This window comes from Somniosus microcephalus, chromosome 6, assembly GCF_052327205.1.
Source record: "Somniosus microcephalus isolate GS21.2 chromosome 6, FLI_Smic_1.0, whole genome shotgun sequence".
Classification (NCBI taxonomy): domain Eukaryota; kingdom Metazoa; phylum Chordata; class Chondrichthyes; order Squaliformes; family Somniosidae; genus Somniosus; species Somniosus microcephalus.
In genome coordinates this window covers 12,555,209-12,627,297 of record NC_140992.1, presented here as the reverse complement: position 1 = coordinate 12,627,297, position 72,089 = coordinate 12,555,209, and the positions used below count along the sequence as shown (strand labels likewise).

Here is a 72,089-nt window from a genome sequence, read left to right as displayed (position 1 = left end):
GTTTTTTAAAAATTTATTTCAAGTTTTAGTGATGTTTTGGGGCTGAATTGTATTCATAGATTTGACAGGTTTTCCTGTCAAACTTATGAATGAAGCATTCCCTGCTACCATTGGCTCTCCATGGCCCACGTGATCCCAGGGGACGCTTCGAACTAATTGCCCCGCTGGGATACGCAAGCACTGCGCGCCAGCAGTTGCAGGAGGCCCAGGATCAGAATCCCACGCGGGCCCACAGCACAACGGCCGGCACGCAAGGTAAGTGCAGGTCAGGGGCTTGCACCCGCGGGAAGCCTCTGACCCAAATTTCTAGGCCATTAATGACTCAGACTTGGGTAAACATAGCAAAATTTAAAACTTTGCAGGAGACATGAAGATCAGAAATGTAGTTTCTGACAGCTAGAATAAATGGGTTTGATTTAATAACCATGACAGAAACGTGGTTGCAGACTGACCAAGGTTGGTAACTAAATATTTCTGGATATTTGACTTTTAGGAGAGACAGGCAGAATGGAAAAGGAGGAGGGGTAGTCCTGATAATAAAGGAGGGAATAAAGACAGTTGAGAGAAAGGATGAAGGTTCCGCAAAACAAAATGTATAATCAGGTTTGGTAGAGTTAAGAAAGTACAAGGGCCAGAAAAGTTTAGTGGGAGTACTCTATAGGCCCTCTAACAGTGGTTGTGGAGTCGGGCAGGGTAAATATCAGGAAATTAGAGATGCAGGTAACAAGGGTAACACAGTAATCATGGGGGACTTTACTCTACATATAGACTGGGCTATAGAAATTTGCAATAATAGTGTGGAGGACGAATTCATGGAATGCATTCAAGATAGTTTTCTAGATCAGTATTTCAAGGCATCTACAAGGGAATTGGCTATTTTAGATCTAGTACTATGCAATGAGACAGGGTTAATTATTAACCTTGTAGTAAAGGACACTCTGGGGAGCAGAGATCATAATATGATAGAATTTTATGTTGCGTTTGAGAGTGATTTCGTTAAGTCCGAAATGAGGGTCCTAAACCTGAACAAAGCAAACTACATAGGTATGAGAGGCGAGTTGGCTAATGTAGGTTGTGAAACTAGATTAAAAGATATTACAGTAGAAAAGCAATGGCAAACATTTAAAGAAATAATTCATAATTTGCAACAAATATACATTTCCTTAAGGATAAAGACACCACAGGAAAAATGGTCCAACCGTGGCTAACAAGAGAAATTAAAGATAGTATTGTGGCGGAGCCACCAAAGGACTCAGAGCAGTTGTACATAATTCCTTTAACAGCAATGTAGTTGCAGCCTGTGTCTGTACCTTTAATTACACTGTTTAACAGTACTATGTCTAGTTACCTTTACAGCGCGGTTTTAACGTGATGACGTCATGCCGTTCGTCACGTGATCCCCCAATGGCGGGAAGAACGTGATGACGTCATGACGTCAGCCCTCGGACCAGCCCAGCAGTCCTCGTGGAGCCTTCAGAGAGAACAGACCTATAATCAATGTATTCCAGCAGTTTCCAGTTAAAACCTGCCTTGTTCCATTAAAGTTCGTTGTTTTAATTGCCTGAGTTGAACTCAGTCTTTTTGTTAGGAACCTCCGTTCCTACATTGGTGACCCCGAATTCTACGAACAGTTTTTGTGGAAGATTTTAACATGGATACGAACGCCGTGACCCTGAAACTGCCACAATTCTGGGAGCAACAACCAGCCGCGTGGTTTATCCAGGCTGAAGCTCAATTTGCCATCCGGAACATTGTCGCGGATTCGACCTGGTATTACTACGTGGGCTCCGCCCTCGACAGCGCCACAGCCTCGTGGATCGTCAGTCTCCTCGGTAGCCCACCGGATGACGGCAAGTACGATGCTTTAAAGGCGCGGTTACTCCAGGTCTTTGGCCTCTCGAAGTCGGAGTGCGCTCACAGACTTTTCGCCATGCCCGGCCTCAGGGACTCCAGACCGTCTGAGCTCATGAGCCAAATGCTCTCGCTCTTGGGTGCCGAACCGGAATGCTTCCTTTTTAGGGAGTTGTTCCTCTGCCAGCTTCCAAAACCAGTGCAAACTGCCTTGGCCAGCTCTGCGATCACAGACTGCACTGAACTCGCGGCAGAAGCGGAAAAGATATTCACGGTAACCCAACAATGCTGCGCGACCACAAGGCACCCAGCCCCCACAGACGCAACTTCAGCTCCTCAGGCGGCAGGCTGGTGCTGCTACCACGCCCGTTTTGGTGCGAAAGCCAGACGCTGCTGTCCTCCCTGCAGATTTTCGCCCCAAAATAAAAGCAACGACAAAGCTCCCGCATCGTTTTTCGCGAAGGAGAACTGGGTCTAAAGGATCTTCAGAGAAGCTTCTTTACATCACAGACTCCCTATCGGGCCGCCGTTTTTTTTGTGACACCGGTTCGCAGTGTAATATCTTGCCTGCGTCGAGGCTTGATCTCCAAACTGGGGGCCACTGCCTTCCCCTCAAGGCAGCTAATGGCGCGGCCATTCGTACCTTCGGGAAGCGGCGGGTCCAACTGAGCTTCGGCGGTCAGTGCTTCTGCTGGAAGTTCGTCGCGGCCAAGGTCTCGCAGGCCATCCTAGGGGTGGATTTTCTGTGTGCGAACGGGTTCCTCATTGATGTCCGGCACTGCCGCTTGATCAACGCAGCCACGTTCCATTCGATACCCTGCCACCGCAGCACCGCCGTGTCGTGGTCGGTTGCCTGCGCGTACCCATCATTGGATGGATTCACTCATCCCCTCGGGGAGTTCCCGGAGCTGACCAGGCCCACCTTCTCTTCCTCGGTCACGAAGCATGGTGTGGAGCACCATATCTCCACGACGGGCTCCCCGGTTTACGCACGGGCTCGAAGGCTGGAACCCGGCAAGCTCGCAGCTGCGAAGGGAGAGTTTGACACAATGGAGCGGCTGGGAATTATTCGACGATCAAATAGTCCCTGGTCTTCACCTCTCCACATCGTTCCGAAACCTGGTGGCGGCTGGTGACATGCGGCGACGACCGACGTCTGAACAACGCTACTACTCCCGATCGGTACCAGATCCCACATATTCAAGATTTTTCGGCCTATTTGGTGAGAAAGTCCATCTTTTCTAAGGTCGACCTCGTCCGCAGGTATCACCAGGTTCCCGTTCATCCGCAGGACATTCCAAAAACCGCTGTTATCACACCGTTCGGGCTTTTCGAGTTCCTGCAAATGCCGTTCAGTTTAAAGAATGCAGCACAGGCTTTCCAGCGACTTATGGACTCTGTGTTCCGTGATCTGCCTTTCATTTTCGTCTATCTCGATGACATCCTCATCACCAGTGCTAGTGAGGAAGAGTACATCGGGCATCTGCGTACTCTTTTCACACGCCTTAGCCAGCATGGGTTTATCATCAACCCGGCCAAGTGCCAGTTTGGCCTGCAAATCATCGATTTTCTGAGACACCGCATCACCTCGGATGGCGCCGCCCCCTAGCAACGAAGGTGGAAGCCGTCACGTCTTTCCCGCGCCCGCGGACCGTCAGGGCCCTTCAAGAGTTCCTGGGAATGGTAAATTTCTGCCACCGCTTCGTCCCCAAGGCGGCTCTGCTTATGCAACCTTTGTACGAGGCCCTCAAGGGCAAATCTGGCAAAGACCCAATCGGCTGGACGGCCGAAATGGACCACGCTTTCGGGAACACCACGAGCGCCTTGGCTGGTGCAACCATGTTGGTGCACCCTCTTCCAGGCGCCACCATCGCTCTTACAACAGATGCATCTGACTACGCCATCGGTGCAGTACAAGAGCAATGGGTCAATGGCACGGGGCAACCACTGGCATTTTTCAGCCGTCAGCTGAGAAAAAACAAAAGAAAATACTGCACCTTTGATCGGGAGCTGCTGGCACTTTTCCTGGCTGTCCGCCAATTCAGGTTTTTGTTAGAAGGACGTCCCTTCACAGCTTTTGTCGACCACAAGCCGCTTACCTTTGCCATGTCAAAGACCACAGAACCGTGGTCGGCTCGTCAGCAACGTCACCTGACGTTCATTTCGGAGTTCACTACGGACATTCAACATGTGTCTGGTAAGAACAACCTGGTGGCAGATTGTCTCTCCCGCGCGATGGTCCAGGCGGTTCATCTCGGAATTGATTACGCTCGCATGGCTGAGGATCAAATTTCGGACCCAGAGGTTGAAGCATACAGAACCGTCCCGTCGAGTTTCCAACCGGCCGACATCAGCTTCCGGGCCGCGGGCACCACGTTCCTTTGCGACATCTCCATGGGCGTTCCCCGACCCATTCTGCCAGCCGTGTGGCGCCGGATGGTTTTCGACGCAATACACGGATTGTCGCACCCTGGTATGCGGACTTCACAGCGTCCAATGTCGACGAAGTTCGTCTGGAAGGGTATGCACCTGGATGTCCGGGACTGAGCCAAAACCTGCGTGGTCTGCCAGAAGGCCAAGGTCCAGCGACATGTCAAAGCACCTGTAGCTCCATTCGTTGTTCCGGAGCGTCGTTTCGACCACGTACATGTGGACCTCGTGGGGCCACTGCCACCTTCCCGTGGTTTTACTCATCTCCTCACCATTTTGGACCACACCACCAGGTGGCCAGAGGCAATTCCTTTGGTATCCACCATTTCGGCGGATGTCGCTAGATCCTTCATCTCATGCTGGGTCGCTCGGTTCAGGGTACCGGCAGACATCTCCTCCGATCGTGGGCCACAATTTACCTCAGAGCTTTGGAACGCTGTAGCTCAGGGGCTCGGTGCCAAACTTCATCGCACCACCACCTATCATCCACAGGCGAACGGCCTGTGTGAGTGATTCCACAGGTTGCTTAAAGCCGCTTTACGGGCCAGTCTTCAAGGTGCAGGATGGGTGGACAGTCTCCCTTGGGTCCTGTTAGGTCTCCACACGGCGCCCAAGGACGACCTACAATGTTCTTCCGCGGAGCTGGTTTACGGCCAGCCACTCCAAGTTCCTGGTGATTTCCTCCCTTCTCCCACGGAGCCATGGTCCGCTTCTCAGCAGCTCGTCAGCCACCAGGAAGCAGCCAAGTGTTTCGTCCCGGTGCCTACATCGAACCACAGTCTGCAGAACTCCCATGTACCGGTAGAGCTGAAGAGCGCCGAGCACATCTTCATCCATCATGATGCTCACCGGGACCTGCTCAAGCCTCCTTACACTGGTCCCTTCCGAGTCATCGAACCAGGAGACAAGTCCTTTGCTGTCGACGTCGGAGGGAAACCGGGTCACATTTCGGTGGACCGCTTCTAGCTGGCTCATTTGGACTTAGATAGCCCAGTCGTCATCGCTCAGCCACCAAAACGTGACCGCCCGCCCGCAGCCGCCGTGCCGGTTCAACCACAGCCACCCGCCAGTTCGACTACACCCACCGCACCAGCTCAGCCACAGTCGCCCGCTAGCTCAACCACCGGTCATCAACTTCCTCTGGCAGGCTATCGAAGTCGATCGGACAGACTGGTCAGACCGCCGCCTCATCTCACTTTTTCTGTTAAAGACAATTTTGGGGGGGCGCATGTGATGGAGCCACCAAAGGACTCAGAGCAGTTGTACATAATTCCTTTAACAGCAATGTAGTTGCAGCCTGTGTCTGTACCTTTAATTACACTGTTTAACAGTACTATGTCTAGTTACCTTTACAGCGCGGTTTTAACGTGATGACGTCATGCCGTTAGTCACGTGATTCCCCAATGGCGGGAAGAACGTGATGACGTCATGACGTCAGCCCTTGGACCAGCCCAGCAGTCCTCGTGGATCCTTCAGAGAGAACAGACCTATAATCGATGTATTCCAGCAGTTTCCAGTTAAAACCTGTTTTGTTCCATTAAAGTTCGTTGTTTTAATTGCCTGAGTCGAACTCAGTCTTTTCGTTAGGAACCTCCGTTCCTACAGTATTACATTAAAGAAGGAGGCTTATAATGTTGTCAAAAATAATAGTAAGCCTGAGGATTGGGAGAATTTTAGAATTCAGCAAAGGAGGACCAATCAATTGATAAAGAAATGGCAAAATAGAATGGGGCAGAAATTCCGTTCCCTACAGGTCTGTATGCACTGTGTACTCACATGTCGGGCCAATGGAAATGCCGGTTTCAGGCATGCACTGCGCATGTGCTGGAAACTGGCATTTCCGATTTGTCAAGAAAGCTCTTGACAGGTCCTTCGGCTGCCCGGGAGCAGGGTCTCTGCTGGTGAAGAGTTCCGCTTTCTGGAGACCCTCCGCCCGCAGAAAACACTTACAATTCTTGCGCCTGGCCTGCTTTTACCAGGATAAGAGTTGAAAAAAGTAAAAAAAAATGTCCACTGATTTATCATTTAAAAATACTTTAAAGAAAGGTAAGTTTATTTTTAGCCCGGTTAAAAATGTTAATTTTTTTTTTCAAAAATTTAAATTTATTTTTAAAATAGTTAATTTTAAAAATGTGACTTTTTAAAGTAATTTATTTGTAGTTTTACTATGTTTTTGGGGGTGATCTCCATTGTTATATCTGACAGGTCTTCCTGTCGAATGTATGAAGGGAGATTCCCTTCTCTGATTGGCTCCCCGTGGCCCACGTGATCCCAGGGGCGCTGCGAACCACCTGCTCCTCTGGGCTACGTGGGCCCTGCACACCAGCACTTTGGAGAGGCCCAAGAATGGAACTGTGCGCCTCCCAGGAGCCCTCTGGTCTTGGCGCAGATCTTTCCAGATCGCAGCCCTCCGCCCACGGGAGGCCTGCGAACGGAACTTCTGGGGCAATATGAGAGTAAACTAGTGAGAGACATAACAACAGACTGTAAAATCTTGTACAGGTATGTAGGAACATACGGACATACGAATTAGGAGCAAGAGTAGGCCACCCGGCCCCTCGAGCCTGCTCCGCCATTCAATAAGGTCACGGCTGATCAGATTACTCCACATTCCCGCCTACCCCCAATAACCTTTCACCCCCTTGCATATCAAGAATCTATCTAACTCTGACTTAAAAATGTTCAAAGACTCTGCTTCCACCGCCCTCTGAGGAAGAGAGTTCCAAAGACTCACGACCCTCTGTGAGAAAACATTTCTCCTCATCTCTGTCTTAAATGGGCGGCCCCTTATTTTCAAACAGTGACCCCTAGTTCTAGATTGTCCCACAAGAGGAAACATCCTCTCCACATCCTCCCTGTCAAGACCCCTCAGGATCTTATATGTTTCAATCAAGTCACCTCTTACTCTTCTAAACTCCAGCGGATAGCGGTGACCGCTTTGCGGAACACATCCGTTTAGTCCGTAAGGGGGACCCCGATCTCCCGGTGGCCTGTCACTTTAATTCACTGCCCCAATCCCACTCAGACCTCACCGTACTCGGCCTCTTGCATTGTTCCATGAATGCTCAGCGTAATCTCGAGGAACAGCACCTCATCCTTCGATTAGGCACCCTACAGCCCTCTGGACTCAACATAGAGTTCAACAATTTAAGGTCATACCCTCGGCCCCTATCACATATATATATTTTTCTCTTTTTTTTAATCCACACTTTAGTCTGGACTTTTTTCTTCCCTCCCACATGGCAGCTGTCCTTCATTCTGCCAGGGCCATTCACACTTCATCTAGAGCCATCCTTTTTTCCTTGAATATCTCTCAATGTCTCGCAATGTCTCTTAATCTCTCCTGCTTGCTATCCTATCACTGAACTTCCCTTTTGTTCTTTCATCCCCTCCCCCTTTTCCCAGCCCACACTAGCTTTAAAATCTATCCCTTTTCCTGCTTTTTTTCCAGTTCTGACGAAGGGTCCTCGACCTGAAACTTTAACTCTGTTTCTCTCTCCACGGATGCTGCCCTGGCCTGCTGAGTTTTTCCAGCATTTTCTGTTGTTATTCCAGTGGATACAAGCCTAGACTATCCACCCTTTCCTCATAAGACAACCCGCCCATTCCTGGTATTAGTCTAGTAAACCTTCTCTGCGCTGCTTCCATCGCATTTACATCCCACGTCCCTGGTGACTGTAGTTGTCTTGAGTTCCTCCCTCCAGTCTATTTCCTGATTTACAGCTATTTCGGGGATGTTACTTGTATCCTCTATAGTGAAGACCGATGCAAACTATCCTGTTCAATTCAACTGCCATCTCCTTATTTTCCATTATTATTTCCCCAGACTCACTTTTATAGGACCAACGCTCACTTTGCTAACTCTTTACTTTTAAATATCTATAGAAACTCTTACTATCTGTTTTTATATTGCTAGTTAGCTTTTTCTCGTACTCTAATTTTTCTCTCCTTATTAATCTTTTACTCATTCTTTGTTGTTTTTTATATTCTGTCCAATCTTCTGACCTGCTACCCATCTTTGCACAATTATATGCTTTTTCTTTAAGCTCGATACCATCTTTAACATTTTTGGTTAACCACGGATGATGGGTCCCCCCCTTGGAATTTTTCTTTCTCGTTGGAATGTATATGTTCTGTGTATTCTGAAATGTCCTCTTAAATGTCTGCCACTACAACTCTATTGACCTATCCCTTAACCTAATTTGCCAGTTCACTTTCGTCTGCTTTCATGCCCTCATAATTGCCCTTATTTAAGTTTAAAGTACTAAAATTCAATCATATTATGATCGCTGCTACCTAGAGGTGCCTTCACTGTGAGGTCATTAATTAATCTGATCTCGTTGCACAATACCAGGTCTAGTATAGCCTGCTCTCTGGTTGGCTGCAGAATGTGCTGTTCTAAGAAACTATCCCAAAAACATTCTATGAACTCTTCATCTAGGCTACCTTTGCCCATTTGATTTTTCCAGTCTATATGTAGATTAGAAACCCCCATGATTATTGCCGTATCTTTCGGACAAGCTCCCATTATTTCTTCCTTTTTCCTCCATCCTACCGTGTGGTTACACCACTCCCACAACTGGACACCACTCCCACAAGTGACTACTTGCCTTTATCATTTCTCATCTCTACCCAAACTGCTTCTCCGTATAAAGAAATAGATTAGCGAAAGTGAACGTGGGTCCGTTATAGGCTGAAACAGGAGAACTTCTCACAAACCATAGCAGATTATTCTCTGCAAAGTAATCTAAATCAGAGCACAGGAGGCTATTGTGCCCATGACTCTTGTTTAGGTGCTCTTTTTCCCCCACCAGGTTCTGTACTATCATTATCATGTTCGTTCCCCGTCTCTTTCAATGATCTGCCTTTTTATCCAATTCCGTTTCACGTTATGGCATTGTCTCTAGCTCAATGGCCACCTGTGCCAACACCTCAATATGAAGTAATACTTCAATATAAACCATCCTGATTACCGGAAATATTGCACAGTCTGATTAGATTAAACATTTTAGGAATTGATTTATTGTTAATTTAGTTTCCACCAGTACCTTATTTTCAGACAGAACCACAAGTCTATCAGCGTGGTATCCAAACAGCAGGCATAAAGGCTTCGTGCAATGCAGGTAAATGAGTAAATAATTGCTCCATTTTTAATGAAAATGAAAAGCAATGATAAAATGTTAGCAAAACATTAACATGTGTTACTAATTTTACCAAACTTGCATTGTTTCTGTTTGACAAATGCCTTGCAATATGAGTATGAGCAATACGCACAGAAATTCTAATTTGCGTCAAGAACGAAAAATCGTCAAACAAAAGCGGAAACAACTTTATTCATTCTCAAAGCTTCTTGGAAGGAATTTTTCCCATTATATGTTTCCTGGTATTCTTTTCCCGTTTCAGCAGGATAATATAACATTTGGGAGCAAAAATACAGACCATCAAGGTGAAGCTAGATGCCAAAATAGCAAACACTTCTACAGCTACCGTGTATTTCCCAGGAGAACTTACATAAGCTGGAATGAAGGTTATCCAAACGGCACAAAAGATCAGCATGCTGAAAGTTATGTGTTTGGCTTCATTGAAATTATCAGGAAGTTGTCGAGCTAGAAAGGTGACCACAAAGCACACACAAGACAGAAATCCAATGTAACCCAATACACAGTAAAAGGCAATTGCAGACCCTACATTGCATTCAAAAACGATTATCTCATTTGTTGTGTTTTGAGTTTTGCTTCAATTAAGTTTGTCCCAGTTCCCGGCTGTTACCTGAAGGGGGTGCTGGGGTGCTCGGTTTTACTTTGTCTTTCACTTTCAGTTTCGGGTTCTGCCATGCAGACAATGTGCTGTAATGTCCACCCATTTACTCAGTAAATAGTAAAAGGTAGATTCCGTCTCCTCTATTCATTACTGTTCGGTCACAATGCAATACTGGTGATGAGGCGGCTGTTGAATTCTCTAGAAGGACGGAGGTAGACATGTGAACCTACAGCCGTGATATTGGAAATTGCGACGAGCGGGCCAATCAGCTAGCAACATCAACGGCATTTTGATAGTTGGCTAGCTGCGATGTAGATGGCGGACAGAGTATTGTGCGGGCCAGGCAACTACCGTGAGTGTAGCTACCGTAACTCTGGCCGGAGGAGAAAAAGAATTTTTTTTTAAAAGAAAAAAAGTCCGTGGATCTTAAAGGGACAGTGCACATTAAAACTATGACGACCTTGGGATGTATTGAAGAGTTCTCTGGGGATAAGGACAGTTCATGGAAGGAATACGCAGAAAGACTGGGGTGTTTCTTTGAGGCCAATAATATTGACAAAGAGAAGAAACGCTCAGTGTTGCTAAGTGTATGCGGAGCTGCTACTTACTCCATCCTGCATTCATTGGTGGCTCCTCGTAAACCTAGTGAGGTGGATTATGCTGATTTGATTGAGAAGCTGCAGAAACATTTTAACCCAAACCCCTCAGAGATTGTGCAGCATTTCCATTTTCACAATTGTAAACAACAGCCTGGACAATCTATTTCAAGTTACATTGCTGAGTTGAGGAAACGTTCATTACATTGTAATTTTGGTGACCAGTTAGACAATATGCTCCGTGATCGGATTGTGTGTGGAGTGCTGGACTCGGCATTGCAGAGGCTGCTGTTAGCGGAGAAGGCCCTGACGTTCCGACTGGCCGAGGAGAAGGCTTTAGCAGCAGAGGCTGCATCGATGAACACACGTATGCTCCGTACAGAGGCAGCACCATCTCAGACCGCCAAGGAGGTGCACAAGACCACACACGCAGCTGCTGCTGTGAGAGACATGGAGGCAACTAAAGAGACAGGAAGAAAATGTTTCCACTGTGGGGCTCTCCATGATTCCACTACATGCAAATTTGTGTCAGCGGTATGTCATTTCTGTAAGAAAAGAGGACACATAGCTCATGCCTGCATGAAAATAGCTCAGGCTGGTGCAGCAGAGCCAACACAAGCATCGCAGACACACACCCTGACACTGGAGGACAACGATGAGTACACAGTGTATACCACGGAAGCTGAGCAGCTACCCCACAGACGGTGGGGATACACGGCAAATGTGATCATGAATGGGGCACCACTCTGCATGGAGGTGGATTCAGGCTCAGCGTGTTCATTGATAAGTGAAGAGACTTACAATAGGCTGTGGCCAAGTGAACCCCCGGCGATGGCTCAGTTCAGTGGCATGCTACGGCAGTGGTCCCAAGCTCAACTCCAGGTGCTGGGTATGATTCACGTGGAAATTAAGTATCAGGCAGTCAAGGACACACTTCCACTTTATGTGGTGGCGGGGCAGGGCACAAGCCTGCTGGGCAGAGATTGGTTTGAGCCCCTCGGTATTAAAGTGACAGGAGTACACACGGTACAGCGACAGCCTATGTTGGAGAACTATGAAGAGGTTTTTGGTGAGTTCGGGGCCTGTCGGGGACCGCCAGTCTCAATCGAAGTGGACCCATGGGTAGCGCCTAAGTTCTTCAAGGCGCGACCAGTTCCTTTTGCGTTGCGCAAGAAGGTGGATGAGGCCCTGGATAAATTGGTGAACCAAGGGGTTCTCTTGCCAGTGAAGAACTCCCGTTGGGCCACCCCTATCATGCCCATTGCAAAGAAGGATGGGGGCCTGCGAATCTGTGGAGATTACAGATGTACGGTTAATACTGCTGTGTTACCAGATGTGTATCCCTTACCAACAGTTACAGAGCTGTTTTCAACACTGGCTGGAGGCACTCTGTTCACCAAGCTGGATCTCAAGCAAGCATACCAGCAACTGGTCTTGGATGAAGAGTCAGCCGAGCTGTTGACAATCAAAACCCACAGAGGACTTTTCTGAGCCACAAGGCTGCAGTTTGGGGTGTCTACGGCTGTGGCAATCTTTCAGAGGTTCATGGACACCCTGTTGGCTGGTGTTCCAGGAGTTCAGCCTTACTTGGATGACATACTGATTACAGGCAAGACACAGGAAGCCCATGATGAGCGGCTGCAGGAAGTACTACGCCGGCTGGCTGAGGTAGGACTACGCCTTCAGAAGGAGAAATGTGTGTTCGCTGCCAATGGGGTGGAGTTCTTGGGATTCCGAGTGGACAAAGACGGTGTGCATCCGACTACGGAGAAGGTGGAGGCTATCAGGAGCGCTCCCACCCCCAAGAACAAGACCGAACTGCAGGCATTCCTCGGACTGTTAAACTTCTACAGTTGTTTTCTCAAGGGCAAAGCCACAATCTTAGAGCCACTGCACAGGCTGTTAGACCAAGCAACAGTGTGGAACTGGACCTCAGCTCATGAAACAGCCTACAGACAGGCAAAGGAACTGCTACAAGCAGATAAGGTTCTGGCACACTATGATGAAAACAAGCCATTGGTGTTGGTGTGTGATGCCTCACCATACGGGCTGGGAGCTCTGTTGGGTCACATAGAGCCAGATGGCCAGGAAGCACCTATCAGTTTTGTCTCAAGAACACTCTCAACAACAGAACGTAATTACGCCCAGATTGACAAGGAGGCCCTAGCCATCATATCTGGGGTAAAGAATTTCAGCCAGTACCTGTTAGGGAGACAGTTCATCATCTACACAGACCACAAGCCACTCTTGGGGCTCCTGCATCACTCCAAGCCCATGCCCCAGATCATATCACCGCGTATGCTTCGGTGGAGTCTGATGTTGGGGGCCTACAGTTATGAACTTTGCTGCAGGCCTGGGAAGATGCTGGCTAATGCTGATGCTCTGAGTCACTTGCCTTTGAACCGGCCGATGGTTGAGATGCCACCACCCCTGGAGGTGCTGCTACTGGAGGAGGTTCTGAAGGCCCCACTCCATGCCCAGCGGATTGGCAGCCTCACACAGAAAGATCCAGTCTTATCATGGGTGCTACGCTGGCTGCTGCATGGCTGGCCCTCCGAGGTCCAGGAGGGGCATTTCAAGCCCTTTGTTCACAGGCACCATGAAATGTCTGCACAGAAGAACTGCGTGCTCTGGGGAAGCCATGTGGTGGTTCCTGCTGCCGCAAGAGAGGAGGTGCTGAAAATGCTGCATGACTCACACCCTGGGATTGTGCACATGAAGGCATTGGCGAGAAGCTATGTCTGGTGGCCGGGGTTGGACCGAGACGTGGAGGAGGTGGTAAAGAGCTCCTCTTGGAGCAGGCCCCAGATTGGAATTCCACACGGGCCCACAACTCAACGGCTGGCGCGGTAGGTAAGTGCAAGTCGGGGGCTTGCACCCGCGGGAAGCCCCCGACCCGAATTTCTGGGCCAATGTAGGACTACGGAGAAACTTCAGGGAGTTGAATTAGCTGGCGAGCTCTTGCAGAGAGCTGGCACGGAGTCGCCAGACGGAATGGCGTCCTTGTGTGCTGTAACCATTCTATGATTCTATATTTGAAAAGGGAAAAAAATGCAGGGCTATGGGGAAAGTTCAGGGGAGTGGGACTAACTGGATAGCACTTTCAAATAAATGGCACAGAACTGATAGGCAGAATGGCTTCCTTCTGTGCTGTATAATTCTATGATTTACCTTGCTTCTGGCTGGGTTGTGGGAACACCTTTAACATAGCCTTTATTGTGGCGTCCCTCCCCCCAAATCCCACCGAAATTTTAAAAGTTTGATCATTTAGTGCAGGTTTCCTCTAATCAGACCATGTCACCTGCCTCATCTGTGTGATATTGATCTTCAGCTTTAGCGCAAACCAAGTGATAGCCAATCGGCAGCCTGTTTTGCAGTCAATGGTAAAGAAAAACGTGCCTGTAAAATTGCCTGCCGCTTTGCTATGACACATTGTACCCTACTCTGCCAGACCAGTTTCACCCCCATGTACATTTGCGCTCCTAGGTCTCTCTGTCACTAAACGTACTTCAGCATCTCCTCATTGCCTGTAGATCACAGTTTGCGCCCTTATGTTGGAGGTTGGTGGTGTAGGTCCGACACCAGTTATACATCCCGCCCAAATTTCATGTCCATCGAAGGTTTGGCTCTGCTAACCTGTGTCTAAGCCCTGTCGATTTGTGACATTTGGAATGTTTTCATGGGGAGAGAATGCACAGCTTCTACAAAGTCGAATGTAAGATGCCTGGTTAACAATGAAAACCAAACTAGTGCTGCACTGTGGGAAGTTCCTTCTTTCCGATTTGATGTTAAACCGAGGCCCTGTCTACCTCTCCAGTAAACTTAAAAGATCCCATGGCTATGAAACTAATATTGAATCAATAAAATTAATGTAAGTAAAATAACAGTAATGCAGTAAACAATGGCATGAAAGAGTGACAAATCCCCAGTACCAGATAGTTTCCATCCCAAAATGTCTTAGAGGAAGCAGGTGCCCTAAATATAATCTTCCAAAATTCTCTCCATTCAGGAACCATTCCTTTAGATTGGAAAATTGTACATGTCACTCCGCTATTTAAGAATGTCGAGAGAGGGAAACCAGTGAATTAGAGACCAGTGAGTCCAACATCTGTTGTCTAGAGTCTGTAATTAAGGATAGGGTGACTGAACACCTCGAAAATATTCAGCTGATCAGAGAGAGCCAGCATAGATTTGTGAAAGGTAGGTCATGCCTGACAAACCTGATCGAATATTTTGAGGAGGTGTCTAAAGTAGTGGGCAGGGAAATATCTATGGATGTTATTTATATGGACTTCCAGAAGGCATTTGATGAAGTCCATCATAAGAGATTGTTAACTAAGGTAGAAGACCATGGAAGTAAATGCAAATTATTAACCTGGTTAGGAAATTGTCTGAGCGGTAGGAGACAGAGAGTGGGGATAATGGGCAGGTACTCTAATTGGCAGAATGTGACTAGTGGTGTCCTGCAGGGACCTGTTTTGGAGCCTCAAATATTCACAGTATTTATTAACGACTTAGGTGATGGCATAGAAAGTCATATATCCACATTTGCTGATGACACAAAGATAGGTGGCATTGTAGGCAGTGTAGATGAAAGCATAAAATTACAAATGGATATTGACAGAGTAAGTGAATGGGCGAAACTGTGGCAAATGGATTTAAATGTAGATAAATATGAGGTCATCCACTTTGGACCTAAAAAAGATAGAACAGGGTACTTTCTAAATGGTGAAAAGCTACAAAGAGTGGAGGTCCAAAGAGACTTGGGGGTCCAGTTACGCAGCTCATTAAAATCTAATGAACGGGTACAGAAAATAATCAAAAAGGCTAATTGAATGCTGGCCTTTATATCAGGACTAGAATACAACGGGGAAGAAGTTATGATGCAACTATGCAAACCCTGGTTAGACCACACCTGGAGCACTGAGAGCAGTCCTGGGCACCACACCTTAGGAAGGACACATTGGCCTTGGAACGAGTGTAGCGCAGGTTTACCAGAAGGATTCTCAGACTCCAAGGGTTAAATTACAAGGAGAGATTACACAAATTAGAGTTGTATTCCCTTAAATTTAGAAGATGATTTGATCAAAGTTTTCAAGATATTAAGGGGAACAGATAGGGTAGATAGAGGTAAATTATTCCTGATGCTTGGGGAGTCTTGGACTAGGGGGCATAGTCTACGAATGAGAGACAGATCTTTCAGGGGTGAAATTAGAAAACACTTCTACACACAAAGGGTGGTAGAAGTTTGGCAACTTTCTTTCACAAACTGCAATTGATGCTAGATCAATTGTTGATTTTAAATCTCAGGTTGATAGACTTTTGTTAACCAAAGGTATTAAGGGATATGAGGCAAAGCGGATATATGATGTTAGGTCGCAGATCAGCCATGATCTGCTCATTGAATGGCGGAACAGGCTCGAGGGGCTGAATGGCCAACTCCAGTTCCTATATTCCTATGGCTATATTAGATGAAGATCAAGGGAGTTCTCCCCACTGTCCAAGTTTCAACCAACATCATTAAAACAAATTATCTGGGTCATTATCATGTTGCAGGAATGGTCAAATTCCTATCTAGAGATTGAGTTCGACGCAGGCAATCAATCAAAAAGGTTTTTAATGTCAAACTAACGTGTTTAAACAGATTGATGCAAGAGAACTATGAATACAGGTCTTAACAGGTCGGAAGCTCCACGAGGACTGCCTGGGCGGTCCCGTGGATGGCGTCATGACGTCATCACATTTTTCCCACGTTTGGGTGATCACGTGATTAGCGGCATGACGTCATCACGTTTGCCCGCGCTCTTAAAGGGACCGCGCACTGCACATGCAAACAGTATATACAATGGTACAGATTTAGTCTGTAGCTAACACATCATTAAAGGGAATTATGTACAGTTGTTCAGAGTCCCTCAGTGGCTCTGCCACATGCGCCCCCCCCAGAATTGTCTTTAATGGAAAAAATCAAACGGTGAGGGGGTCTGACAAGCCTGTCAGAACGACTCCTGTATTCCCGAAGCGGAAGCTGTTGGACGGCGGGCGGTCTGGCGGGTGGTTGCACTTCTTCTGGCATGACGACGGTGGGCGGCCGACCTCATCTCAGTGGCTGTGCAGTCTCGACGGGACGGTCAAGGCCCAGGTGTGCTGGCTTCAAACGGTCGACCAAAATGTGGTCCGGTTTACCACCGACATCCACCTTGAAGGTTTTGTCTCCTGCCTCTAACACGCGGAAAGGACCAGTGTATGGGGCCTTGAGCGGATCCCGGTGAGCATCATGGCGGATGAACACATAGTCGGCTTGTTTCAGCTCCACTGGAATGTGAGAGCTCTGAAACCCGTGATGCGATGTGGGAACCGGCGCGAAACATCTGGCTGCTTCCTGGTGACTGATAAGCTGGCGTGAGGCAGACCATGGCTCCGTTGGTGTTGGCAGGAAATCCCCTGGCACTCGCAGCGGCTGACCATAAACGAGCTCTGCCATGGAAGAGCGAAGATCTTCTTTGGGGGCCGTGTGAAGGCCCAACATGACCCACGGCAGCTTGGCTGCCCATCCAGCATCTTGGAGGCTGGCCCTCAGTGCGGCCTTAAGTGATCTGTGAAAACGTTCACACAGACCGTTCGCTTGTGGGTGGTAGGCTGTGGTGCAGTGTAACTTGACACCGAGTCATTGAGCCACCGCATTCCAGAGCTCGGAGGAAAACTGCGGTCACCGGTCCGAAGAGATGTCAGCAGGCACTCCAAAACGGGCGACCCATGAAGAGATGAATGCCCTGGCCACGTCCGCCGAAGTAGTAGATGACAGGGGAACCGCCTCTGGCCATCTGGTGGTGCGATCTACTATGGTCAGGATGTGCGTAAAACCATGAAAAGGTGCAAGTGGTCCTACCAGGTCCACATTAACGTGGTCAAACCGTTGCTCAGGAACTGCAAAGGTGGCCAATGGAGCCTTGATGTGGCGCTGTACCTTGGCCTTTTGGCAGACCACGCAGGTGTTGGCCCAGTCGCGGACATCTTTATGCATGCCCCACCAAACGAACTTAGATGACATTAGTTTCTGAGAAGCCTTCATTCCTGGGTGCGACAACCCATGTATGGCGTCAAACACCTTGCGGCACCAGGCGACCGGCACAATAGGGCAAGGGTCCCGAACGGAGACGTCACACAGCAACGTGGTACCAGCCGAATGGAACCTGACGTCGGCCAACTGGAAGCTAGTGGTGTTGGTGCGGTAAGCCTGCACTTCTCGGTCTGAGACTTGGTCTGCTGCCATGGGGGCGTAGTCGATGCCCAGCTGGACCACATGCATGGTCGCGCGGGAGAGGCAATCTGCCACCAGGTTGTCTTTACCGGCCATGTGCTGAACATCTGTGGTAAATTGGAGATGTACGTCAGCTGACGTTGTTGTCAAGATAACCACGGTTCGGCGGTCTTGGCCATGGCAAAAGTCAGTGGCTTATGGTCGACAAAAGTGGTGAAAGGATGTTCTTCCAACAAGAACCGGAAATGGCGGTTGGCCAGAAAAAGGGCTAGTAACTCCCTGTCGAAAGTACTGTACGCCCGCTCGTTACGCCGCAGTTGATGGCTGAAGAATGCCAACAGCTGCCACGTCCCATTCACCCACTGCTCCTGAACGGCGCCGTTTGCGTAATCTGACATGTCAGTGGTGAGGGCGATGGTGGCTCCTGGTAGCGGGTGCGCTAGCATGGTCGCGTTGGCTAAGGCGTTCTTGGTGTCTGTGAATGCCCGGTCCATGTCAATCGTCCAGCCTACCGGATCCTCGACAGACTAATCCCTTGAGGGCCTCGTACAGGGGCTGCATGAGCAGTGCTGCCTTAGGCACGAAACGGTGGTAAAAGTTTACCATGCCGAGGAACTCCTGCAGGGCCTTTATGTTCTGCGGGCGTGGAAAGGATGTCACCGCCTCTGCCTTCGCTTGCAAAGGAACCGCTCCCTCTGAGGTAATGCGATGTCCCAGGAAATCAATTTGGTGCAGACCATACTGACACTTGGCTGAGTTGATGATCAGGCCGTGTTGGCTGAGGCGTCGAAAGAGGGTGCGGAGGTGAGAGATGTGTTCCTCCTTATTAGGACTGGCAAAGAGGATATCGTCCAATAGACGAAAAGGAACTTGAGGTCCCGCAGCACAGAGTCCATGAGGCGCTGGAAAGCCTGGGCGGCGTTCTTCAACCCAAACGGCATCCTTAAAAATTCGAAGAGACTAAAAGGGGCGATGACTGATGTCTTCTGGATGTCCTGCGGGTGCACCGGGACCTGGTGGTAGCCTCGGACAAGGTCAACCTTGGAAAAAACGGTGTTTTCTGCCAAATGGGCAGAGCAATCCTGGATGTGGGGGATCGGGTATCGATCAGGAGAGGTGGCGTCGTTTAGGCGCCGATAGTCGCCGCAGGGCCGCCATCCGCTGCCAGGTTTTGGTACGGTGTGAAGAGGCGAAGACCAGGGACTATTCGACCTGCGAATAATCCCTAAGCGATCCATTGTTGCGAACTCCGCCTTCGCGACCGCTAGCTTGCCAGGTTCGAGGCGCCGGACCCGCGCGTGTACCGGGGGGCCAGTGGTGGTGATGTATTGTTCCACACCATGTTTCATGGCCGTGGAGGAGAACGTGGGCCTGGTCAGGTCTGGAAATTCGCCTAGCAGGCGAGCGAACTCATTCGGAGTCGGGAAAGCGCAGGAGATGGTGTGCGACATGGGGTTACTACGGTGGCAAGGGATAGAGTGAAACGTGGCCGCGTTGATCAGCCGCCGGCTCCTTACATCGACCAGGAGGCCATTGGCACACAGGAAATCTGTACCGAGAATGGCTTGCGAAACCTTGGCCGTAACGAATTCCCAGAAAAACCACTGGCCGCCGAAGCACACCTGGACCCGCCGTCGGCCGACGGTCCGAATAGCTCCACCATTAGCCGCTTCGAGGGGGACGCCATGCCTCCCAGCCTGTACATCAAGAGCTGATGTGGGTAGAATGCTGCACTGCGCTCCGGTGTCGCACAGGAACTGACGACCGGAGAGGGTATCTGTGATGAAGAGCAGCTTGCCTGCATTGCCGATCGCCATCGCGGCCGCGGGGCACCTGTTAGACCCGTTCTTCAGTGGACGGAGTTGTTTTTTTTTTGGAGAAGCTGCAGGGATGGCGGCAACATCTCGCCTTCGCGCCAATCCGCGCGTGGTAGAAGCACAGCCCCGCGGGCTGAGGAGCTGGGGCGGCATCTGTGGGGGATGGGTGCCTTGTGGCAGCGCAGTGCTGTTGTGTAACTGTGAATACTTTGACTGCCTCGGCAGCGAGCGCTGCGCAGTCTTCAACCTCGGATCTCGCCAAGGCCGCATGCACTTGCTCCGGTAATTGGCTGAGGAATAACTCTCTGAAGAGAAAGCATTCCGGTTTGGAGCCGAGGAGTGTGAGCATTTGGCTCATCAGCTCGGAAGGTTTGGAGTCCCCGATCCTGGGCATAGCGAGCAGCCGATGGGCGCGCTCTGATTTCGTGAGCCCAAAAACCTGTAGCAACTGTTGAGTCTGTATGTCCCAGTTAGGTTTAGGATCAATCACTGGACACAGACAACAAGAATAACTTTTAACAGGTCTTTACTATTTGAAGGTCAGGGCTGAACTGCCCAGCAAATCCTTGCACAACACTTATATACCGGTGTGGTCACCACCGGTATTACAGTATACAGCAGCCAAGAGAAAGTAGTACATCCCTTAAGGTAGTTCTCTTAAGGTGGAACAGGTTACATACACCACAATCCTCCCTTTTTAGCTTAACAGTTATATCCCCATTTAACATAACATAATAACATATATATATACAACTTCATGCAAAACAGTTCAAAGATTCAGTCTCTGAGGAGGCCTCCTGATTCGAGTTGGATAACGCCTTTCAGGGGTCTCTGATTCTCGTTGCTGGTGTGACTCATCTAGTTGGTCTCTTATGGATTGGACATCATCATCAGGTACATTCACTTCTGAGGTAGATGCTTCAGGTTCACTAACTTCTTTCACGGTTGTCTCTGCCGTAACCATGGGTTCAACCCTTGTTCTCGATTCTACCAGTTGGTCAGCATGACGCCGTATTACATTTTCACCAATATCTACCATGTACATCAGGGGTCCTTGTCTGGCCCGAATTGTTCCAGATTGCCATTTCTCGTTTTTATAGTCCCGGGCTAACACTGGTTGTCCTATTTCGAAACTCCGAGTGGTCTTGTTATTTATATGCTGGAACTGTTTGTTTTCAACTTCCCTCCGCACATTTGGTTTTAACAAGTCCAACCTGGACCGCAACCTCCTGTTGTAGAACATCATGGCAGGACTTTGGTTTGTCACTGCATGAGTGGCGTTTCGATATGCCAGTAGGAATTTGTCCACCTTGTGTTGTAGTGGAATCTGATCTTCGCTCATGGCCTTTATTGCTTTTTTAAACATTTGTACAAATCTCTCGGCCAACCCATTTGTAGCCGGATGATATGGGGCAGAGGTATAATGCTTCACCCCATTCTTCTTCATGAATCCCTGGAATTCTTCTGACATGAACTGCGGTCCGTTGCCTGAACATATTTGTTCTGGCAATCCATTTCTCGCAAATATCGTTCTTAACACCGCGATCGTCTTTTCCGAGGTAGTGGTAGTCATCTTAATCACTTCTGGCCATTTAGAATGTGCGTCCACCGCAATTAAAAACATGGAGGCCATGAAAGGACCAGCAAAGTCAATATGTACACATTGCCATGGGGTTGAAGGCCATTCCCATGGATGCAGCGGTGCAATCGGAGGTGCATTTTGCACTTTTTGGCACCCTGAGCAGCTTTTCGTCAGCTCCTCTATCTGTTGGTCAATACCCGGCCACCACACATAAGCCCTAGCAAGGCTTTTCATCTTGACTCCCCCCAGATGACCTTCATGCAGTTCCTTTAGAACTCACTCTCTTAACTTAGGAGGAATAATCACCGTTGTTCCATACATCAATGTTCCTTGACAGACGGACAGCTGTTCTCGTCTTGCTGAGAATGCCGGTAACAGTGGATCACCATGTGCTGGCCATCCCTTCACTCTCACTTCGTAGACCCTGGACAGTGTCGGGTCGTTCCTGGTTTCTCTTTCAATACTTGCATTGGTGACGGGTAAACATTCGATGATGGTCGAGTGAAATAACTCAACAGGGTCAACCGTCGGTGCCTCCTCCTCTGTAGGTAGTGGCAGGCGCGACAGCCCATCAGCATTACCATGCTGCTTTGTACCTTTGAATTCGATCTGATATTGATGTGCCCCTAGGAAAAGGGACCATCTCTGGAGTCTCTGTGCTGTCATCACCGAAACACCCTTCTTAGGGTTAAAAATGGATACCAACGGCTGGTGGTCTGTCAGAAGCGTAAACTTTTGGCCCTGCAGGTAATGATTAAACTTCTTTACTCCCCACACAAGGCTGAGAGCCTCCCTATCTATCTGAGCATAATTGCGCTCAGCGGAGGTCAATGATCTGGATGCGAACGCAACTGGCCTCTCCTGGCCATTTGTCAACTTGTGTGAGAGTACTGCCCCAATACCATATGGAGAAGCATCACAAGCCAAACGAATAAGCAGCGTTGGGTTGAAGTGAGCCAACACTTCCTCTGAGGTGATCAATGCCTTGCTTTCACGAAAGGTCCTCTTACAGTCCTCGCTCCACTTCCATGGTACTCCCTTCTGCAAAAGAGCATTCAGCGGGTGCAGCACCATGGATAAATTTGGCAGGAACTTATGGTAATAGTTAATCAACCCTAGAAACGACCTCAATTGGGATACATTATCCGGAGCGGGAGCCTTCACAACAGCTTCGATCTTGTCAGGAGACTTATGAAGCCCCTCCTGGTCAATGACATGACCACAGTACGAGATCCGCTTCTGAAAGAATTCACATTTCTGGCGATTAACTCGAAGACCATATTCTTTCAATCTGGTGAGCACCAGTTCCAAGTTTGCAAGGTGTTCCTCGTCATCATCTCCTGTAATCAGAATATCGTCCAGGTAACATTGTGTACCTGGAATTCCCTGTAATACCTGCTCCATGGCCCTCTGCCAAATTGCTGGAGCCGATGCCACTCCAAAAACCAGTCTATTATACCGGTACAAGCCTCTATGCGTGTTGATCGTGAGATACTGGCGTGACTCTTCCTCAATTTCCATCTGTAAGTACGCCTGCGCCAGGTCTATCTTGGTGAAGTGTTTCCCGCCAGACAATGAAGCGAAGATATCCTCAATCCGTGGAAGCGGATACTGCACCGTGTGAAGCACCGGATTAACAGTGATCTTGAAATCACCACAGATGCGAACCTTCCCCGGTTCCCCCGGCTTGTTGCTCGATGAACGCTTCATGACTGGGACAATGGGCGTGGCCCACTCACTCCAGTCTACCTTAGACAGTACTCCTGAACGTTCTAGCCCTTCCAGCTCAGCTACCACAGCAGGTCGTATTGCATAAGGTACCGGTCTGGCTTTGAAAAATTTCGGGTTTGCATGTTCTTCAATCTTGATGTTTGCTGTAATTCCTCTCAGTGTTCCCAGTCCCTGTTGGAACACCTCTTTAGCATCGTCCAATATTCTGGACAATCGTTTAGGTTTGACATCTTTTGTACCGGAATCTACTGTTCGTGCTTTTAAGGAATGCCAGTCCATATTTATTTTCCTAATCCACTCCCATCCCAGTAGTGGTGGACCTCCCTCAGGTAGCACATATAAGTCCATTCCTCGGCTTTCTTTGCCCTTGTGGACCACCTTTACCTCTATCTTCCCGATGGGGTATACTCTTTACCCCGTGTATGTTTTCAATACAATCTCCGTATCCCGTAGGGGAATATGTGGGAATAACCTTTTGTAATCTTTCTTATTCATGACCGTCAATGCCGATCCAGTGTCCAATTCCATCTTCACTTGGACTCCTGCTATCTGAAGTGTGACCCAAATTGTTTGGAGGTCTGCTTCCTTACCAACATTGTATACTCTTGGACTACCCAGTTCATTACTGCTGGCGTCTGAATCTGACTTCTGTTCGTTCGAACTGTTCTCTGTCACCTTGTGTACCTTTTTGTACTTTTCCTGCAGTGACTTTTTGTTGCTGGTCTTCTTTCCTGACCGGCATACTTTAGCTATGTGACCAAGCCTGCCACATTTTCTGCATTCCTGATTTTTGAACCAGCACTGGTTCTGATCGTGTGTTGTCTTTCCACAACGATAACATTTCACTGTACTCAAGACCATTTGATTGGTACAGAGTTCCGGTGACCGTAGCTGCATTTCCGCAGTGCCTCTCGCTGCGGCTTCTTGCGATGCTGCAATAGTGACAGCTTTATCAAGCGTAAGATCATTCTCTTCAAGCAGTCGCTTTTGTGTTCCTTCTTTTAACAATCCACACACAAATTTATCTCTCAGCGCATCTGCTAGCCCTGTCCCAAACTGACAGTACTTCCATAGCTTACGTAGTTCAATTAAAAATTCAGCGTTGCTTTCGTCTTTCAACTGCGTTCTTCTGTAAAATTTAAATCATTCCGCTATCATCAGCGGCGTGGGGTTTAAATGATTTTTCAGGACAGTAACAATATTTGCGAAGGTCTGATCCGCCGGTTTAATTGGTGATAGAAGGTGCTTGAATAGCCCGTATGTCTTCGCCCCCATTGAGCTTAATAAGGTTAATGCTTTCTCATCATCTGGTACCTTATTTGCTTTACAATAAACTTCCATGCGTTCTACATACGTGGTCCAATCTTCGACATCACTATCAAAGGTATTAATGCTCCCATGTTTAGGCATCCTTGCAAGTTTTTTAAATTATTTTTTTTTTTTTTAAATGGCGGCTTCCCGCGCTTGTCTTCTTCCCCCGCCTACTAAAATGGCGGCTTCCCGCGCTTGGCGGTCTTTCCCGCGCTCGTCTTCTTCCCCCGCTGACTACAATGGCGGATTCCTGCATTTGCCTTCTTCCCCCGCTGGCTGCAATGGCGATTGCCTTGCTGCTGCCGTTCTCGCCTCCCCAGCGGTTCTCACTCCCCGACGCTGCTTTGCCTTGCAGCCCCGCTTGCAGCCCGGTCCTTTACACCGGCTGCGTTTGAATTCTCTGCGGCTCTCATGCCTTAAGCTTCTCAACTCCCCGATGCTGTTTTGCCTCGCAGCCCCGCTCGCAGCCCGGTCCTGTACACCGGCTGCGTTTGAGTTCTCCGCGGCTCTCGAGCCTTAAGCTGCCCCAGTCGCTGCGCTTCTCGGCCTCGATTGCAGCCCGGCCCTTTCTACCGGCCGTGGTCGAGCTCTCCGCCCTTATTCCTCCGTTTTCCCTCCCCTACTCCACAGTCAACGCGGCCGACTTTCTGCTCGTGTCGCTGATCGGCTTACCCACCACCGTGGTAGAAGGGATGAACACTGCCTGTCGCTGATGGAGGGCTTCGTGGTCAGAATTCTTTTTCTTTTTAACCTGCGTTCTCGATGCCTCCCGTGCGATGGTGCTCAGCAGGATGATGAGGGCGGATGCCTCTTCTCGACGCCTGTTTTGAGGACGAAGCTGCCTTGGATGTAAATTTGCCGCAGGGTAAGATCAGACTCGTCGCCACTGTTGAGTCTGTATGTTCCAGTTAGGTTTAGGATCAATCACTGGACACAGACAACAAGAATAACTTTTAACAGGTCTTTACTATTCGAAGGTCAGGGCTGAACTGCCCAGCAAATCCTTGCACAACACTTATATACTGGTGTGGTCACCACCGGTATTACAGTATTACAGTATACAGCAGCCAAGAGAAAGTAGTACGTCTCTTAAGGTAGTTCTCTTAAGGTGGAACAGGTTACATACACCACAGCAACCGTGCCTTGAGGGTCTCATACTTGTGATCCGTTGGGGGGTTCTCGAGAAGACTGACGATCCACGAGGTGGTAGAGCCGTCGAGGGCGGAGACCACGTATAAGTAACGGGTTTGATCCTCAACGATGCCTCTCAGGGCGAACTGGGCTTCAACTTGGATGAACCACGACATCGCTTGTTGCTCCCAGAACTGCGGCAGCTTCACCGAAACAGCATTTGCCTCCATGCTGTGTTCCTTTTGCGAAATCCGTTCACAAAAGTCGGGGTCACCAATGTAGGAATGGTCAAATTCCTATCTCGAGATTGAGTTCGACGCAGGCAATCAATCAAAAAGGTTTTTAATGTCAAACTAACGAGTTTAAACAGATTGATGCAAGAGAACTATGAATACAGGTCTTAACAGGTCGGAGGCACCACGAGGACTGCCTGGGCGGTCCCGTGGATGGCGTCATGACGTCATCACGTTTTTCCCGCATTTGGGTGATCACGTGATTAGCGGCATGACGTCATCAAGTTTGCCCGCGCTCTTAAAGGGGCTGCGCACTGTGCATGCAAACAGTATATACAATGGTACAGATTTAGTCTGTAGCTAACACATTGTTAAAGGGAATTATGTACAGTTGTTCAGAGTCCCTCAGTGGCTCTGCCACAATGTTGCTGTTTTTTGGAGCTTGCTGTTTGCATACTGGGCTGCCACATTTCCTACATTACAAATGATTGTACGTCATTGGCGGTAAAGCGCTTTGTTACTTCTTGAGTTTGTGTAAGGTGTTATATAGATGCAGGTTTTTCTTTCTTTAGGGACGGGTGATCCGCTACTCAACATTACTGTTGTATCTATGCTTTAATACGTTCAATCAAGCATGTAGATACGTCGAATTAAATCAGAGTCAGGCAGACAGGCTTATAACTGCAATCTTCTCTTTATTGGTAAAATGGCCGACTGCTGCTTTCCTGGGTAATTCCCATAATGCAATGCACATTACATTACCGTATTAACTGGTGTTAAACTCGCACATTACATTACCGTGTTGACTGGTGTCAAACTTGCAATCAATACACGACAATTACTGTCCAGGTGGTGAAGTTAAAAATTATCCAATTTGTCTGCGTATAATAAGACATTGGGGCAGAAATTCGGATCGGGGGCTTGCCGCGCGTGCAAGCCCCCGATCTGCACTTACCCGACGCGCCTGTCGTTCACCTCCAGGGACGCCTGGAATTCCTTTTTGAAAGAGAAGAATCCCGGGCAGCGTCTGACGTCGCGCCGCCCAGGAGTGCAGCCAGCGCGAAGCCTGGAGCGCGCTGTGCAACTGAGACATGCCCCTTGAGGTCTCAGTTTAATAGGACACGCCCCCAATGTTTCTCACAAGCTGCTAAGCATTTTTACATGCAGAGCAGCATTTTAAATAGGTTTTTGGTATTTTTATGAAGCTTTTGGTAACTTTTATAAACTTTTACATTATTTTGAAGAATCTGAAGTAGTTTTAAATAGAATTAAAGTAATTTAAAGACTTTTAAAAGCCCTGAAAGAATTGTTTTCATTCCATTTATTTATTTAGCAACGTCGTCGTCATACGTGTCTTCACACTGTTCCCTTTGGGGAACTGTATGAAGTGGTGGAAGGATTTATGGCCGTGATTAACGCTCCTTCCGTGACCGTAACCATCTTTGTACCAGCCATTAGGGTGGTTAGTCCTATGGCGGGAGGGTTTTACGGGCACCCACAAGCTATACGAGGAGGGGGGCCACCCACACCCACGGACGCAAATATCCCACTGGATGTCAACCCAGAATTTAGAGCCGGAGCTCCGACTCCACTTGCCGGGACTGTCTGGAGCGGGGTTCGAAACCCTACCCCGTCTGGCCCAGCGGCGGGGATCCTACCGCTACGCCAAAGGCCCACTCTGATTAGCAACGTGAAATGGCTGGAATGAGCACAATTCACGGCATTAAAAGAACTCACAATTGAACTGATGATGACCTCAGCAATCTCCTCAACGAGGTGGAGGCGCAGCGCCTGCTCATCATTGGTAATGAGAAGTCCAAGGCGCCGCAAAAAGGACAGATGATAGCTTGGTCTTTCAAGTGGCAGCATAGGGCTCCAGTCACGGGGAGGGAAAAGGCGCAGGAAGCGTATGGGTGTCACCTTTTGCGCGGAGTGGGCCTTTTGCATAGCGGTAAGCATCCCCGCCGCTGGGCCAGAAGGAGTAGGGTTTCGAACCCCGCTCCAGACAGTCCCGGCAAGTGGAGTCGGAGCTCCAACTATAAATTCTGGGTGGACATCCAGCGGGATACTTGCGTCCGTGGGTGTGGGTGGCCCCCCCTCAGATGGGTTGTGGGAGCCCGTAAAACCCTCACGCCATAGGACTAACCACCCTAATGGCTGGTATGAAGATGGTTATGGTCACGGAAGGAGCGTTAACGTGGCCAGAAATCCTTCCACCACTTCATACAGTTCCCGAAAGGGAACAGTGTGAGGATACGTACGACGATGACCTCTTGCGCAATGCACCTCCTTGGACCCTCAGTCGCAGATGCGAGGGGGCAAATCGTGCAATTGTTAAATTTTTCATTTTATTGACATGTAAAATGTTGGCCCAGTAATTCCGTTCCAAACGCGTGAGTACGGTCGGGGTACTCACGCGGCAGGCCAGAGGAAATGCCGGTTTTCAGCATGCACAGCGCATGCGGGGAAAACCGGCATTTCCTGTCCTCTGAATGAAGGGGTTCAGAGGCAGAACGCGTGCGACTGCACAGGCAGCGCGTGCGCAGCAAAATTCACCGGTTTCATTCATGCTTTCAGTGAGGTTAAGTCCTTACAACTTACACATGAAAAAAGCATGAGTACAGTTGCTCCAGAGGCTGCGGAGGAAGATATATTTTATCGTGGAGCTTCTGAAAGGCAATATTTTTGTTTGGGAAAGGGAGGAAAGTTATTTTAAGAAATGCTGAGGTAAGTTTTAAAGTTTATTTTTGCTTTTTAAAACGGGTTTTCAGTACTGTAGGTAGAAGGAGCAATTGTGGCTATGTGAATTGAATTTGCTGTGTTTATTAAATGTGAAAATGACTCCAACATTTTTAAGAAAGAAACTTTTCATCAGTAATATATTCTTTTAAGTAATTATGTATGTATGTCTGTATATATTCCTTTGCGTATATGTATGTATGTATATATTCCTTTACTTATGTGTATGAATGTATGTATTTAATTATGACTTTCAGAGAAAGTAACTTATTGGAATATATACATACATACATATACGTAAAGGAATATATACGGACATACATACATAATTACTTAAAAGAATATATTACCGATGAAAAGTTTCTTTCTTAAAAATGTTGGAAATGTTACATTATTCATTTTAGAACAGTCATTTTCACATTTAATAAACACAGCAAATTCAATTCACACAGCCACAATTGCTCCTTTTACCTACAGTACTGAAAACCTGTTTAAAAAAAAAATTAAACTTTAAAACTTACCTCAGCATTTCTTAAAATAACTTTCCTCCCTTTCCCAACCAAAAATATTGCCTTTCAGAAGCTCCACGATAAAATATATCTTCCTCCGCAGCCTCTGGAGCAACTTTACACATGCTTTTTTCATGTGTAAGTTGTAAGGACTTAACTTCACTGAATCCATGAATGAAATCGACGAAGTTCACTGCGCACGCGCTGCCTGTGCAGTCGCACGCGTTTTGCCTCTGAACCCCTTCGTTTCAGAGGACAGGAAATGCCGGTTTCCCCCGCATGCGCTGTTTGGTACGGAGTTACTGGGCCATTAACTGCGACAGAACACCGGGCATGAAGCCAAGCACATTCAGGTTTATAGAGTGCCAAAGTCCTATATATCATTAGAAATGCTTACCAAGCGCAAAGTCCAACGTTCACTTGTAGGTTCTCTAAATAAGATTGAAAACTGTATCCCTTTTAATTTATTTCCTTTATTCACGATATTCTTACTACCTTTATTCATCTTCCAATTCTCTACTAATTTCAGATTCAACCTCTCAATAGGTACTGAATTGAATGTTTATAAATTTCTGATTGCAGTCCTGTACATATATATTTCCGAAATTACAACAGTGACTAACGTTCAACAATTTCAGACTATAACCCCTGCCCCCATTTTTTTAGGTGGCAGCTGGTGATGAATCTGCCATCCTCATTTGCAACATTTAATCTCTCCTGCCTTTCATCCTAGCACAGACCGTCCCTTTAGTTCCTGGCTCCCCTCCCCCACCCCTTTCCCTGCCTCTGCACCTGCTAAAAACTGTTACATCCCTAATTTTTTCCAGTTCTGAAATGTTAACTGTGTTTCTCTCTCCACAGATGCTGCCTGGCCTGCTGAGTGTTTCCAGCATTTTCTGTTGTTATTTTAAAATGTACTTCATGGCTGTCAAACTCTTTGGGTCGTCCGGTGGTCGTGAAAGGCGCTGTATAAATGCAACTCTCTTTTTATTTATTTCTGATCAATGCCACGGTATCTTATCTTATACCAAGTTCCCCCGGTCCCAGTAACAGGTGCGTTTAAACTTTCACTATCTACATTTAATGGCCCAGAAATTCAGGTCGGAGGCTTCCCGCGGGTGCAAGCCCCCGGCCTGCACTTACCTAGCGCACCGGCCGTTGAGCTGTGGGCCCGCGTGGGATTCCAATCATGGGCCTCCTCCAACTGCCGGCGCGCAGTGCTTGCGTATCCCAGGGGTGCAGTTAGTTCAATGCGTCCTCTGGGATCACGTGGGCCATGGAGAGCCAATGGTAGCAGGGAATGCTTCATTCATAAGTTTGACAGGAAGAGCTGTCAAACCTATAAATGCTATAAGCCCCAAAACATCACTAAAACCGCAAATAAATATTTTTTTAAATCACATTTTTAAAATAAACTATAAATTACATGAAATAACTATTTTCAACAATAATTTAAATATTTTAAAAAATTAATTACATTTTCTAACTGGGCTAAAAATAAACTTACCTTTCTTTAAAGTATTTAAAAATAATAAACCTGTGGAAAAAATGTTTTAATTTTAATTAATTCACCACTTACCTTGTAAAAAGCAGGCCTTGCGCCTGCTTTTTAAATGTGTAACTTCTGGAGACTTACCCTCCCGGGAAAACCTGCAAAGAAAACGTAAGTTCGATGCGCACACACCGCCTCTCCTGTGCACACGTTCCACCTCTGAACCCCTTCTTTCAGGGGAACAGAAGTGCCGGTTTCCCGCGCATGTGCACTGCATGCACGAAACCGGCACTTCCATTGGGCCTACGGGTGAGTACCCCAGGGGTACTCACCCGTGGAGACCCGAATTTCTGGGCCATTATCACCAGAGTGATTTGAATCACCCTGCCTCTGTTTCGGCGTCACTGGATTTTGTCGAGCCCGCCTCCGCCCAGATTTTCCGATCGCAGGCCTCCCGCGGGCAGAGGGCTACAATCTGGAAAAATCTATGCCCTTACCTGAGGGCTCCCGGGAGGCGCAGAGTTCCGATCCTGGGCCTCTCCAAACTGCTGGTGCGCAGGGCCCATGTATCCCTGAAGCGCAGGTAGTTCGCAGCATCCCTGGGATCACGTGGGCCATGGGGAGCCAATCAGAGAAGGGAATCTCCATTCATACATTTGACCTGTCAAATGTATGAATGGAGATCACCCCCAAAACATAGTAAAACTTCAAATAAACTTTTTTTTAAATCACATTTTTAAAATGACTTGAAATTACATAAATTAACTATTTTAGACAAAAATGTAAATTTTTGAAAAAAATAATTAAAGTTTTTAACGGGGCTAAAAATAAACTTACCTTTCTTTAAAGTAATTTTAAATGATAAATCAGTGGGAAAAAAATCTGGTTTTTTAACTTTTTTCAACTCTTATCCTAGTAAAAGCAGGCCTTACGCTTGCCTTTACCGGGCGCAAGAATTGTAAGTGCTTTCTGCGGGCGGAGGGTCTCCAAAAAGAGGAACACGCCGCCCGCAAAGGCCCTTCTCCCGGGCAGCCGGAGGATCTGTTAAGAGCTTTGGGGTCTGGGATGACACTTCCTAGATCACTATCTGTTTGTTTCAATTCCCCAGCTCCGGAATGCCTCATTTTCTGTAGAGTTCACTAATTAAAGAGAGTGGTGGGCCGTGTCTTCATTCTGCTTAATTTGTTCCGTTTAGGCTCAGAACCCAAAGAGAACACACAAGACAGCCGGAGGGACAACGCAGACACTCTTGTGCTCCTGTTATAAATAGAAAATGCTCTCAGGTTTAGTTGAAACCTTCTCGTTATCGCCCTGAGTGGGTGAAGTGATTTTTGCTGATCACAAACACAGTTCAGCAGCTGAAGCTGGAACTTGGGGTAATAAGGAAACATTTCCACCAAGTACAGCAACTTCTTGTGTGATGAGCGAACCATAAATCAAATCATAACTTCAGGACAACCATCCCCACCGAACAGGGTAGAGGGTGTGAGATCTAATCGGTTATATTACCTACAAGTAATACAATTACCTGCGTGATTGGCGGAAATATGCTTAGTCACGACACTCAGATTTGTTTGCAACATACTGACTTCAGACTGAGCTGGCGACTCTTTGTCCAGGACATAAAATCCAAACCACAGACTCCCAAGAAAGATTGCTGGCACTCAGGTAAGCTAAGATAGTTTCTAACACTTTCTTATCGTTAACCATACCTCCTTCTCTTGAAGAGGCTCTTGTTCACCGATGAGCCTGCACCACACTGAATTTAGTCATGAGTAAAGAACACAAATTAATTAATAATCGAACAGTCAGGGAATATCTAGCAAACAGTGACCATGACACGATTGTGTTTGACATTAAGTTTGAGAAGGAGAAAAGTCACTCATGAACCAAGTTTTAAAACTTATGTAAGGCTAACTTAGAAGGAATCAGCCGTTAACTAAACCGTGGAAGGCATTCAAGGAAGTATTTAACAAAATCAATACACACAGCTGAAGGGAACCAGTTCCACTTCTCCAGACAAGAAACCGTGGTCAACATGTACAGTAAGGAGCAGTATAAATCTAAAGGAAGTGGTTTACATAAACGCCAAAAAAGTGGCAATAAAGTGGACTGGGAAAAATATGGAATGCAACAAAGGAACACAAAGAAAATATTAAGAGAACGGAAGACAAAAACACTTACAAGTAATAGAGAGGCTAATAGTAAAAATTATTGGCGCTGAATCTGCGGTCGGTATGACAACATATGTTCAGAGTGCACATACTCAATAATTTGTTAAAAAAAGGTAAAGTGCCAGAGGACTGGCGGATAGCTAACATAATACCTTTAAGAAGGCAGATAGAACATGTTCAGGGAACTATAGACCAGTCAGTTTAACATCATGGCATGAAAAATAATATAATCCCCATTAGAGGAAAAAAATAGAAGAATATCTAGAAATCAAAAATATAATAATAAATAATCAGCATGGATTTCATGTCCTACTTGACCACACTCATTGAATTCTTTGAAGAGGTAACAGAGAAAGTAGACAGGGGTAATGCAGTAGATGTAATTTATCTAGATTTCCAAAAGGCCTTGGGTAACACAGAATAGACTAATGAATAAGGTCAAAGAATGTGGAGTCAGGGGACAAGTAGCAGAATGGCTAGCTAGCTGGCTTCAAGACAGAAAGCAGAGAGTAGGGGTAAATGGTAGCTATTCAGAGTGGCAGAAGGTCAGTGCTGGGACCAATGTTGTTCATATATTAAGGATTTAGGCATTGGAATCAACAACACAAGGTCTAAATTTGTGGATGATACCAAATTGTGGGAATAGTCAATACTGAGGAGGACTGCAACAAATTACAAGAAGACATTAATAACCTTGCTGAATGGGCATATAATTAGCAAATGAATTTCAACACAGATAAATGTGAGATATTACATTTTGATAAGAAAAAAAGGTCATATATTACTTGGAAAATAAGAATCTAAATGGGGTAGAAGAGCAAAGCAATCTTGGAGTACTAATCACTAAATCACTAAAAGTAGCGATGCAGGTTAACAAGATCAGAAAAATTGCAAACCAAGCACTAAGGTTTATTTCTAGATGCATAGATTGAAAAGTAGAGAAATTATGCTAAAATGTATCGAACCTTGGTTAGACCACTCTTGGGGTGGGAGTACTGTGTATAATTTTGGTCACCATCAATAAAAAAAATATATGGAGGCACTGGAGAGGGTGCAGAGAAGATTTACAAGAATGATACCAGAAATGCAAGGGTATATCTATCAGGAAATGAGGAACAGGCTGGGTCTCTTTTCTCTTGAAAAGAGAAGGCTGAGGGGTGATCTAATAGAGGTCTTTAAAATTATGAAATGTTTTGATAGAGTAGATACAGAGGCCCCGATTTTCGGCTTGTGTGGGAAATGGTCGGGTTTCCCCGAATGTGGGGTTTCTGACACACATAAAAAAGTGTCAGCCAGCTCCACACAATTTTCCATCAAGTGGCCAATTAATTCCCAGCATGTGGGAAGCCTTGCTAATTGTCCAATTCCAGTCAGAAATCCCCACAGTATGATGTCATCATTCGTGGTGCTTTCAAGGTCCATAGCAAGCATTGCATCCTCTGAAGGCTTCCAAATGAACCATACAGGATGGCAGAGGAGCCTGCAGCAGCTGTGGCCAGTGCCAGACCACGAGCCGACTTCAAATTCGACGAGGCTTCACTGCAGGCATTATTGGATGGGGTTAGGGCCCACAGGGAGGTCCTCTTCCCTAGCTCAGGGAGGAAGAGGCCTCCCACTGAGACCAATGCTGCATGGATGCAGGTGTCAGCAGATCCCAACTCGCTGGGGGTCACCAGAAGAACCTTGGCATTACATCTCTAACTCCTTCCTTTACTCCCCCACAGTACCATCCAGAGCCCCCATCCTCACTGTGGAGGAGGAAGAGGCTGTGCAGCCAGACTCCTCAGAGGAAGCTCCAACCTCTGAGGGCGCAGCATCAGCAGAAGTAAGCGCACCCAGCATCAGCGCAGACTCTCACACCTCGGGGGGCCTTCGGGACATAGAGTAGCGTTGTCACCTGGTGTTTCACAGCTCACAAGTGAGCCTCAGCAGATTCTGGAGACAGGGACAGCAGTGGAGAGTCCTCGTCGGAGGGCGCAGGACTCTGCCAGCTCAGCTCAGCTACGCTGCATGTCGACCCTCTGCCTCTGGGTCCATCCGCAAGAGAAGAGGTGATGGATCTCCATGCACAGATGCAGGAGTCTCTGGCAGGTTTTGTCTCCAGGGTCGCTGCGAGTGTGGAGCGAATGGAGGAGTCCATAGCGACCATGAGCAGAGCCTTTGTGGAGTCATTGGCGCATGAACGCATCACCATGGAAAGGTTGGCAACCTCCATGGAGGAGATAACTCACCAGGGTACAGAAAACATGGTGAGTGCTCATAAGAGAATTACATCTGTTGAGGAGCGTTGGCCATCTGTTGAACAGAGAAACCAGATCTTCATGGAAGTCCTTCTGAGTAGGACTGCCAGTGCAGAAACGGTTCCCCATGGCCCCCTAAAGCACAGCAGGGTGCTCTCAAGCCACTTCCAAGCACTGGCCCCTTCTGGCCTGTGCAGCTTCAGGTGAGTGAGCAGCAGCCTGGTGCTCCTGTTGCTTATCTGGCTGTTCCTGGTTCTGCTGCTGCTGCCTCTGCTGCTGGAGATCCTCTAATGGCAAGAAGGGAAGGAAAAAAAGGCAGGCAAGTGTAAAGTCATCCACAGTGGACCAAAAAAGATAAATTGGAGTATTTTCTAAATGGTGAGAAATTAGGAATTGTAGAGGGGCACAGGGATTTGGGAATCTAAGTGCACAAATCTTTAAAAGCCACTAGACAGGTACAAAAAAAAACAATCAAAAGGCTAATGCAATGTTGGCCTTTATTTCAACCGGGCTGGAATACAAATGGAGGAAGTTATGCTTCAGTTATATAGAGCCTTGGTCAGACCTCATCTGCAGTACTGCATTCAGCTCTGGGCATCCCACCTCAGGGAGAATACATTGGTCTTGGAAGGAGTGTTGTGAAGATTCACCAGAATGATACCGGGGCTTAGAGGGTTAAATTATGAGGATAGGCAGCATAAACTGAGCTCTTATTCCCTTGCGTATAAGAGAGTGGGGGATAATCTGATCAATGGGTTTAAAACGTTAAAAGGATTTCATAGCATAAATCCAGAACAACTGTTTCCCGTGGTGGTGGGGATCTAGATCAAGGCCACATGAAGTTAAAATTAGAGCTCGGCCTTTCAGGAGTTAAATCAGGAAGCACCTTTTCACAAAAGGGGCAGTAGATCTTTGGAACTCTTTCCCTTAATAACCTGTGGATGCTGGGTCAATTGCAGCATTCAAGGCAGAGATAGATAGATTTTTGTCAGGTCAAGGGATATGGAACAAAAGTGGGAAAATTGAGTTGAGGTGCAGATCTAATCCAATGGTGGAGCAGGCCCGAGAGGCTGAACGGCCTACTCCTGTCATGATGTTCCTATGTTCTTAATCCCAGTGAATGGTCAATATATCCGACATACTCTCCTCATCCGATATTCACTGCCAGCATTCGCAGCAAAGGTGGCTGGGCAGCAATGACTGCATGAAACTCTTGTTGATTCCTCTTCCCAGCTCCTGGGCACTGTCAACAAGAAAAATGGGAAAAAAATGCAGAGCTGTGGGGAAAGAGCAAGGTCGAGGGCTAATTGGAGAGCTCTTTCAAAGAGCCGGCACAGGCACAATGGGCTGAGTGGTCTCCTCCTGTGCCGTACGATTCTGTGAAATATATTGCCCCAGCTATCAGCACTGCTGAGCTCAGCAAACCCAACCTCTACCCAGAATCGAAAGTGATCTGTTCTGGGAGGTGGCGGGAGGGGTTGAGCAGCACAGGTAGAGGTGTTTTTATTTATAATGCTAATTATTTTCAGTCGCGTGACACATAGAGTACAGCAGTAGTAAAATTAACACACTCGATGCTGGAGCTCTCATAAGAACATAAGAACATAAGAAATAGGAGCAGGAGTAGGCCAATCGGCCCCTCGAGCCTGCTCCGCCATTCAATAAGATCATGGCTGATCTGATCCTAACCGCCAATCTACTATCACAGAACCATCTCATGAATCTAACAGAATTAGACACACGAAATAGGAGCAGGATCAGGCTACATGGCCCCTGGGCCCGCTCCGCTACCCACAGGGCCATGTCCGATCCGAACCTAGACTCATGCCCAAATTCCTGCCCGCTCCCGTAACCCTTAATTCCCTTTACTTCTAGGAAACTGTCTATTTCTGTTTTAAATTTATGTAATGATGTAGCTTCTACAGCTTTTTGGGGCAGCATATTCCATGGACCTACCACCCTCTGAGTGAAGTAGTTCCTCCTCATCTCAGTTTTGAAAGAGCAGCCCCTTATTCTAAGACTATGCCCCCTAGTTCTAGTTTCACCCATCATCGCGAACATCCTCCCCGCATCCACCCGATCCAACCCCTTCACAATCTTATATGTTTCAATAAGATCGCCACTCATTCTTCTGAACTCCAATGAGTAGAGTCCCAATCTACTCAACCTCTCCTCATATGTCCATCCCCTCATTCCCAGGATTAACCGAGTGAACCTTCTTTGTACTGACTCGAGAGCAAGTATGTCTTTTCTTAAGTATGGACACCAAAACTGTATGCAGTGTTCCAGGTGCGGTCTCACCAATACCTTGTACAACTGAAGCAATACCTTCCTATTTTTATATTCTATCCCCCTAGCAATGAAAGCCAGCATTCCATTGGCCTTCTTAATCACTTGCTGCACCTGCATACTAAACTTTTGAGTTTCGTGCACCAGGACCCCCAGATCCCTTTGTACTTCAGTACTTTCCAGTTTCTTGCCATTAAGATAATAACTTGCTCTACGATTTTTCCTGCCAAAGTGCATAACCTCACACTTTCCAGTATTGTATTCCATCTGCCAAATCTCTGCCCACTTACTTAGCCTGTCTATGTCCCCTTGCAGGTTTTTTATGTCCTCCTCACTCACTACTTTCCCTCCCATCTTAGCATCATCTGCAAACTTTGATATGTTAGCCTCGGTCCCCTCCTCCAAATCGTTAATATAGATTGTAAAGAGTTGGGGACCCAGCACTGACCCCTGCGGAACACCACTAGTTACTGATTGCCAGTCTGAGAATGAACCATTTATCCCAACTCTCTGCCTTCTGTTAGATAGCCAATCCTCTATCCATGCCAGAATATTATCCCCAATCCCGTGATTTTTTATCTTAAGCAATAATCTTTTGTGTGGCACCTTGTCAAATGCCTTTTGGAAGTCTAAATACACTACGTCGACTGGTTCCCCTTTATCCACCCTATATGTTACTTCCTCAAAGAACTCCAGCAAATTTGTCAAACATGACTTCCCCTTCATAAAACCATGCTGACTTTGCCCTATTAAATTATGATTATCCAAATGTCCTGTTACTGTCTCCTTAATAATGGACTCCAAAATTTTACCTACCACAGATGTTAGGCTAACCGGTCTATAGTTTCCAGCCTTCTGTCTACTGCCCTTTTTAAGTAAGGGTGTTACATTAGCAGTTTTCCAGTCTGCCGGGACCTTTGCTGAGTCCAGGGAGTTTGGGAAAATTATTACCAATGCATCCACAATCCCTACCGCCACTTCCCTCAAGACCCTAGGATGTAAGCCATCAGGTCCAGGTGATTTATCCGCCTTGAGTCCCATTATTTTACCGAGTACCACTTCCTTAGTGATTTTGATCATTTTTAGCTCCTCCCCCCCTATAGCCCCCTGTTTCTCCAGTGTTGGGATATTCTTAGTGTCCTCTACTGTAAAGACTGATACAAAATATTCATTCAGTATTTTTGCCATCTCCATATTTCCCACCATTAATTTCCCGGTCTCATCCTCTAAGGGACCAACATTTACTTTAGCCACCCTTTTTCTTTTTATATATCTATAAAAACTCTTACTATCTGTTTTTATATTTTTGGCTAATTTACTTTCATAATCTATCTTCCCTTTCTTAATCAATCTTTTTGTTATTTTTTGCTGTCTTTTAAAATTTTCCCAATCCTCTATCCTCCCACTAGATTTGGCTACCTTATATGCCCTTGTTTTTAGTCGAATACTATCCTTAATTTCTTTACGTAGCCACGGATGGCTGTCTTTTCTTTTACACCCTTTTCTTAGTAGAATATTTTTTTTTTGGAAGTTGTAAAATAACTCCTTAAATGTACACCACTGATCATGTAGCGTCTTACCCTTTAATCTATTTTCCCAATCCACTCTACTCAATTCCACTCTCATACCTTCATAGTCTCCTTTATTCAAGCTTAGCACGCTTGTTTGAGATCCAACCTTCTCACCCTTTAATTGAATATGGATCAACCATGTTATGGTCACTCATTCCAAGGGGATCCTTTACTAGGACATTTTTAATTAATCCTGTCTCGTTACACAGGACCAGATCTAAGGTTGCTTGCCCCCTGGTCGGTTCAGTTACATACTGCTCAAGAAACACTCAATGAACTCATCCTCAAGGCAGCCCTGCCCAATTTGATTTGTCCAATTAATATGATAGTTAAAATCCCCCATAATTATAGATGTTCCCTTATTACAAGCCTCAACTATTTACTGATTGATACTCCATCCAACAGAGTTGCAACTGTTCGGAGGCCTATAGACTACGCCCACTAGTGGTTTTTTCCCCTTATTATTCCTTACCTCCACCCAAACAGTTTCATTATCCTGATCTTTTGACCCAATATCATTTCTCTGTATTACAGTGATTCCTTCCTTTATTAACATAGCCACCCCACCTCCCCTTCCTTCCTGCCTGTCCTTCCTGATCATTAAATAACCTGGTATGTTTAATTCCCAAACATTGTCACCCTGCAGCCATGTTTCTGTAATGGCCACAAGATCATACCCATATGTAGTTATTTGTGCCATTAACTCGTCTATTTTGTTACGAATGCTACGTGCATTCAGATAGAGAACTTTCAAATATGTTTTGTGACACTTAGTTCCTGCTTTTGCCCTTTTTATTACTTTACCTTTTACTCCATACCTTCTGCCCCTTCCTGACACGCTCTGGTTTCTAATTTCCCCACTGCTACCTAAGTCTATGACCTTCTCTGTTGTCATTTTTATTATTTGCTCTCTAGGAACCTCCCCCCCACTAGTTAGTTTAAAGCCCTCTCTACAGCCCTAGTTATATGATCCGCCAGGACTCTAGTCCCAGCACTGGCCAAGTGAAGCCCGTCCCAATGGAACAGCTCCCTCCTGCCCCAGTACTGGTGCCAGTGTCCCAGGAAGCAAAACCCATTTCTCCCACACCAGTCTTTGAGCCACGCATATAACTCTCTAATTTTATTTGTCCTAGCCAAATTCACTCGTGGCTCAGGTAATAATCCAGAGATTATTACCCTTGAGGTGCTGTTTTATAATTTGACCCCTAGCTGCTCATACTCCTTTAACAGAACCGGCTTCCTAGTCCTATCTACGTCATTTGTACCAACATGGACCACGACAACTGGATCCACCCCCTCCCACTGCAAGTTTCTTTCCAGCCCAGAGGAGATGTCCTTAACCCTGGCACCGGGTAGGCAACACAGCCTTCGGGACTCTCGCTCTCGGCTGCAGAGAACTCTGTCTATCCCCCTAATAATACTATCCCCTACCACTACAACATTTCTATTTACTCCCCCCTCTTGAATGGCCCCCTGTTCCACAGTGCTGTGGCCAGGTTGCTCATCCACCCTGCAGTCCCTGCTCCTGTCTCCACAGGGAGTAAGAACCTCAAACCTGTTGGACAAGAGCAAGGGCTGCAGCTCCTCCAGCTCTACCTCCTGGATCCCCGTACCTGCCTCACTCGTAGTCACACCATCCTGTCCCTGACCATGGGCTACGTCTGAATTAATTAACTTCATAGGTGTGGCCACCTCCTGATACACAGAGTCCAGGTACTTCTCCCCCTCCCTGATGTGTCACAGTGTCTGAAGCTCAGACTCCAGCTCATCATCGTGGAGCTGGAGTTCCTGTAGCAGCAGACAACTGTCACAGACGTAATCACCGTGAGCCTCAATGGGGTTCACCAGCTCCCACATCTCGCAACAGTAACACATCACCTGCTCCATTCTATGTAATTAATTAAATTTTTTATTGTTAGTTATGGACACCCTCTGCCCGATTTTAGATGCTAGTGTCCCCTTTAATTAATTGGATTTAAATTAAATCAATCCCTCTAGTTACACCAGTTAAATGGTTTACCAACAGTCACTCTGCACCAGAAAGCCCTTATTAACTACAACCCACAGAGTTAAAGTTTGAAAAGAGCACCTAACACCCCACTTACCCTAACTCACACTTACCCAAACTCACAGCACTCTTTGATGACTCGCACTAGGACTGGTCTTTTTATACTGTTTGTTTGTTTACAGCCAAATGAGTCACCCCTGCTGATTGGTTAGAAAACTGGTTTCCACTGCCTGCTGTGCCAATTTACTCCTACTGCAGTGTAACCTTGTTTTACTCTTCTTAAACCAACAGAATCCCAAATATTTAACTTTTCCCCTTTACTTAAACTGCTTAAGCAATCTTATCAAGAATGATTTAAAGAGAAATAACAATGAAAGATCTCTCACACTTACCCAAACTCACAGCACTACCTGATAGTCAGACAAAGGTTTATGAACTCGGATTTAATACGAATGTATTTATGTGATATATCTATCAATTCATCCAATGAAAAGCGACGAGTTAAGATAGTAACTATAGGTTTTTATTGGCTAAATAACAGACCCCACCCTCGTGGGTGATCGGGTCCAACAAGGAGGAATACCAGCCAGTCGACCACCTTTATACCTGGGCAAGCAGGTGGAGCCATGGGCGGAGTCAACAGTGGTCAGCCCAGGTATAACAGCGTGACAAGAGGTGACCTTGTGTAGTGATACAACAGTGTAAACAGTGATAACCATAGTGTAACGATATAAACAGTGATACCCATAGTGTAACGATAGTGAACGATAAAAGTGGTTTACCACATTCACCCCTTGTTTAGATTTGAGTCCGGCGGGGTGAAGTGTACTACCAGTTCGGGTATGTCAGTCTGTCCGGAGGCCTCGTAAGTCTTTCTGATCAGCGCAGCAGTGGCGGCGGTGGTGCAGTATCCGATGTTAATGCTGGTGTCTGCGTGGTCGGCGAAGGCTCGTGGGGTTCCGGCATGCCGTCTACCTGGGCTGGATTTGGGGGGGTGGTGGGGGGTAACGGTGGTGTCTCAGGGGTGCCCGAGGGTGCAAGGCCTCGTAAGGAGACTGTGTCCTCCCGCCCGTCTGGGTATGCCACATAGGCGTACTGGGGGTTGGCGTGCAGGAGGTCCACCCTCTCGACCAGGGGGTCCATTTTATGGGCCCTCACGTGCTTTCACAGCAAGACGGGCCCCGGAGAAGTCAGCCATGTTGGTAGCGAGGTTCCCGTAGTCGACTTCCTGGGGAAAACAAACATTCGTTCATGGGGGGTGGCGTTAATGGCCGTGCAAAGCAGTGACAGGATGGAATGCAGCGCTGCCGGGAGGACTTCCTGCCAGCGAGAGGTTGGCAGGCCCTTAGACTTTAAGGCTAAGAGAACGGCCTTCCAGACAGTCGCGTTCTCTCTTTCCACCTGGCCGTTCCCTCGGGGGTTGTAGCTGGTGGTCCTGCTTGCAGCAATACCTCTCGCTAGTAGGAACTGGCGAAGTTCCTCGCTCATGAAGGATGAGCCCCGGTCGCTATGTATATAGTTCGGGAACCCGAACAAGGCGAAGAGGTCGTTCAGGCATTTGATGACCGTGGTACTGGTCATGTCTGGGCAGGGGAAGGCAAAGGGGAAACGGGAGTACGCATCAATGATGTTGAGGAAGTACACATTACGGTCAGAGGATGGGAGGGGCCCCTTAAAATCGATGCTCAAGCGCTCGAAGGGGCGGGTGGCCTTGATCAGGCTTGCTCTGTCCGGCCTAAAGAAATGCGGTTTGCATTCGGCACAGGTTTGGCAGTTCCTGATCATGGTCCTGACCTCCTCGATGGAGTAGGGCAGTTTGCGGGCCTTAATGAAGTGGTAAAGTCTGGTGACCCCGGGGTGGCAGAGGTCGTTGTGGAGGGTCTGCAGTCTATCAATTTGCGCGTTTGCGCATGTACTTCGTGATAGAGCATCTGGGGGTTCGTTCAGTTTACCAGGCCGGTACAAGATATCATAATCATAGGTGGAGAGCTCGATTCTCCACCTCAAGATCTTGTCGTTCTTGATTTTGCCCCTCAGCTTGTTATTAAACATAAAAGCGACCGAAAACTGGTCGGTGAGGAGGGTAAATCGTTTGCCTGCCAGGTAATGCCTCCAGCGTCGTACTGCCTCCACGATCGCCTGGGCCTCCTTCTCGACCGAAGAGTGTCGGATCTCAGGGCCCTGGAGGGTCCTTGAGAAGAAGGCCACAGGTCTCCCCGCCTGGTTAAGGGTTGCAGCTAGGGCGAAGTCGGATGCATCGCTCTCCACTTGGAAAGGGATAGACTCATCCACCGCGTGCATTGTGGCCTTAGCAATGTCTCCCTTTATGAGGGAGAAGGCTGCGCACGCTTCTGCCGTCAGGGGGAAGGAGGTGGACTTCATGAGGGGTCTGGCTTTGTCCGCATAATTCGGCACCCATTGGGCATAGTAGGCGAAGAGCCCCAGGGTTCTCTTCAGCGCCTTTGGACAGTGGGGGAGGGGAAGCTCCATGAGGGGGCGCATTCTTTCGGGGTCGGGGCCGATGACTCCGTTCTCTACTACGCAGCCGAGGATGGCAAGACGCGAGGTGTTAAACACACATTTCTCCTTATTGTAAGTGAGGTTCAGCCGTTCGGCCGTACGGAGGAATTTCTCCAGATTAACATCGTGGTCCTGCCGGTCGCGGCCGCAGATGGTGACGTTATCTAGATAAGGGAACGTGGCCTGCAGCCCGTTCTGGTCAACCATCCGGTCCATCTCCCTTTGTAGACCGAAACCCCGTTGGTGACGCCGAAGGGAACCCTAAGGAAGTGGTAGAGGCGGCCATTCGCCTCGAAGGCGGTATACTGGCGGTCCTCAGGGCGGATAGGGAGTTGGTGATAGGCCGACTTAAGGTCGATGGTGGAGAATACCCGGTACTGTGCAATCTGATTGACCATATCAGATATGCGGGGGAGGGGGTATGCGTCCAGCTGGGTGTACCGGTTCATGGTTTGGCTGTAGTCGATGACCAGGCGGTTTTTATTGCCGGTCTTAACGACTACGACCTGGGCACGCCAGGGGCTGTTGCTCCTCTCGATGATGCCCTCCTTCAGGAGACGCTGCACCTCAGAGCTAATAAAAGCTCTGTCCCCGGCGCTGTACCACCTGCTCTTGGTGGCGACGGGTTTACAGTCGCGGGTGAGGTTAGTGAACAGGGAGGGGGGCGGGACCTTGAGGGTGGATAGGCCGCAGGTGGTACGCGGTGGGCGGTTTAAAGGCTGCTGGTTGTCGACTGTGAGTGGGGGGAGGGGTCCACCGTATGCCAAAGTGACACTTTGAAGGTGGGATTGGAAGTCCAGCCCTAGTAGGATGGCAGCGCAGAGCTGGGGCAGGACGAGGAGTTTAAAATTTTTATACTCCGTGCCCCTAACCGACAGGGTCACAACACAGTAGCCGCTGATGTCTGTAGAATGGGACCTCGATGCCATCAAGATCCGATTGCGCGTTGGCCGGACAGTGAGGGAGTAGTGGCTCACCGTGTCTGGATGGATGAAACTCTCCGTGCTTCCGCTGTCGAACAGGCAGGTCGTGGCATGGCCGTTTACTTTGATGTCCATCATGGACTTGGACAGGTGATGCGGGCGAGCTTGGTCCAGTGTGATGGAGGCTAGTGTATGGCTGAGCGAGCTGCTGTAGTCTGCGGGTGAGGCGGTGGTCGGGTCTGGAGACAAGGTGGCGGTCGAGTGTGGTGGACAAAATGGCGGTGCCCACGACGTTGAATAATATGGCGGAGAAGATGGCCGCCCCCACAACTCACATGAGGCACTGCTGGCGTCGGTGGCCTTGATCAAAGATGGCCGCCCCCACGACTCACACGAGGGGATACTGGCATCTGTGGCCTTGATGAAAGATGGCCGCCGCCACAACTCGCATGAGGCACTGCTGGCATCTGTGGCACTCCCCCTGCAGGCCTTCGCGAAGTGGCCTTCCTTGTGGCAGTCGGAGCAAGTCGCGTTTCTTGCAGGGCAGCGCGTCCTCGGGTGTTTCGCCTGGCCACAGAAGAAGCAGCCGGCGGCCCGATCGCGGGGCTCCGATGTCGCAGCCGGTACCGGGGGTGGCGGTCCCGATCGGTTCTGGGATGCCGACGCTGAGGTAGGTCCCAGAGGCGGCGGTGCGAGGGGTATTGCAGCCGGGGTCGGGCCCGAGTCCCAGGGTCGCGCAGCACAGTACCTGGAGTACGCCTCGAGGTCCTGATGGGCCACTTCCAGAGAGCGAGCGAGGGCTGCAGTTGTATTCAGGTCGAGGTCCTTTGATTCGAGCAGCCTTTGCCGTGAGTAGTCGGACCGAAGGCCTTTCATGAAGGCATCGCGGATATTCCCTTCAGTATTTTCTGCAGCCATTACAGCTTTAAAGTCACAGTCCCTGCCGAGTGTTTGTAGCGCCCATAAAAATTCATCTACAGACTCTCCTGGCTGTTGCGAGCGGGATCTTAGGAGATGTCTGGCATACATAGAATTTACCGGGCTCCGGTACTGCTCTTCCAGCAGGTTGAGGGCGTCCTCATATGTAGCAAGGTCCCAGATGAATGCAAATACTTTAGGGCTCACCTGGGCGGTCAGAACTCTTAGTTTGGATCCCGGAGGCACGCCGGATTCTCCCAGGTAGGATTCGAAACAGCTCAGCCAGTGTTCGAAGTCGAGGGCTGAGTTCGCTGCCTGTGGGTTTAGATCCAGGTATGGCGGTCGGAGGGCTCGCAGCCAGGCCGGCTGCTGTGGCTGTTGTAGCTGGCCGTTTGGCTGGTCATTTGGCTGCTCCGATCCACTCATTTCAAAATTTAGCCAATAAAATTGATATACCTATCAATTCATCCAATGAAAAGCGACGAGTTAAGATAGTAACTATAGGTTTTTATTGGCTAAATAACAGAGCCCACCCTCATGGGTGATTGGGTCCAACAAGGAGGAATACCAGCCAGTCGACCACCTTTATACCTGGGCAAGCAGGCGGAGCCATGGGCGGAGTCAGCTGTGGTCAGCCCAAGTATAAAGGCGTGACAAGAGGTGACCTTGTGTAGTGATACAACAGTGTAAACAGTGATAACCATAGTGTAACGATATAAACAGTGATAACCATAGTGTAACGATAGTGAACGATAAAAGTGGTTTACCACATTATGTAACTATGGAGCTTGGGATAACCTATGTTCTCAAGGATGCGTACTAGCGGATCACAGTTAGCAATATCACATGGATTTTAATGAAATGTCAGTGGATGTGACTCAATAGATACTTTTGTCCCAAACTTTCCACTTAGTAATAGAGGTTAACGAGTTGTCAAACCAATTTAGAGTGCCTTGGGTGATAGCTCCCGTCCCGGGTTGAGAGAGTTTGCTGACTGCAGTCTTTATGTAACCCATATCTACTGAAATCACTAACAGTTTTGGCGTTTGGCCAGAACTAAAGGGACAATTTAATTCATTGTGATGTGTATCAATTAATTTGAAGGATTTATCCCATCTGCAGGATACTAGAATGCCCAGTCAATCATTAAAAATCCAAGGAAGGTCAGTATGCCATCTGTTTGATCTTAAGTCATTGGCATGATGTTATGGATGTGCAAATTGATCCAGTGAATAGCTGAGCCACATGGAAATACACCAGATCCAGATGCTGAACTAGTTAATTGCAGCCAGCGACGGGGGGTGGGGGCTCTACAACTGGCCAGCTGCCTCTGGCAGAGCGAGTTCGCCCTTCCGATGGCCATCCCGGGACCCCTGCACATGTACAGATGTAGGGTGAGGAGAGGATCCAGGCCCAACATGAGGAGTGGCCAGTGGTTAAGATCCAATGTCCTGCCCACACTCTGTGTGTAGGCAGGCAGATGGATGCTAGCCACCTGCGTGCTCCTGCAACCCTACATTTAAGATTGTGAGGGGGCGTGATCGGGTGCATGCGGTAAGGATGTTTCCACTGATGGGTGAGACTAGAACTAGGGGGCATAATCTTAGAATAAGGGGCTGCCCTTTCAAAACTGAGATGAGGAGAAACTTCTTCACTCAGAGGGTAGTAAATCTATGGAATTTGCTACCTCAGAGAGCTGTGGAAGCTGAGACATTAAATAAATTTAAAACGGAGATAGACAGTTTCCTAGCTGATAAGGGAATTAGGGGTTACGGGGAGCGGGCAAAGAAGTGGAGGTGAGTCTAGGTTCGGATCAGCCATGATCCTATTGAATGGCGGAGCAGACCCGAGGGGCCGTATGGCCTACTCCTGCTCCTACTTCTTATGTTCTTATGTTCTTATATACTCTTCCCAGGACAGCAAGAAATCAGGGTCTGCAGGGAGGAGAAGTGAAATAGCAAGAAAAATATTAGGAGGCTAAGTTCTTTGTCCGAAAGCCCCGATGTTCTGAGACAAAATCTTCTCAATGAATTGTTCTGAATTTTACATCGTAACATGCGAATGCTTTGGGCAGAAAATGATCATCTAGCCTTCCCTTCCAATGTCCCAGCCTTATTGTGATTCTAGCACTAATAACTCCGAATGCCCCTTTCTAACAGGAATTCATCCAGCCCTTTTTCAAATACTATCATGGTTTTCTGCTCCACCTCCCCACTGGAAAATATATTTGCTCATACTGGAAAAATGTTGCTTAAATGTATGTTCCTTGGACACGGACACCTTCTACTTGTGTTCCCCACTCCTGCAATCCTGAGATCCACAGAAGAATTTTCCTGGATCTCGTTTCACCGAACCCAATTTACCCAAAGTTGATAAAAGAAAAGCATTTCTGTTTCTCTGTATCTGCGTTTTATTCAGAATTGTGGACAAATTATTGCACAAGATGTCACTACTGTAGTTATCGAATTTGAATTGAGATATGTAACAGAAGATTGATTTACAAATCAGAAAAGACTTATTTTGCTCTGTTTTGTCTTTCAGACAATCACAACGAAAATGGCTTACTTGTCAAAGAATGGTGGAATTGTTCTTGCGCCAAACCAGCTCCCAGCACCACAGCCGCTGCCCAGAGCCCCTGGATTGATGCAATACTTGGGAAATGGTCAACTGAACCAAAACATGGCTACAATCGTCCCTCAAAATAATTCTGGTGTACAGGAGATGCTTAAAGGAAAACTCAAGGCCCTGGGTGTAAGCGTATTGTCCGATGAGGGAAATATTGTTTGTATTTTAGTTAAATACAGTTCAGAAAAAGATTCCTAACCCAAGCAGTCAAATAACGATTCCAAAACAACGTGGTAATAATGTAGCTATTTAAAACGGCGTTGCCGTAATTTGGATGGCTTAGTTATTTGATGTAAGACAGAGTGTCACCCAGCTGTACAGGGCAGGAAGATCCCAGGTTCGGTATCTGTGCCCTATGATGAATTACCTGTCCTCAGCTGGAATGGCAAGAGGGCGCCTCCAATTGGGTTTAGCATTCGCGGCAAGGAAAGAAAATCAGGTGGCTATTTAGTGACCAGTGCTGTGAAATATGCCAATAAGCATGTAGACTCAGGATAGGATTGGGCTTGGCTGTGATATCACCATAGGTCAATAGCTTGGCTGCAGTTACTGTCTTGGTCTACACATGAAGTGCAGTCACGTGGGTCACATCAAAGGTCAACTGGGGTGTTGGAAGAAGTGAAAATTAGAAAACAAAATTCTGACAAGTAAATTTTCAAATTTTACATCTCTAATATAATTTGTAACATAATTTGCGGTTAGCGAAGGCGTTCGCCGCTGGCCCCGAAGAAAGTTGCCACACAGAACTTTGGGCCAGAAATTCGGATCGGGCGCTTCCCGCGGGTGCAAGCCCCCGACCTGCACTTACCTAGCACGCCTGCCGTTGAGCTGTGGGCCCGCGTGGGATTCCGATCCTGGGCCTCCTCCAACTGCCGGCGCGCAGTGCTTGCGTATCCCAGGGGCGCAGTTAGTTCGCAGCGTCCCCTGGGATCACGTGGGCCATGGGGAGCCAATCGGAGCAGGGAATCTTTATTCATAGATTTGACAGGAAGACCTGTCAAATCTATGAATAGAAATCGGCCCCAAAACCTAAGTAAAACTTCAAATAAATTTTGCTAAAACATCACATTTTAAAAATAACTATAAATTACATAAATTAACTATTTTAAACAAAAGATAAAATTTTTGAAAAAATTAATTAAAGTTTTTAACGGGGCTAAAAATAAACTTACATTTCTTTAAAGTATTTTAAAATTATAAACCTGCAGAAAAAATGTTTTAATTTTACTTAATTAACCTCTTTCCTTGTTAAAAGCAGGCCTTGCAACTGCTTTTTTTCATGCGCAGCTGTTAAGGACTTACCCGCACGGAGAAACATGTAAAAAAACATCAGAAGTTCCAGGCGTACGCGCTGCCTCTCCGGCGCACGCGTTTGACCTGTGAATCCCTTCCTTCAAGGGAACGGAAGTTCCGGTTGCCAGCGCATGCGCGTACTCACCCATGGGGACCCGAATTTCTGGCCCTTTGTCTTTCGCCACCGGTCAGTCAGATCACAGTAGAATAGTGGCAAATCCTTCGTGCGAGCTGCTGTGGCGTCAACAAGCTGTCTAAGCAGCCAATCACAATGCAGAATTCTTGCAGACAGGGAACCAGGAAGTGAAGAAGTTGCTTTTATTCAGACATTAAGAAAATAAATGTTGCAGAGAGAAAAACAAATTTTGGGGCTCTCACATTGAGAAACGGTAAAACTGAAATAAATATGGACAAACTTTTAACAAATGCAATTTTTTTAAGTCTCATGAAAACTGTAATTCTCGTCCTTATGGAGAAATTTGACACTGTACAAAATTTAATTAGTTTTTCAGGGCCTTAATGTTTGTTTAGCAATCAATACCCTGTTAAAACCCCAGTTATACCTAATCCAACACGGGCTAACATTTAATGAGTTATTTAACAGCTATATTAACGTGGAACAATTTTCATCAGTTTCGCTAATTACCGGCTATGGGGGCACAGCACAGCCAATGGCCGAGCAGTGAATGGCTGACCGCAACTTCAGGTTTCCGCGTTAGGATATGCATGCGCTACATCCTGCAGTTGCGGTCAGTTTCAAAGGGGTAATAACAACCAGCGCTGTATGTCCGCTGTTAATAATACCGCAAATTCCAGGCCAAAATGTGTTTACATCTTGAGTTGTTTTGATCTGGAATGCACTGCCTGAAAACGCGGTGGAAGCAAATTCAATGGTAACTTTCAAAATGCAATTGGATATATATTTAAACAGAGAAGAAATGCAGGGCTATGGGGAAAGAGCTGGGGAAGTGGGGCTAATTCGATAGCACTTTCAAAGAGCTGGCAGAGGCACAGTGGGCTGAATGGCCTCCTTCTGTTGCTGTATGGTTCCATGACTCTGTAACAAAATACAGTGTGGGTCGAACTCCGTCATTACCACCTGCACGTTAAGCATTTCCAGGAAAATCTGGGGGGTGGGGGGGGGAGAATCACACATCCCTTTCAGAACCTGCCAGATTTTCCTTGTGTTCATTTCAATGGCAGGACAATCAGGCGGTTTCTGTTACCGACGTACAATCCTCCACATTCGAATTTCCTCTGTACGCTCCACCCAGCCAAAATCTGCAGCAGTATCGCAGAATAAGGCAAACATTTACTTTTCATTCAAAAAGATGAGTTTCGCTTTCATATCACAAGCGATTCCCGAACATTTATTCCTAGTTTTGCCGCAGCTTTGACATTACCTTCACAATAATTGTAAAGGAGAGAAGTGGTCTATGAATTAATCTGAATTGCTGCTTTTTTATTTTCTACAATAAATTCTGAAAATTAATATTTCAAATTCTGGATTTCCAAGTTGCGAATGTGTGGGATAAACCGCACAGAGTAGACGTCAATAGAAGTGAAACTTGGACTCTTGCTATAGAACGGGAGCGTGATCCGCAGTTCCAGTTTCACTCCAAGGTGGCAAGTTGAAATACCGCACCTTCCTTTCTATAATTTGACACAGTTTTCTGGTTCTTGCAGATAACCGAGATCATGACGGGTATCATCAACATAATCATTGGAACGGTACAAGTCAGCCGTGACACAGATAGTTATTATTATTCCGACATTGGATTTTCCATAATAGCAGGGACACCCTGGTGGACTGGAGTTGTAGTAAGTATCACAGATAAACACAAGAACATAAAATTGCAGAAATAACAACAGAAAATGCTGGAAACACTCAGCAGGCCAGGCAGCATCCGTGGAGAGAGAAACAGAGTTAACGTTTCAGGTCTGGGACCCTTCCGCGTTCTATGCCTTACTGCCGTTCAGTAGGAACATCAGGCAGCAATTGTGTGTTGGCAACTTTCCACAAAGAATGGTACAAACAGTCGGTTTCTAAAACAGGCTTCAGACTCCTTGCATATGATAATGAGAGGACATAGCCCCTGTTTTAGGAACCCTCTGCCAAATTGGAATTCCTTGAGAGGCCAGCTCCTCTCAGGTCTTCCTGTCATCGATGCGGCCGAGCACAGGTAAATTAACAGAAAGGTAATTACATCTTTTTGCACCTTGAATTAGAGCCAGGAGGAGGAGCAGTGCTTCCCCAGGTTCCAGGAGCATGCCTGAGGGCCATTGCTGCCCACCAACTGCAATCACCCCACCTCCCCGCCTTCCATGGTCCTTCTCCACCACCCACCCACTAGACTTAACTCAATGCCTCTGCCAGCAACGCAGGAGGCCCGAAATCAATCCCTTGGAGGCGGCCCGGGTGCCAGTAGAATGTAGATGAGGCTCGAGCCCCATTGGGTACAGACCTGAAAATGGGCAATAACCAATTTCTACCCCATTAAGTTTTATCCCCTGTCTGTGGTCAGTTGCCTGATCTCAGCTGGGACCATAATAGGGAGATTATGACCGGCCTCAGTACCCAGCTCCAGAGACGGGAAGATGCTCCTGGGTTCCTCCTTTTGTTCATTATTCATCAACTCTAACCGGAAAAACATTCAAGTAGCAACAGGGTCAGTATCACCTGTGATTCCCGCACCCCCCCCCCTCCACCCACCCCCACCACACCCCTGTGGCCCAATCGACTAACTCCATTCACTCGCTTTCAAGGTGCAAACTGGAATAATGGCTATCTGAGTGAGGAACCAGAGGGAGGCAGAGAGAGTATGAAGGCAGGATCTAACACAAGTCTGTAGCTTGAGGGGAGGAGAATTTAGAAAAGACAAAGGTCCATATTTCAATGGCTATTCAATACTTTTAAGTTTTCTCTCTAATGCGAAATGTTTTTAAAGTTAATTATTGCAGGGTCACTGGCTGTAGCTGTTGAGAAGTCACCAACTGATTGTATGGTAAGTACTTGCTCAAAGGATCGTTTTCACATTGTTGGTTTACAATTAGTATCGTTACTCAAATGACAAACCAGCACAAATGTTTTACTGGTTATTAATTCACAAGAAATCCTTGTTATTTTAATTTGCACAAAATGAACACTATAGAATAGAGTGAAGGGATAAGACGGTGCAGTGGGTGAAAATCCTACCCTTCCACAACATGATCTCCCACAACAAATCCTACCCTTCCACAAATCCAGCCAATCAAAGTGGATGAAAGTTACCTTTCTCTCATGGCACTTGAGTGGTGGACGAGGGGAGAAGATGTACTTCCACCGCTGGAACCTGGGGACAAATGCGGCCAGATAGAGGAAGGACAATTCTCTCCAATGTGTGAGTAGGTAGTGCATCTAAACTGTGCTGTTCTTAACATGGGAGTGTGCAATGGGATTCTCTAGATGAAGCTGTACTCTGCATTTCATAGAATCATAGAATTGTTACAGCACAGAAGAAGGCCATTCGGCCTGTCAAGCCCGTGCCGGCTCTTGCAAGAGCACTTTAGCTAGTCCCACTCCTTCACCCTTTCCCCGTAGCCCTGCAAGATTCTTTCCTTCATGTAATTACTAATTCCTTTTGAAAGCCACGATTGAGTTTGGCGCCACCACCCTTTCAGGCAGTGCATTCCAGATCCTAACCATTTGCTGCATAAAATGTTCTCCCTCATGTCGCCTTTGGTTCTTTTGCCATTCACCTTAAATCTGCGTCGTCTGGTTCTCGACCCTGATTCCATTTGGCACAGTTGCTCCCTATCTACTCTGTCTAGACCCCTCATGATTTTGAACAACTATATCTAATCTCCTCTCAAACGTCTCTGCTCTAAGGAGAACAACCCCAGCTTCTCCAGTCTAGTCCCTCATCCCTGGAATCATTCTTGTTAAGTTTTCTGCACCTTCTCAAAGGCCTTCACATCCTTTCTAAAGTGTGGTGCCCAGAATTGGACACAATAGTCCAGTTGAGGCCGAACCAGTGTTTGATAAAGGTTCACCATAACTTCCTTGCTTCTGTAATCGATGCATCTATTTATAAAGCCCAGGATACTGTTTGCTTTTTAAGCACTTTCTCAACCTGCTTTGCCAACTTCAACAATTTGTGCATATATAACTCCAGGGATCTCTGTTCATGCACCCACTTAAGGATTATACCCTTTAGTTGACATATCCTCTCCTTGTTGTTCCCACCAATATTGTATCACTTACTATTTTTCTGCATTAAATTTCATTTGCCACGTGTCCGCCCATTTCACCATCCTTCTACGTCTTCTTGAAGTCTATCACTTATCCTCCTCACTGTTCACTATGCTTCCAAGCTTTGTGTCATCTGAAAAATTTGAAATGGTGCCCTGTACACCCAAGCCTACATCATTACTATATATCAAGAAAAGTAGTGGTCCTACTACCGAATCTTGGGGAACACCACTGTCCAGTTCAAAAAAACTACCATTCACCACTACTCTCTGTTTCCTGTCATTTAGCCAATTTTGTATTCATGGAGCCACTGTCCCTTTTATTCCATAGGCTTCAACTTCGCTGGCAAGCCTATTATGTGGCACTTTATCAAACGCCTTCTGGAAGTCCATGTACACCACGTCAACCGCATTACCCTCATCAACCTTCTCTGTTACCTCATGAAAAAACTCGATCAAATTAGTTAAACACATTTGCTGTTAACAAATCTGTGCTATCTTTCCATAATTAATGCACACTTGCCCAAGTGACTGTTAACTCTGTCCCTGCTTATCTTTTTGAAAAGCTTTCCCACTACCAATGTTAAATTGAACAGCCTGCAGTTGCTGGATTTATCCTTACACCCCTTTTTGAAGAAGGGTGTAACATTTGCAATTCTCTAGTCCTCTGGCACCATCCCCGTATTGAAGGAGGATTGGAAGATTATGGCCAGTACCTTCACGATTTCCACTTTAACATCCCTCTGCATCCAAGGATGCATCCCATCCGGTCCTGGGGACTCATCAACTTTAAGGACAGACAGCCTTTCTAGTACCTCCTCTTTATCAATGTTGATCTCCTTCAGTGTTTCCACTACAGAATTTTGGAAGATGACAACAAATGCATCCATTATTTCCATGGCTACCTATTTAATACTCTGGGATGCAGATTATCAGGCCCTGGGGATTTATTGGCTTTCAGTCCCATTAATTTCTCCAGCACTATTTTTTTTACTAATACTAATTTCCTTGAATTCCTCCTTCTCACTAGACCCTTGGTTCCCTAGCATTTCTGGGAAATTATTTGTCACCTCTTCCGTGAAGACAGAACCAAAGTATTTGTTTAATTCCTCTGCCATTTCCTTGTTCACCATTATAAATTCTCCCGTTTCTGACTGTAAGGGACCTACATTTGTCTTCACTAATCCTTTTTTTTTTACATACTTGTATAAGCTTTTACAGTCCGCTTATGTGTTCCTTCCAAGTTTACTCTCATACTCTATTTTCACCTCTTAATCAATCTCTTGGTCCTTTTTTGCTGAACTCTAAACTGCTCCCAATCCTCAGGTTTGCTATTTATTCTGGCACCCATATATGACTCCTCTTTGGATCTAATACTATCCTTAATTTCTTTTGTTAGCCATGTTTGGGCTGCTTTTCCTTTTGTGTTTTTGTGCGAGAAAGGAATGTATAACTGTTGCAATTCATGCATTCATTCCTTAAATGATAGCCATTGCCTATCCACCATCATGCCTTTTAATGAAGCTCCCCAATCTATCATAGCCAACTAATATACACAGAGGGAGATCACAAGGGGAAAGCAAGCTTTCATACGTTTGACCATGATTGCAGAAATCTATGTTCACATGACAAGTTTTATTCGAAATGCAATTAGATATCATTTCTGAAGAGCCAATGAACTGGATGAATGAATTTGGATGCTCCCAGTTGCCTTTTCTCATCCTAACCTTTCTTAAATCTAAAGGTGCCGTAAGATGTAAGTATTTTATTGCCTCCAGTAGCAGATTGCTTAATACGTTTCTGTGCAATTACTCTGTGATGCACGTTAACAAAGCAATTGCAGATTTATTATAAAATAGGTAAGTTAACAGTGCATTATAGAGTAAAGAAAAACTGTGTCCAACGGCAGAAGGGTTGTTAACCAGAGGGCACAGATTTAACGTGATTGGCAAAAGAACCACAGGCGACATGAGGAAAAACCTTTTTACACTAAGAGCGGTTAGGCTTTGGAATACACTGCCTGATAGGTGGAAACAGATTCAATGGTAGCTTTCAAAATGGAACTGGACTAATACTTGAAGGAGAAAAAATTGCAGGGATGTGGGGAAAGAGCGGGGCTGTGGGAGTAACTGGATTGTTCTTCGAAAGCGCCGGCAGAGACTCGATGGGCCGAATGGCCTCCTTCTGTGCTGTACTATTCTATGATTCTATGATTAAAATTGTGCAGAAAACAATTTTCTGGGAACATGTTAACCAGTACAGTACCAAAGTAAAATAGACCCGACTGTTACCCGTGTTGCTGAGGAAGCAGGATTATTGTTTGTGGAACGCACTAGACCAGAAGTATAGATGTTAGGATCAATGAATACTGTGGAATTGTGTTTGACTGCCATTGGCGACAGGGGAGTAGGCTGGAGTAGGAGTCGGCCTGATGGGCCAATTGGCCTTTTCCTCTTTTCATGTTTTTTCATGTGTTCTGTAATGTTTTTGTTTACAGATCAAAGGTTGTTTATCAATGAACATCATCAGTGCAATTTTCTGCACACCGGCTATAATAATGTATCCTATAAACCTTGCAGTGTCAGATTACTACGGTCCAAATTACCACACTCATTTTCAGGCAAGGGTCAAATTATGTTGATACTGAGCGATAAATAAGCAATATTTTTAAATGCTTGCTGCCAAATTAATTTATTTGTGTTTCACACTTTACAGAGTGGCACAGCTGTATGTTTGGCCATACTTCTCGTGCTGGCACTGCTTAGCATGACAATATCCATTGCAATTTCATGCTTTAACTGTAAAGCTGTGACTTGTTGCAACACAACACCAGTGGTAAGTGAAATAATAAATTGATCTACGACTCTATCGCCACTGTGTATGTACACATGTATATTAGCGTTCTTTCACATTTTAGAAAAGCACGCTTGGGTCGATTTTAACTGTTGGGCAACAGGATGTCGACACCTGTTTTGTACCACACCCGACTGAAGCCAATGGAACGCAAAATCAGGCCGGGCATAAAACAAGCAGCCAATGTGAAGCTGCCCGCTTCCCACCCAGCAGGAACTGTGTTAGAATGGAACTCCTACAATTTTTATTGTCCATCCCCAGCCCAGCATTTCTACAAGGTAACAGCTAAGCCAAGGAAGGACTCTGGGCTGCAGCAAGGTTATACCAGCCTAGGCTACAAACATAGAATGCTACCCCACAGAAACGGGTGGCTTGGCCGATCAAATCTGAACCGGGTGCTTATTCTCCTCACGTTTTTGTTTTCTTCACTTAGTCTAATCCCACTCGCTTCTAACACTTTTTAATAATACTTTGTTCTAAGCCAATGAAGTAATTTTTAACTATAGTCAAAATTGTCAAGTCATACATGCGGCAGCCAGGAGTACAAGCGGCAGTCAAGTTGCACACAGCAAGTTCCCACAAACAGCAATGTGATAATGATCAGATAATCTGTTTTTAAGTGAATTTGGTGGAGAGATAAATGTTGATATCTCTGACAGAATGCCAGCACAAGCATTAGTGGCCAAATGGGGAAAGTGGCAGGGGAACTGGGTTCAACTGGGAGGCGACGGATCCGCGATGAGCTGACTGAACAGCTTGCGTTAAAACTTTTTAAATTTCTATATATTCATGCAGTTTGTTCTTTTCAGCCGATCATTGTGGTGTACAACAACCCATCTGCACAACCGAATCCCTCCCTTCAGTTCAATGGAAACCCTCCTCCCTACAACATGACAGCGATGCCAAATGTGTATGCTGGATAAGAAAGAATTTCTGTCATAATTTTATTTAGCATGAGTTAATTGCGTTCCTCTTTCAGAACTTGGCCCAATATTATTAGTATGCATGTAAAGATTAATGTGCTCTGACTTTTTCTGTTCATTTTGTTCTGGGGCTGCAGGTGATGCTGCCAGGGCCACATCTATTGCCCAAACTCTAGTTGCCTTGAGAAGGCAGCAGAGCTCTTTCTATTCTCGGCTGCTTCGGAGGGCATTAAGATTCAACCACCTACGGATGACTGGAGTCCCATGTAGGCCATGGCAAGTAGGGGTGCAGGCTCTCAACCCTGTAAGAAACTAGTGAACTAGCATTGTTCCAACCATCCAGAAGTTTAATAGCGATTTATTTGTGGTGAGAGTCCACTCCTTGCTAAATATATTCAATTCAGTTTTGCAACTTGCCATGTTGGAAAGCTGAACTCCGGGCCATAGCCAATGCATTACCAGTACCCTGCCTGGTTGTCTCATGTCTCTATCAGTCGAACAAACCTGCATGTGCGGAGCACTAACTCTTAACAGCAGAGTGATAGCATGTTGGCTGCCCATTTTTAAAGGTGTTCACATAACAGTTCTGCATATTAGAAACATTGTTCATCTGTTTAAATTTAATTGACCATATACTGGCGTTGTGGATTGGCTGCCCATTACAGAAACTGCCCAATTTTCATTTCCATTACCAGGGCCATCTGTTGAAAATTGTGCACCAAGTAATTTCACTCAAAAGTGTTAAAAAATTGCATCAACAGGAATGCCAGCCGAATATTTTAACACAGAGGAATTACAAGCTATTGTGTTAACAAATAGCACGCAGAAATGGTACCCAAAACGGGTTAAAAAAAAAACAGTGGAAGTTCACCCACATGTATTGGGAATTAACACAAAAGTGATTTCACTCACCTATGGCAACAGCTGAATTTCACTCAAATGTCATGTCCCAGAAAACACAGAGTCACCCAAACACACCAACCAATAGCAGAGTGTCACCCAAACACACTTAAAAATATAAAATCCAACAGCACCCACGAAACAAATAGGGGCCTAAAACTATGAGATAGCATGCAGATGAATGTCACATGAATGTGTGAAAAACTAGTCCCCCAGAGGAATGTTACAAAAGCACTTTTAACAAATAGTAAACTCAAAAAATGTCACCAGGGCACATTAACAAACAGTACACAATAAAACAAGCTGAACAAGTTAATAAATATCATCCGAGCATGTTAACAAACAGTACCCAAAATCATCTGAACATGTTAATAGAGCGCAGATAAATTTCACACTCATATTAACAAATAGCACAAGGAGACTTGTATCAAATACATTAAATCAACACAATACAAACATTGGTGCTGGAATAATTTTACCCGCAGGTTATTTTACTCTGCAGATTTTCAATGGTTTTAGCAATTAGATTGCTTGTGCTGAGATTCACGAGCTCCCTAATTCGTGCTGCATTGCCACATTATCATGAATCGGTCCTTAAAAGACAAAATATTCAGAAATGGAATATGAGAAAGCAAGGGTTTAGAAATTAATGCTATTTTTCAATCAACTTGAAATGTAAAATGGAGACCAATGGTGAGACTCCTCTTCAAATGATTACTTCTATGTATTAGATCGCCAGGGTTTTCTGATGTAACTGTATTGCTGTGCTGTATAATAAATTTACACAAAGCTACAATGCTCATTTGCTGTACCTTGAAAATAACAAACTTTCAGCAAGTGGTGAGAGATGAATGATTAGATTTGAGTATAAGGGGACATAAATCACTACTGTTAGTCTTATCTTTGCACTGAAAGGGCTGTCCACAGATTGCACAAGTTTCCTTTCTTATATCTGTGCACTCCATTATTCTCTGCAATGTTTGCTTACTCATTTCGGCCTTATTCCCCACAACACTTAAAACGGTATCCAGCACCTGAAATCTGTTCAACACTTCAGTCCCCTGCTGCTCTCTGCAGATATTTCCTATTTTGCATGTATAATCTAAGATAGCATGCCAGTGCAACACTGAGAGAGTGCAGCATTTTTGGAGAAGCTATGCTTTAGGTAAGACATTAATCCCAGATCATTTCTATTTGTTCTGGTGATTCAGGTAGAATTAACAACACAGAAACATGCCATTTGGCCAAACTGGTCTGTGCTGGTGCCTATGCTCCACACGAGGCTCCTCCCAACTTACCTCATCAAACCCTAAATGTAAACACCGCAGCCGTCAAATTGCCCACCTTAGCGCTGGCTGCTAAGGCAAGTTTTGGCCAAAAATGGTGGCCGCCTTGCTTCCTGCCATTTCCCACCTAGGGTCTTCGTGAGCACTTCTCTTACCTGTGCTTAAGCCAGGAGCAGTGTATTTGGAGAATCTGCTTGACCAAGCAGGGGGTCACATAATCCTGCCACCTCTTGGAGCCAGACATGCAGCTTCACTGCAGGGCGATGACAGCGCTGCCAGTGGCCCTCAAGGTCACCTTGATCCTTAATCTTTTCCCCACCGGATCCTTGCAGTCTGGAGCTGGAGAAATAGCAAACATCTCCCAGTTCGCCATACATCACTGCAGCCACGAGGTTACAGGGGCTCGGTACTCCAGGAGAAGGGGCTTCATTGTCTTCTCTCTGAGCAGAGAGAAGCAGGAGGAGCACATGTACTGGGAGTCCCCATGGTGCAGGGCGCCATCGACTGCACACACGTGGCTTTGCGGGTGCCGCATATCAATCCTGAGGTGTACTGCAACCGCAAATGCTGTTGTTGAGTCTGTATGTCCCAGTTAATGTTAGGATCAATCACTGGACACAGACAACAAGAATAACTTTTAACAGGTCTTTACTATTCAGAGGTCAGGGCTGAACTGCCCAGCAAATCCTTGCACAACACTTATATACCGGTGTGGTCACCACCGGTATTACAGTATTACAGTATACAGCAGCCAAGAGAAAGTAGTACATCTCTTAAGGTAGTTCTCTTAAGGTGGAACAGGTTACATACACCACAATCCTCCCTTTTTAGCTTAACAGTTATATCCCCATTTAACATAACATAATAACATATATATATATACAACTTCATGCAAAACAGTTCAAAGATTCAGTCTCTGAGGAGGCCTCCTGATTCAAGTTGGATAACGCCTTTCAGGGGTCTCTGATTCTCGTTGCTGGGGTGACTCATCTAGTTGGTCTCTTATGGATTGGACATCATCATCAGGTACATTCACTTCTGAGGTAGATGCTTCAGGTTCACTAACTTCTTTCACGGTTGTCTCTGCCGTAACCATGGGTTCGACCCTTGTTCTCGATTCTACCAGTTGGTCAGCATGACGCTGTATTACATTTTCACCAATATCTACCGTGTACATCAGGGGTCCTTGTCTGGCCCGAATTGTTCCAGATTGCCATTCCTCATTTTTATAGTCCCGGGCTAACACTGGTTGCCCTATTTCGAAGCTCCGAGTGGTCTTCTTATTTATATGCTGGAACTGTTTGTTTTCAACTTCCCTCCGCACATTTGGTTTTAACAAGTCCAACCTGGACCGCAACCTCCTGTTATAGAACATCATGGCAGGACTTTGGTTTGTCACTGCATGAGTGGCGTTTCGATATGCCAGTAGGAATTTGTCCACCTTGTGTTGTAGTGGAATCTGATCTTCGCTCATGGCCTTTATTGCTTTTTTAAACATTTGTACAAATCTCTCGGCCAACCCGTTTGTAGCCGGATGATATGGGGCAGAGGTATAATGTTTCACCCCATTCTTCTTCATGAATTTTTGGAATTCTTCTGACACGAACTGCGGTCCGTTGTCTGAACATATTTGTTCTGGCAATCCATTTCTTGCAAATATCGTTCTCATCACCGCGATCGTCTTTTCCGAGGTAGTGGTAGTCATCTTAATCACTTCTGGCCATTTAGAATGTGCGTCCACCGCAATTAAAAACATGGAGTCCATGAATGGGCCAGCAAAGTCAATATGTACACGTTGCCATGGGGTTGAAGGCCATTCCCATGGATGCAGCGGTGCGAACGGAGGTGCATTTTCCCTTTTTGGCACCCTGAGCAGCTTTTCGTCAGATCCTCTATCTGTTGGTCAATACCCGGCCACCACACATAAGCCCTAGCAAGGCTTTTCATCTTGACTCCCCCCAGATGACCTTCATGCAGTTCCTTTAGAACTCTCTCTCTTAACTTAGGAGGAATAATCACCCTTGTTCCATACATCAATGTTCCTTGACAGACGGACAGCTGTTCTCGTCTTGCTGAGAATGCCGGTAACAGTGGATCACCATGTGCTGGCCATCCCTTCACTCTCACTTCGTAGACCCTGGAAAGTGTCGGGTCGTTCCTGGTTTCTCTTTCAATACTTGCATTGGTGACTGGTAAACATTCGATGATGGTCGAGTGAAATAACTCAACAGGGTCAACCGTCGGTGCCTCCTCCTCTGTAGGTAGTGGCAGGTGCGACAGCCCATCAGCATTACCATGCTGCTTTGTACCTTTGAATTCTATTTGATATTGATGTGCCCCTAGGAAAAGGGACCATCTCTGGAGTCTCTGTGCTGTCACCACCGAAACACCCTTCTTAGGGTTAAAAATGGATACCAACGGCTGGTGGTCTGTCAGAAGCGTAAACTTTTGGCCCTGCAGGTAATGATTAAACTTCTTTACTCCCCACACAAGGCTGAGAGCCTCCCTATCTATCTGAGCATAGTTGCGCTCAGCGGAGGTCAATGATCTGGATGCGAATGCAACTGGCCTCTCCTGGCCATTTGGCAACTTGTGTGAGAGTACTGCCCCAATACCATATGGAGAAGCATCACAAGCCAAACGAATAGGTAGCATTGGGTTGAAGTGAGCCAACACTTCCTCTGAGGTGATCAATACCTTGCTTTCGCGAAAGGCCCTCTTACAGTCCTCGCTCCACTTCCATGGTACTCCCTTCTGCAAAAGAGCGTTCAGCAGGTGCAGTACCGTGGATAAATTTGGCAGAAACTTATGGTAATAGTTAATCAACCCTAGAAACGACCTCAATTGAGATACATTATCCGGAGCGGGAGCCTTCACAACAGCTTCGATCTTGTCAGGAGACTTATGAAGCCCCTCCTGGTCAATGACATGACCACAGTACGAGATCCGCTTCTGAAAGAATTCACATTTCTGGCGATTAACTCGAAGACCATATTCTTTCAATCTGGTGAGCACCAGTTCCAAGTTTGCAAGGTGTTCCTCGCCATCATCCCCTGTAATCAGAATATCGTCCAGGTAACATTGTGTACCTGGAATTCCCTGTAATACCTGCTCCATGGCCCTCTGCCAAATTGCTGGAGCCGATGCCACTCCAAAAACCAGTCTATTATACCGGTACAAGCCTCTATGCGTGTTGATTGTGAGATATTGGTGTGACTCTTCCTCAACTTCCATCTGTAAGTACGCCTGCGCCAGGTCTATCTTGGTGAAGTGTTTCCCGCCAGACAACAAAGCGAAGATATCCTCAATCCGCGGAAGCGGATACTGCACCGTGTGAAGCACCGGATTAACAGTGATCTTGAAATCTCCACAGATGCGAACCTTCCCCGGTTCCCCCGGCTTGTTGCTCGATGAATGCTTCATGACGGGGACAATGGGCGTGGCCCACTCACTCCAGTCTACCTTAGACAGTACTCCTGAACGTTCTAGCCCTTCCAGGTCAGCTTCCACAGCAGGTCGTATTGCATAAGGTACCGGTCTGGCTTTGAAAAATTTTGGGTTTGCATGTTCTTCAACCTTGATGTTTGCTGTAATTCCTCTCAGTGTTCCCAGTCCCTGTTGGAACACCTCTTTAGCATCGTCCAATATTCTGGACAATCGTTTAGGTTTGACATCTTTTGTACCGGAATCTACCGTTAGTGCTTTTAAGGAATGCCAGTCCATATTTATTTTCCTAATCCACTCCCGTCCCAGTAGTGGTGGACCTCCCTCAGGTAGCACATATAAGTCCATTCCTCGGCTTTCTTTGCCCTTGTGGACCACCTTTACCTCTATCTTCCCGATGGGGTATACTCTTTACCCCGTGTATGTTTTCAATACAATCTCCGTATCCCGTAGGGGAATATGTGGGAATAACCTTTTGTAATCTTTTTTATTCATGACCGTCAATGCCGATCCAGTGTCCAATTCCATCTTCACTTGGACTCCTGCTATCTGAAGTGTGACCCAAATTGTTTGGAGGTCTGCTTCCTTACCAACATTGTGTACTCTTAGACTACCCAGTTCATTACTGCTGGAGTCTGAATCTGACTTCTGTTCATTCGAACTGTTCTCTGTCACCTTGTGTACCTTTCTGTACTTTTCCTGCGGTGACTTTTTGTTGCTGGTCTTCTTTCCTGACCGGCATACTTTAGCTATGTGACCAAGCCTGCCACATTTTCTGCATTCCTGATTTTTGAACCAGCACTGGTTCTGATCGTGCGTTGTCTTTCCACAACGATAACATTTTACTGTACTCAAGACCATTTGATTGGTGCAGAGTTCCGGTGACCGTAGCTGCATTTCCACAGTTCCTCTCGCTGCGGCTTCTTGCGATGCTGCAATAGTGACAGCTTTATCAAGCGTAAGATCATTCTCTTCAAGCAGTCGCTTTTGTGTTCCTTCTTTTAACAATCCACACACAAATTTATCTCTCAGCGCATCTGCTAGTCCTGTTCCAAACTGACAGTACTTCGATAGCTTACGTAGTTCAATTAAAAATTCAGCGTTGCTTTCGTCTTTCAACTGCGTTCTTCTGTAAAATTTAAATCGTTCCGCTATCATCAGCGGCGTGGGGTTTAAATGATTTTTCAGGACAGTAACAATATTCGCGAAGGTCTGATCCGCCGGTTTATTTGGTGATAGAAGGTGCTTCAATAGCCCGTATGTCTTCGCCCCCATTGAGCTTAATAAGGTTAGTGCTTTCTCATCATCTGGTACCTTATTTGCTTTACAATAAACTTCCATGCGTTCTACATACGTGGTCCAATCTTCGATATCACTATCAAAGGTATTAATGCTCCCATGCTTAGGCATCCTTGCAAGTTTTTTAAATTTTTTTCTTTTTCTCAAAATGGCGGCTTCCCGCGCTTGTCTTCTTCCCCCGCCTACTAAAATGGCGGCTTCCCGCGCTTGGCGGTCTTTCCCGCGCTCGTCTTCTTCCCCCACCGACTACAATGGCGGATTCCCGCGTTTGCCTTCTTCCCCCGCTGGCTGCAATGGCGATTGCCTTGCTGCCGCCGTTCTCGCCTCCCCAGCGGTTCTCACTCCCCGACGCTGCTTTGCCTCGCAGCCCCGCTTGCAGCCCAGTCCTTTACACCGGCTGCGTTTGAATTCTCTGCGGCTCTCGTGCCTTAAGCTGCCCCAGTCGCTGCGCCTCTCGGCCTCGATTGCAGCCCAGCCCTTTCTACCGGCCGTGGTCGAGCTCTCCGCCCTTATTCCTCCGTTTTCCCTCCCCTACTCCACAGTCAACGCGGCCGACTTTCTGCTCGTGTCGCTGATCGGCTTACCCACCACCATGGTAGAAGGGATGATCACTGCCTGTCGCTGATGGAGGGCTTCGTGGTCAGAATTCTTCTTCTTTTTAACCCGGGTTCTCGATGCCTCCCGTGCGATGGTGCTCAGCAGGATGATGAGGGCGGATGCCTCTTCTCGACACCCGTTTTGAGGATGAAGCTGCCTTGGATGTAAAATTGCCGCAGGGTAAGATCGGACTCGTCGCCACTGTTGAGTCTGTATGTCCCAGTTAATGTTAGGATCAATCACTGGACACAGACAACAAGAATAACTTTTAACAGGTCTTTACTATTCAGAGGTCAGGGCTGAACTGCCCAGCAAATCCTTGCACAACACTTATATACCGGTGTGGTCACCACCGGTATTACAGTATTACAGGAGACAGCAGCCAAGAGAAAGTAGTACATCGCTTAAGGTAATTCTCTTAAGGTGGAACAGGTTACATACACCACAGCTGTCACTCACTTAATGTGAAATTGGTGTGCGACCATGCCCAACACATCATGATGGTGAATGCCTTAACTGCTCGGGAGGTGCCTTCCAGTACATGTCGGAGTGGGTGTCCCATTTCATGGTGGTCTGCTGCATCCACCACAACTTGGCCATCTTGAGGGTGCAGCCGTTGCCACCATATTTTCTGTGACCACCTTAGGAGGAGGAGGAGGAGGAAGAGGAGGAGGAACAGGAGGAGGAGGAGGAGGAAGAGGAGGAGGAACAGGGGGAGGAGGAGGAGGAGGAGAAGGTGGAGGAGGAGGAGTAGGAGGAGCAGGTGGAGGGGGAAGGGAGGAGGCAGGCAACAGATCCCCATTCCAGTTGGGTTGTCCATGAGCGGCCTATCAGAATCTGGTTCCGCTGAATGAAACCCCAGATCCCCGTTACTCAGCACTTCCCCACCTCACCATACCTCTGTCACGGAATATTACAGCATCCTCTTGGGCACAAAGATAAATGCGAGCCACCACAAAACAAACAGTCCAAACATAATTTATAAATTAATTAGTCCAAAACTACATAACAACGTCAGCTAATCACCCTTGTCTATGCCCTTATTGTCTGTCTTTCGTGTTACAGGAAATTCTTTTTTATCTGGCACCGACGGGACCGGCGTGGTGCCGGTTGATCAAAAATTCCGGATTACAGAGAGGTATAGTAAAAGGTACAAGAGCCCCGTACACGGCCACAGATGCAGGAGTCCCTGTTACACGGCAACAGGTGCAAGAACCCCGGATACATGGCCACAGATCCAGGAACCCCGGTTACACAGCCACTAATATATAGGAAAACTTACCTGAACCTACTCCTGAATTTTGCCGGTTAAAAGAGAGTTTCCTGTACTTTGCCTACTCCAGTGCCCCTAAGCAGTGCTATCCCAGCGGTTGCAGCAAGGCTGGTGGAAGGCTGCTGAGTTTCCGTAGGGGAGAATGCAGACATCCTTGCAGAACAACTGTGAGCAGCTCAGAGCCTAGAAGGCCCAGTTGTAGACTGCACTACCTCGGCATGGGCGGAAACAGTCTGGGCTGGCCTGCTGACAGGCAGCAGCAAGGGCATTGGTGGAACGGCAGGGGAGGGAGCAGGAATGTTGTCATCCTGAGAGCAGGCCTTGCTCCGCAGAGCCACTGCCACTCCCCCAGGGTGGCGTCTCAGCATTCCTAGCCATCTGTTGGATTACAAATTGCTGGACAGCTGCGGGTCGCTGTGAGCCCCTTTCCACACATGTAAACAAAGCCACGATGGCAGCAGACTGAGCTTCCAGTGGCTGCAAACTGAGCCTGCCTGAGAGCAGTCTGAGCTTCCAGTGGTGCACTCAGACGCTGTGTCGCTTCCACTTGTGCTGCAATAGAAGCAGTGGCATTGCCCATCACACCCAGCATCGGGGGTGAGTCCACAAGTGTTCTAATGGAGTTGCCTATCACTTCCATCCTGGAAATCATGACCTCCAGCTCCATGAAAAGCCCCATGCAATGTTGGAGCTAGACTCCTCCATGTGCCTTGACACTGTCAGGAGGCTCTCTAGCTGGCCTTCCATTGCACCAATTGTTTCGGTGTGCATGCCCATCATCCTTCTTCTGAATGCCGCCCAATCGAAGTTATCATCTGAGTCCTGTTCTGCAGAACTGATATGTGAACTCGCCCTCTGGGGAGCCACATCCGAGCTACCTTCCCGTATGCTCTGGTCGCAACACATTTGTTATAAATCTCATCATCATAAAGAAACTACTCATGAAATAACGCTGGACGGCCAGCTGGTGGCGCCGTCCAAGGAGTATAAATACTTGGGTGTGGGCCCAGCTTGCTCAGGGACATTTTGTAAGACAGGAACTAGTGAAGTACAACTAGACCTCCATGTTCTGAAACAAGTTGATTAAAGCCTTGCTTTATACTCAAACCAAGTGCGTAGTGAGTTTTATTACATCAACGTTCTTGCCCGGTGACTCATCGCGTGCAGATCTGGCCTCTATAATATCCTAAAAAGTACGCGCAGTGCCATTTTCTAAGCTGATGTCTCCAGTATGAATGTGCGGTGGTCACTCCTACCAATACTGTCATGGAAAGATGCATGTGATAGGTAGATATGTGTGGACGAGGTCAAGTAGGATTTTCCCTCGTGTTGGTTCTCTGACCACATGCCGCAGGCCCAGTCTGGCAGCTAAGTCCTTCAGGACTCGGCCAGCTCGGTCAGTAGTGGTACTACCGAGCCACTCTTGACGATGGTCATTGTAGTCCCCCACCCCTACAGAGTATATTCTGTGCCCTTGCTACCCTCAGTGCTTCTTCCAAGTCATGTTCAACATGGGGAATGATTCATTAGCTGAGGGATGTGGTCATCAGCAGGACGTTTCCTTACCCCTGTTTGACCTGAAGCCATGAAACTTCATATGGCCCAGAGTCAATGTTGAGGACTCCCAGGGCCACTACCCCCTGACTGTATACTACTGTGCCGCCACCTTGGTTGGGTCTGTCCTGCCAGTGGGACAGGACATACACAGGAATTATGATGGAGTATTCTGGGACATTGGCTGTAAGATATGATTCTGTGAGTATGACTATGTCAGGTTTTGCTTGACTAGTCTGTGGGACAGCTCTTCCAATTTTAGCACAATTCCCAAGATGTTACTGTAGTGGACTTTATAGGGTCGACTGGGCTGGGTGTGCCGTTGTCATGTCCAAAGTCGATGCTGGGTAGTCAGTCCTGTTTTATTCTTATTATAGTTTTTCGTAGCAGTTTGGTACAACAGAGTGGCTTGCTAGGCCATTTCAGAGAGTATTAAGAGTCAACCACATTGCTGTGGGTCTGGAGTCACATGTAGGCCAGACCAGGGAAGGACGGCAGATTTCCTTCCCAAAAGGACATTAGTGAACCAGATGCATTATCATAGTCACCGTTACTGATACTACCTTTTAATTCCCGATTTATTTAACCAACTGAATTTAAATTCCCCAACTCAGGTGGTTGGCTTTGAACTCACATCTCTGGATCATTAGTCCAGGCCCTCTGAATTACTAGTCCAGTAACATAAACACTATGCTACCGTCCCTGGGAGGAAGCACTCCTGCTGCACCTGGCCCACAAGCAGTGCTGTAAGGGCACTTGCCTTTTCCCCGAAGCTGTCCTCACTTCCCTTGAACTGCTGGGTTTCCCGAGGCTCAACAGGGAATAGAAAATGTTATATTGCCATACTATGGGGTAGATTTATTCTGGGGTTATTGTTCAGTCAATTATTGGAGCACTGTAGAGGGAACTTTACTCAGTACCTAACTTATACTGTAACTGACCTGGGAGTGTTTGGTGGGACAATGTAAATGAAGCTTTACTCTGTATCCAGCCCATGCTGTAACTGCCATGGGAGTATTTGATGGGGACAGTTTTGAGGGAGCTTTACTCCAGTAACTAATGTTACCCCACTATTCAAAAAAGGTGGTAGAAAGAAAACGGGGAATTACAGACTGGTAAGCCTGACATCGATAGTGGGGAAAATGCTAGAGTCCATTATAAAAGATGTAATAGCAGAGCACTTGGAAAACAGTGACAGGATCGGACAAAGTCAACATGGATTTACAAAAGGTAAATCGTGCTTGACTAATCTACTGGAATTTTTTGAGGATGTAACTGGTAAAATAGATAAGGGAGAACCAGTGGATGTGGTGTATTTGGACTTTCAGAAGGCTTTCGATAAGGTCCCGCATAAGAGATTAGCGTGTAAAGTTAAGGCACATGGGATTGGGGTTGGCAGACAGAATGCAAAGAGTTGGAATTAACGGGTCTTTTTCCGAGTGGCAGGCAGCGACTAGTGGGGTACCGCAGGGATCGATCCTTGGGCCCCAGCTGTTCACAATATATATTAATGATCTAGACAAGGGAACTAGATGTAATATCTCCAAATTTGCAGATGTCACAAAGCTGGGTGGATGTGTGTGCTATGAGCAGGTTGCCGAGAAACTCCAGGATGATTTGGACAGGTTGGGTGATTGGGCAAAAGCATGGCAGATGCAATATAATGTGGATAAATGCGAGGTTATCCACTTTGGTGGCAAAAACAGGAAGGCAGATTATTATCTGAATGGCAATAGATTGGGAGAAGGGGAAGTGCAACGAGACCTGGGTGTCCTTGTGCACCAGTCGCTGAAGGTAAGCATGCAGGTGCAGCAGGCGGTTAAGAAGGCAAATGACATGTTGGCCTTTGTAGCGAGAGGGTTTGAGTACAGGAACAAGGATGTCTTGCTGCAGTTATACAGGGCCTTGGTGAGACCACATCTTGAGTATTGTGTGCAGTTTTGGTCGCCTTACCTGAGGAAGGATGTTCTTGCCATGGAAGGAGTTCAGCGAAGATTCACCAGGCTGATACCTGGGATGGCAGGAATGACGCATGAGGAGAGATTGGGTCGATTGGGCTTGTACTCGCTGGAGTTTAGAAGAATAAGAGGGGATCTCATTGAAACTTATAAAATTCTGACAGGACTGGACAGACTAGATGCAGGAAGGATGTTCCCAATGGTCGGGGAGTCCAGAACCAGGGGTCACAGTCTAAGGATAAGGGGTAGGCCATTTAGGACAGAAATGAGGAGGAATTTCTTCACCCAGAGAGTGGTGAACCTGTGGAATTCTCTACCACAGAAGGCAGTAGAGGCCAATACATTAAATATATTCAAGAAGGAGTTGGATATATTTCTTAAGGCTAAAGGGATCAAGGGGTATGGGGAGAAAGCAGGGACCGGGTACTGAATTTGGATGATCAGCCATGATTGCATTGAATGGCGGAGCAGGCTCGAGGGGCCGAATGCCTACTCCTGCTCCTATCTTCTATGTTTCTATAGTTAATCAATGTTAGACCACATATGGGAGTTCATAAATAGACAGGGTGGAGGAGGTTTGATTCTTTAACTAACCCATGCTATACCTCAGATGGCTTGATAGGACAGGATAGAAGTGAGCTTTGATTTATATCTGATCTGTGCTATTCCTGACCTGGAAACATTCTGTGGAGAATTGTAGATGGAGTTTACTCCACCACCAGCCCATACAGGCCTATGTGTTCTGGTATTGGGTGCCCTAGATGCAATTTTCCCAATCCCCCCGCTCTAACACCCTCCACCTCGATGAGCGCAACGAATTATACCAATTCATTAAAATCCACGTATTTTTACTTACTTAATTTTTACTTGTTCTAGACCATTCCCCTACTTATTTCCATCCGATGGTCGAAGCAGCAATTGATATTGACAGTTCCATTACTCCAAAATGAGAAGAATTTTCTTCAAACTGAACAGAGATTCCTGGGATTGAATGGCAAGAACTTGTCAACCCAGTGGAGAGTCAAAGTTGAAGCTGGTAGATTTGAACGGTATTAACATGTTTAACAAGGTAAATCTCAACTGGAGCATCAACCTTAGGACACACTAATTGACCAGCAAATATGTGGCAACAATGCAAGACTCATCACACCTTCTCCTACTCAAACTCATTGGGATAAATTTTCAACTTTCTGTCCGGGTGTACTCTTTTAGTGCACACTATAAACAAATAAACTGTAACTAAAAAACCATTGAAGCAAACTTAACAAATTAAATTGAAGTTTGGTTGGCCAGGGTGATGATGCACTCCAGTCCCTCCGGTGCCCACTGGTCGCGGAAGGCCTCGAGCGTGCCGATGGACACCGCGTGCTCCATCTCCAGGGCCACCAGGGCGCGAACGTGGCCGCGGAAGAGTGGCAGGCAGTCGGGCCGAACAACCCCCTCGACTGCCGGCTGCCTCGACCAGTTCGTGGCCACTTTGGCCAGGCCAAGGAGCTATCTGGCGAGGAGGTCCCCCGACCTGCCTGCTCCTCTCCACAGCGGGTGACCAAAGATCAGGAGAGTGGGACTGAAGTGCAGCCAAAAATCGAGGAGCAGCCCCTTCAAATAGTGGAAGAGGGGCTGCAATCTCTCACACTCCATATAAACGTGGAACAAGGACTCCTCCAGGCCGCAGAAAAGGCAGGCGGCCCAGGAGTCCGTGAACCTACTTAATACTTTATTGCACGGGACTGCTCCATGCAACACCCTCCAGGCCAAGTCCCCAGTAGATAAAGGGAGGACTCCCGCGTAGAAAGCCCTCCATTGGGGACCCTCGCCTCCTCCAGATGGCAAGATGGTGCACCAAGGTGTGTCCAGGCAGCAGACCAGGTTGGCAAAATGGAGGGTGTGCAAGAGCAGCCCGTACAGGAAACCGTCAGTGCAGAATGAAAAGGCACGGAGGGATTTTCCCCGAGACGGCTCAAGTTGTGAGGCGTCAGTTCCCGAGGGGGGTTTCGGGGCCAGGTGCCGATGAGGAATTCTGTCCGAACGTGGGTGAGTTCGGACGGGATCGCCCCACGTGCTTCAGCCCCCTCGATACACCTAGTGGAGTCGGGGCCCAGTGCCACTTTCAGCGACTCGATGGCTTTGGCCGCGGGCCGGACGTTGGCCCAGGACAGGCTCTGCGCCAGCTCCTCTGGCGCCATCCAACCCGCTCCTCCACCATCAAGCAGGTCCCCGACTCTGGTTACATTGCCAGACACAGCCCTGCCCTCTGCCAACCACCCGAATCCGCGTTCGTGGAGGTGTGGATTCCTGAGCAGCGGCTCCCGAAGGACAGCCGCCACTCCTGAAGGGGGAGAATTCAGTCTGCAGGCGACATTGTTCCAGCCCCATAACAGTTCCTGGTAGAAGACAGGCAGCTCCCGCAAGCAGGCACGGGTACGGCCCAGTTTTAAAAACAGGAGCTGCGTGACATAATTGAGTCCGTGCAGCTGACGGAAGAAATACGTCGCCAGCGCACACCATCTGGGCGGATCCTCGACGTACAGGTATCTCTGCAGGGTCTGAAGATGGAACGTCGCAGCCTGGGTGTGAAGGCACACCAGCGCCTGACCGCCATCCCTAAGTGGGAGACTCAGAACCGCGGCAGAGACCCAGTGCTTCCTTTGGTCCAAGAAGATGTTGACAAGCTTCTTCTGTATCTTGATGAAAAACGCAGGGGGAGGGATCAAAGTGACCAACAGGTACCACAGCATGGCAGTCACCAGCTCATTTATGACCAGCACTCG

General features: G+C 47.1%; 1 protein-coding gene across 2 annotated transcripts; it reads left to right on the top strand.

Annotated features, from left to right (window-relative positions):
• The first annotated feature begins 31,999 nt into the window (after positions 1-31,999).
• LOC147115464 (membrane-spanning 4-domains subfamily A member 8-like) lies at positions 32,000-58,703 on the top strand. 2 transcript variants are annotated; one of them, XM_085989742.1, is made up of 7 exons: positions 32,004-32,108; positions 47,625-47,834; positions 50,688-50,822; positions 51,950-52,006; positions 55,729-55,851; positions 55,947-56,066; positions 56,894-58,703. In XM_085989742.1, exons 2-7 carry the CDS (start codon positions 47,640-47,642, stop codon positions 57,005-57,007), a joined length of 744 nt encoding a protein of 247 aa, XP_085845868.1. In that variant the 5' UTR covers positions 32,004-32,108; positions 47,625-47,639; the 3' UTR covers positions 57,008-58,703. The 2 variants fall into 2 exon arrangements, with proteins under 2 accessions (XP_085845870.1, XP_085845868.1); XM_085989744.1 differs by lacking the exon at positions 55,729-55,851 and having other exon boundaries at positions 32,000-32,108.
• The last annotated feature ends 13,386 nt before the right edge of the window (positions 58,704-72,089 follow it).

Excerpts from the sequence above, each read along its gene's own strand:
- LOC147115464 (XM_085989742.1), top strand. The coding sequence starts at position 47,640 with ATGGCTTACTTGTCAAAGAATGGTGGAATTGTTCTTGCGCCAAACCAG. Across the intron at positions 52,007-55,728 it reads AGTCACCAACTGATTGTATG|ATCAAAGGTTGTTTATCAAT; the intron begins GTAAGTACTTGC and ends TTTTGTTTACAG. Across the intron at positions 56,067-56,893 it reads GTTGCAACACAACACCAGTG|CCGATCATTGTGGTGTACAA; the intron begins GTAAGTGAAATA and ends TGTTCTTTTCAG.